Genomic DNA, 51,765 nt, shown 5'->3' on the forward strand with positions numbered 1-51,765 from the left:
GCCCCTTGTTATTAAGTTGATTTTAAGTGGTTAAATGGAGCCACAAAGGCACCTATACCTAATATAAAATCTCTTGTTAATTTTCTCCCAGAAAACATACTTTTGTGGCATAAGGATACCTTATAGCCCTGACAGAACTTGTCTTAGTTGTCTTATTCTTGCTTTTAATAGTAGTTTTTAGAACGGGAAAAAAAAGCATCCATATAGACACAAAATCCAATGTTAAAAGGGGTGTCTTTAAAAAACTGTTCCAAAAAAACGGAAAATATTCTCATAATAAAAAATTTTGACAATTTTTTAAATAAAAAGTTAACTTTGCAATATATATTAAAATTAAATTTAACCCTTTATTACCTAAAATACTCCATGCAAGAATAAAATTAAATATAATCTCCACACAAAAATAGTTTGTTTATCTTCTTCAAAACAACCAAGGTGACCATTTGCGGGTTGTGCCTACCTTCTTTTTATTATTCCCAAAAATTTTGTTGTGAAGGGAAAGAAAAAAAAAAGAAAAGGGGAAAGGAAGAGAGGTGAAGAAAAAGGGAGAGTCCAAAAACTTATAACAAAATACTAGAGGTACAAAAGAAGTTTTGATGTATAAAGATGTTTTTTCTCTCTATCAGAGTTTTATAGACATACTTTTCAATCCTTCACACAAGCCTTTATAGCCCCCTTTATTAATTTGTTATTGAATTCTAAAGGACAAATCCTATTCAAATTTTATTAAAATTCCCTCTACTTTTAAAAAAATATGCTTTCACAAGGAAATGTAGCCTTTGTAATTGTGTATTGTCACAACGAGTGCCATGGTCAAATCAGCATACCTGATAATTTTAATGATTTTCTCTCATCCATGGTTTACCCCCTTCATAATAAATCATAAAAACAATATTAAATAGCAAAATTGCTTATTGATAAAAAATTAATATTGATTAAAACAATTATTACCTGCGGGTTGTGTTCTTCAATTTGAGGATATAACCTTTACTTAGACACAATTAAGTACAGTACTTTCTTAAAAATACTTATCATGTATAATATACTCTATTTGGTTCATCTAAAAAAGCCTTAGGCATTGTAGTATTGTAATCAATACTCTCTTCTTTTGCCACCACGATCCAGGTCCAAAGCTCCACCTACTTTGTGCTTGACTAAGGAGACCCTCTAAAGAAAAGATAATTCAAAATGTACATTGTAATGTTTACATGTATAATTCCATTACCTGATCCTTTTACATTATAATAAATTCTTTATGAACCCCATTCCCAAATTTTTCTCTCTCTCAAATTTCTGTTCCAAGTCATTTTACCAGGTACCATTGAGCACTAAAGTTAAGTTTCTTGGAATAAGCTTTCACTAAATTCATTATAAGTCATATCTCCCTACATAAGGTTTAAAAATAAGGGTGGCTAATGTAAACAATTCCAGTATTGCTACTTTTCTTTGTATTTAATCCATGAAGTCCTTAACATTATCTCCCCTAAATTACATTACATTACATTCATTTTTAATATGTATTTACATACATCTTTCTGGCAGCTACTTCAGTAATGTACTCTCCAAAGATCAAAGCATTAGTCGAAGATCACACCCAGAAGATTTGAACTGAACTGTACTTCTCAATAATTGTATTGGTATATAATAAATTCAAAAAGATTATATAACCGATTTAAATTTTTGAGATTTATGAACAATAATACGATTAGTTTTGTCCTTCTGCGTAATCCATATATACAAAAAAGGGGAAGTGCATCATTTCAAGCAGGACCAGATCTAACTATTTCCCATAACATTGGCCATGTCTTGCCCTTGTTTGGGGGGTAGGTGTTAGGCTCACGGAGATCCCAAAATAAACATAACTTGTTATTGAAATCACCTTAATAATCAAATTCGAAGTATGGTTACCAATAATTTTATAAAAATCATTTTACATTAACTTTACAATAGTAAACATCTGGATGTGTAATAATTATCAAACTAGTTAGTATCTGTTCTTTTGAAGTACACTTATCTAGTCAAATATCCCCAATGAATCAATACTGCCATGACCAGCAACATTGTGAATGAGTGAATGGGAGATACTATTTGAAAAAATGTAATGCGACTCCACCACGGTGTAGTTATTCCACTATTTAAAAGAGACCAGCATACCCGGGAATAAATATTTTATCTTTACGTTTGTTTAGCTGTGGATTTGGGAAATCCTGGTCTCTGGATGCATATTCTGATATTTGTGAGCCTACAAAATGTCACATATCCATACAAAAAATCACTCTTAAGTCAGACTGTATACTAGTCACAGTTTTAACAACAACATATATTAGTACTGTATTTATAACCGTACAGTATAATACAGTACAGTAAGAGTACAGTATTATAGTACTCTTACAATAACTTTAATACAGATATTTTTATATTGCTTCACAAACAGCACTTAACTTTAAATGAATATTTGCTTTTGTGAAGAGAAGCATGGGACTTTGTCAAATTTTTTTTCCGCTATCAAGTTTTGTCCAAGAATCTTTGTTTATCTTGAAGCATCCATGATTTAGATGTCTGTGATCACTTGAGAGGATACTTTACGTTATTACGACTTACAGACATTGGAACATTTTCAAAATCAACACACTATATGTAACAAAAGATAATTAATGTACCTATTGTCATGTTACTGTACATGTTGTACATATGAATATATTGTAATTATAATTGACATTAAAATGTATGTATCTAAAAAGTAAAGCAATATTATAACTATCATTTACTACATCATGATACATGACTACATGTACATGTTTCATATGTACAGATGTCATTACAATAATACAGTGAAAAAAAAACATGTACATTGTAACATTCATACTATAGACAATTGAATACATACCAACAGAGGGGTTTGGTTGCAGAATCATCTTTTTAGCATGGCTCTGTATCTTCATTCTCCTCAATTATCTCCTCATGCAATATTTGCTGGTTGAGAGACGGACGCCGAAAATTTTTGAATTATAGTCGGTGTAGCTATTTAAAGAATATATTTATTCATGTGACCACTATATAATGATCACATGACTTATATGTGCTAGAAACGAGGTCTTAAGAGAACTGAGAGTCCAATCGGTAGGTCTACGTATTGTGCTTTTTGATGTTTCCTATGATATATGGCACTATTAGGACCTTTTAAATGCTAAGAAAAGAAAGATACTTGTTAATAGAATACATGAACTGTTAGCTCAAACATCAATCTATTCATCTGTCTATCTTCTGTTGTCAAACTGTCTGTCCATTTATCAATATGTCTGTAGTCCATTTCTTTATTTATTCATCCATCCATCCATCTATCTAATCACTTGGTTAATAGGTGTATTATTTTCTATTTCATCTTCGATTCATGAAAAATTATCATCCAATACAAAAGATACAGTTGTAGCATCTGCTTTCTCTCTTTCTCCTTCTTAGGATAAATGTCACACTATACTTTAAATCATACAAGCAACCAGAGCAGCCTCTTCTAAACCACATACAGGAAACTAGAGAATACAATAAAAATTATCCATATTTGTACATATATACATGTTTATATTACAACATGTACAGTATATATGACATAAGTACATGTAAATGTATAGCTAATAATTGACACAGTCAATATTTTATGTAATATTCAAATTACTACAAGTAACTTGTCTTTACATCATTCTATACTGTGTATTGTTTAATAAGTGACATTTATGATACAATATGTATGACCAAAAAGAAAAGAGATAATATAACAATTATTAATCTAATGAGGTCATACCTGGGGACACCATCAATCTGTTCCTCCTCTTCTAACGACATTCGTTCCAAGTACAAACCTTGTCAAAGAATAAGACAATTCCCAGATATAAAATATAATCTAAAGACAGAATATAAACTGACTATAAAAATGGACAATAACAAAATGATTATCTTATATTATACAATATTGTACATGTACCAGCACATGTATATGTATATTTATTAAAGTCAACAATCTAACACATCCATTAATACATTTAGATATCATTTTATAACATCACAAATGAAATACATCACCTGCTCACAAATTCCCCACATCTCATCTCTCTCTCTTTTCTTATCTCTCCTGCACATATCCATCACTATTAGTAATATATTATATGTCATATTAATGGAATTACCTTTACAATAATAGAAAATACAGTAATTGAGACAACAACAACAATGACACTAATTTTAACCCAATCATAATCCAATTGTCTCTCAATAGAACTGAAGTCTAACTTGTCCAGGACAGAAGTGATTACAATGAATTGAATAACAGTATCTCTGAATTCCAGTTTATCCACAACATCTTGACATCTGTACAACCATGGAAATAGCATCTTGGATAGTCCAAAGCCTAAGTAGAAGACATGATCAGTAAAATAAAACTGTCATTGAAGTCTGGCTAATCTATTCAATACTATTTACTAGAGACAGTAAATAGAGATATATTTTTTTCTCACATCATAGACTATGATTGTATCCATATTCTTTTTTGTTGTTTTTTTACAATATAATACATTTAGTTGTATTGTACATGTATAAATTCTTAAAGCAACATCACTTTTTATTCCTAAAGCATTGCAGCAGACATCTATAACTGAGATATGACAGGATTAACTCCCTTGACATTCTGCAGTTTTTTTTTCTTTTAATACATGTAATTGTATTCAATGAATGAAATATATATAATGTACATCTTAGAAACTTACATCAACAGGATCACATGACTTTGTGTTAACCACTCGTCCACTTGATGTACTTCCAGAAAAGTAATAAGAAGACCACACCCCACTTTATGGTATGACTATATTAAGAGTAATTAATTAATTAACTATTATTATTTCTATTTATCATTCCCACACTCTATCCACTGACTCACTCATCATTACTTTAATTAAATTCAGAAAACAAAACTGTTTAGATATTACATTAAAACCACAATTTTGGAACTATGAAAATAACCCTATCAGGAAGTACTTAAACATGTAATATTATCCTTTCATACTAACCAGTTTATTACAAAGGTATTTCAAAAGTATGTCTTGTATTTGGAAACAACAAAATAACAGTCACCATGATGATGACATATTCCCCAAATATTCAACATGTCAACAATTTTAAACTAAAGAGTTATATCCTATTGTTAAGCTAATGTAAATGCACCCTGAAATGCTTTGTCAAAGTTCTGAGGATCAAAGAAAGAAGGTCTTTGAAGGGCTTTTGGAGGTTAGATGACTTTAACACATACATCTGTGGTTGTGTAAAACACTCGATATTTATTAAAAGTAATACACCCTATAAGTTTCATCATCTCATTGATCTAAAAGTTGAATGTACTCATCAATAATTGATCAGTTTCAAAGAACTATACAGACTACTTTTCTACATATACATGTAGTGTCTAACAGTAGATTGGATCATATACCTAAAGACCAATCTAAAACTTGAGGTCACCCCTACTGATCACATGGGTATTCATAGACCTGGTAAATAAAACAAGTGATTCTGACCAAGGTTTGTTAAAGAACTCATTAGTTCATTTCTGAAGTATCAAAGATACTATTCTCAATATGTGATAATGTGTCCTGTTGATGAATGAGTCTATAAAAAACTTTGTAATGAGCTTTTAAACCTATAATTTGGGAGATGAATCTCTCTCTCCTCGCCTCTCTCTCTCTCTCTCTCTCTCTCTCTCTCTCTCTCTCTCTCCCTCTCTCTCTCTATCTCTCTCTCTCCTCTCTCTCTCTCTCTCTCTCCTCTCTCTCATGCCACGCAAACACACTAACTTAATAAATATTTCTTTTTAGACCTAAAAGTGATACTTTGTAAACCTGTGACGCATTAAAAGTTAGATTGAGCAGTGACAGATACTTTTTGTTAGTACAATAGTCATTTACAACTCCTGTACTTTTAACCAACACTGTGTTTATAACGTCAACTCTGGATCTACAATTTAGGAGGTACATATGTGGTAGACCAATGTTGGATACATTCATGTTTGACATGAATGAATAACATCAAGAGGTCAGTTCCTGTATTCTCGAGTACATTCTGGTAGACAATCCACCTGCTCCACATCTCATAATGCCCACAACGATTCTTGTTAGAGGCAAAATTGCAGGATTAATCTTGTCTCTCTGTGTCCACCATTGTCAGAAATGACAGGTACTCTCTTAAACTTCTATTGACCAAAAGTATATTTTTTGTTGGACAATCAACCTCCCCAAAATGATCAAGATTTTGGCACTATTTAAAAAGTTAGACATGTAAGACTCAGCATATTTTTTGTTACCACTGGATTAGAGTATTCTTAATACAAATGCAAACAACAAAATCCATTCACTCTAACAAAAATAATGAGAGATGACTTCATTCATGACACAATCTTCACCAAGCTATCATCATTGTTTAATGTCAACAGAAGAAAAAGTTTGACTGGCTAAGATGTCATGGATTAGAGTAAAGGGAAGAGGATCCTGTATCCTTTCAGTATCATTACACTCTGAGATTCTTTGGAAAAAATGGAAGAAAGTTGATTTAAGATGGGTGAAAAGGTCTACACGTGTAGGATTGAGCCATTACCACTCTATGCCAGCCCTCAAAAGATTAAAAGTGTGAGCCAAAGATATGTTCTTAGCCTCTTAGAGTTTATACTTCTAAGTTACAATCCTTTTTATCATGGACTTGTAAGTGGAAAGGAGAGTGAAGACTGTGAATGTGATAAGGTCATGATGATGATAAAGATACTCTTTTTTAAAACTACACAGCCAAGAACAAATTTGTGTCAGGGGTCTGCATGTCATGTGACGATTCAAATCGTATCAGTTACAGATGCGTCGGCAACTTGGGGCAGGTGTCCCTGATCAGTCTTGAACAATCAGAATTGATACGGTATGATTACATTCTTGAATCAAACGTGGGCAATACGTCACGCACTTTTAATGAATATTCATAAACTTTTAATAGTATTCATTTCTTTCCAAAATATATTATGCAATACAATAAATGTTTAAAGCAAAACAATTATTTGAATAGGCATGTACAAAGCATTTTGTCTACCATCTGACACAAACTACTACACATATTGAACTACTGACACAGAAGACACCCCCCCCAATAGAGGAAGAGGATAAAACAAACAAACTAGTTGGAGTTCAAGAAAGTGGACATCAAACTCTGTTAGTAGAGGTAATCCAGTTATTGTAAGGTTTGCATTTTCAACTCCCTCCAATACAAACCCCAGGATGTTTCCAATCAGTGAAACTAGCTAACAAAATTCCATAAGACACCTAAAGAATAATAACTAGTATAAAGAGAATTGCTACAAAGGTATGTCATTTACATTTGCACTGTTACCTTCGACAAAGTCCCTCTGTGTGACTATGGCTTTTTGCTGTGATATAACAGCTTGATAAGCTGAGGACAGTAGAGTCAAAGTCAGGGAGCTATGAAGATATTGGCTACTTGAAATCACGGTAGATATGCTTTTAAGAGACCTGAAGATGGAAGCATTGAACAGTGTTGAGGTAGGAACATCGAGCAATTTCCAATGGAAAACAGTTGTCATGGTTTCAGCGTGAACCTTAGGATGAAGGTAAATAAATAACCATTGCCTTTTTTGTACCTTTCTTAAAGATCCATTGGAATAAATGGTATAAGATGTCTCAAGGAAACGGATTTTAAATGTTTTATTGGGACTTTTTAAAGTCTTCAAGTCCTTTCCACCCTCCTTGTTTTTATTAATAACTCATTTTAGTTTTAACTTATTCACCCACTTGTCCTCTTAATTCCACCCACAAAAAATCTAAGTGCCCCAACCCAAAATTAATGCAATTCTTTCCGGAGGTTTTTCCATATTGTTTTCCTTTTAGGAGTTAAAGCTCATACTCATACTTTTACAGATACTTACTTCAATTAAAAAAATTACCTTTCTTTTTTTGTAACCTCCGGACCAAAATAGTCAAATTAACACAAATAAAGGAAGAGTGTCTTAACCTTGAGAATTCTGGCATATAATAGCTACTCGAATAACTCATTACATAGGGCTTAATGTCGTTACCTCAAGAAAAGTTACAATGAAGATCGGAAACAAAAATAAACAACAATTAATTTTTTTGCTTTATAACTCACCAAAAAGTAAGTTCTTCATAATAAGGTGTGGCAAACGTAAGACTAATCCAGTATTAGCTATATATTTCTGTAGTACTTATCAGTGAATGTCCAGTAACATATATCTCACCTATAGAGATACATGTAATTATAATGTATTATTAAGTAGTTAACTAGATAATTGCGTTTTATTTATCTTCCAGTGGGAAGGCAAGTCTAAAATTTTGTGTCTTCACATCTAAAAAAATGTGACAATATGTGATATAAAACATCATGTAATATAAATAGTCTTTACCAAAACATTTGTATTAATTGTGATATACCACATACAGTACATTAATGTTGTAACACTTAAAGTCAAATACATAACTGTCTTTGTAATGTGATTGTCACCTGATGGTCCCATGATGCCAACAAGTTCTCCTGGGGCTTAAAAATAGAGTGATCATTCCACGTAGGAAATATCATTCCGTAATCGACAAACACCCCAACAACGAGAGTAGGTTCAGTCTATCGAGGAAAACATATATACATACACAGACTATGTAATATTCAGGTACATGGTACTGTAATGTATGGGTAAGTTTACTGAGCTTGATTCACTTATCAGTATTATCATAACTAAAATAACTTAGACGTTTGACAGTAAAATTGAAGTCCCATGATGTCTTCCATCTAATCCCAAATACACATATATAGAATGACTATATATTGTAATGTTTGTATGTTACCTATCTGTTTCTTGTGAAGGCACTGATGTATCAACTAATGGTATAAAAGCAATTACATGTAATATTGTACATGTGTGATCTTCTGTAACCTTATCGGTTTATTGTAATTTTCAGTAGTGATGGTTGTACACTGTCTTAATAAGTACTAAGATTGTAAATTGGTGTAGGTGGATTTCTGATGTATTGAGATACAAATGTCAAAATATTATTAAATAACAATATAAAAAGTAGTCAGGACCCTCTATAGTATGTTCTTAAACCACATCATATAATAGTACTGTATTATAAACAGTAAGTATAAACAGTTACAGAGGTATATATGTTATAGTACTCTACAAGAAATTTAATACAGATATTTTTATATGTTCATAATCATCATCTTTACTGAATATTGTTTTGGAAGAGAAGGCATGCAGACTTTCCAAAGTTTTTTCCATCAATTTTGTCCTAGAACCTTGGTTACTGGAAGCTCATGATTTGAGTACTATGTTCACCTGTGAGAGGATATTTACGTTCATTACGACTTCAGGACATTGGAACATTTTCAAATTCAAACACTATATTAATAAAAAAGTAGTTCTATTAATGTAAATGTTGTACTGAATGTACATGTTGTACATAGAATCTATTGTAATTATAATGATATTAAAATGTAAGTATCATAAAAAGTAAAGCAAATATTATAAACTATATTGTTATACCTCAGGAACATGACTACATGACATGTTCAAGTGTACATATGTAAGTCATATACAGGGTACATGTTAATTGTGAACATTCATACTATAGCCATATGAATACATACCAAAAGCGGTTGTGGTTGCAGAATCATTCTCTACTTTTTTTGCATGACTCTGTATTTCATTCTCACTTATATCCTCGGAAATATTGTGGCGAGATGGACGCTGAAATTTTGACCTATTTGTGTAGCTAGTTAAAAAATTATATACTTCTCATGTGAGACTAATAATGCTCACATGACTGCATGTGCTAGAACGAGGTCTTAAGAAGAACTAGTAGTCCAATCTGTAGATCTAAGTATTGTGCTTTTATTTCCTTACGATTATGGCACTATGAGACTTTTAAAGGCTAGGAAGAAAAGATAATTGTTATAGAATCCATGAAATGTTAGTCAAAACATCAATCTATTATCTGTGTATCTTCTGTGTCAAACTGTTGTCATATCACTATGTCTGTAGTCCTTTCTTTAATGTATCCATAATCCATCCATCCATCTATCTAATCACTGGTGTTAATAGTTATTATTTTCTATTTCATCTTCAGATTCATTGAAGATTATCTCCAAATACAAAGATACAGTTTGTAGATCTGTTTTTCATCTGTTCCTCTTAGGATAAATTAACACTATAATTTAATCAATACACGCAACAGAGACACCTCTTCTAAACCACATATGTAAACTGAGAATACAATATAATGATCATATTGTACAGGATAATGTTATATTACAAAAGGTACAGTATATATGACATGTACAGTAAATGTACTAGCTAATAATGAAAAGTCAATATTTTATGTTGTAATTATCAAATTACTACAAGTAATTGTCTTACCATTACTATTATGTGTATTGTTTAAAATGTTAACATTTATGATACAAATGTATGACCAAAAAAAAGAGGAATATTTAATATAACACGTATTAATTAGTGAGAGGGTCATACTGGGGGACACCCATAATCTTTTCAGCCTCTTCTAAAGAATTCGTTCCAAGTACAACCTTCGTCGACCGAATCACCGACATTTACCAGTATAACATATGATCTCAGACATGAATATAACCACTGATATTCCAAGACAATACAAAATGATATCATATATACAAAAATAATGTACATGTACCGACAATGTACATGTAATATTACCCATAAGTACAACAATCAAACACGTACATTAATATGTGTAGAGTTCATTGTAGACAACAAAATGAAATCAATCACCTTATACAAATTCCACATTTTATGTCTTCTTGTGATGCTTCATCACAATCATATCACTATAGTTTATTATATGTCAATATTAAATGAATTTCCTTTACAATTAATAGAAAAGACCTGTACTTGAGACAACAACAACAATGGACACTAATTTACCAATCTAGTCCCATTGTAGCTCAATAGAATGAGTCTAACTTGCGGAAGAAGTGATTTACAAGAATTGAATAACATGATCTATGACTTCAAAGTTTTATCCACAATCTTGACTTGTACCACATGGAATAGCATCTTGGATAGTTAAGCCTAAGTAGAAGAATGAAGTAAAAAAACGTCATTGAAGTCTTGTAATCTATCAATACTATTTACTAGAGACAGTAACATAGAGATATAGTTTTTCTACATCATCGACTATGATTGTATCCTATCTTTAAAAATAATACATTTAGTTGTTATGTGTACATGTATAAATTCTAAAACAACATCAACTTTATTCCTAAAGCATGTAGCAGACGCAGACATAATAAACTGAGATTGACAGGATTAAACAATGCACTTCGGCAATTTTTTTTAATACATGTAATGTATGCAATGATATGAATATAAGAATGGACATATTAGAAACTTACATCAGCAGGATCACATGACTGTGTGGTTAACCACTCGTCCACTGAGTTGACTTCCAGGAAAAGTAATAAGAAGACCACACCCACTTTGTGGTATGACTATATTAAGAATAATTAATTAATTAACTATTATGATTTCTATTATCATTCCCAATCTATCCATTGTTTAACTCACTCAATCATTTACTTTAATTAAATCAGAAAACAACTTGTTTAGATAGTACATTAAACCACAATTTGGGGAACTATGAAAATCCCCTACTTAAGTAATTAAACGTAATATTACCTTTCATGATAGCAGTTTATTACAAGGTATTTAAAGTATGTAATGTTTGAAAAAAAACTAAAAGAATGTCCCAATGTGAGAATATTCCCAAATGTTCAACAGGTCAACAATTTTAATAAAACAGGTATATCCTATGTAAGCTAATGTAAACTAAAATGAATTTTATAATATTCCTCTGTTATTAGTACTAAGTGCACTAACAAAAAGGCATTATTAAAAAACAAGGTTGATAGTAGTAAAATAAACAACCTCTGATTACAGGTTAATATGAATTATAATAAAAAGTGTGAATGAGTAAGAAATGTTTGCTTAGGACTAATCCACTTACCGTTCATATTTATCAAAACAACAACCTTATGCAGTCAAATGACAGTGACTTTTCATTCTACATGTCTAAAATAAGGAGAGTAGTTGTCATGCAATATTTAATAAATGATGTGAAAGTAAATAAGTGACTTTAAATGTGAACGCATTTTAATAATTGCGAAAAATGATATGAAATGATGACAAACAAGATAAAACTATATTGTGTTTATAATAAGAAACATTAATGTCAACAATAATATTGATGGTTCAATATGACTTGTGATAAACATGAGCTAGGCATATCATTCTAATATCAGTCAGTAGCATGACAAGAGAAATGTGAGGATAACAAATAAACAGTTGTAATCGTAGTAAGGAAATTGTAACCATTTAGTATCATAACAAGTTTACTAAGCAAAAGCCGTAGGTACTAAGGGAAACAGTATGCTATTTGCTCTTCTTCAATTCGCTATTATGACAGGTGATGGATATGATAACAAGCAGATTCTAGGTTAGATACAAATCATCAAATTCAATTATATCAAGTAATACTGTATATACAAAAAGTATCATGTACAGAAAATTGACATTTAGTGCATATATCAGCATATGTCCATAACATGCACGTTTAAGTATTACTACAAAATCAATGAGGCAAAAATTATTTAAGAAATTTTTTCTTTTTTTATATTTTTATTTTATTTTATATTAATAATGTATGTTTTTTTATTAATGTATTTTTTCAATTTTATTTTTATTATATTTTTTTTTATTTTTTTTTGTATTTTATGTTTTATAATTTTAAAAATAATTTTATTTTTATTGATTTTTTTTATTTTTTTTTATTAATTATATTTTAATTTTTTATTTTTTTATTATTTTTTTTTTTTTTTTTCTTTTTTTATTTTTTTTAGTTTATTTTATTTATTTTTTTTTTTTTTTTTTTTTATATATTTTTTTTTAAAAATTTTTTTAAAAAAAATTTTTTTTTATTATTTTATTTATTTATGTTTTTTTATAATTATTTTTATTCATTTTTACATTATTTTTTTTTTATTTATTTGTTTATTTTATTTTATTATTTTTTTTTAATTTATAATTATTATTTTATTAAATTTTTTTGATTTTTTTTATTTATTTTTATTTAATTAAAAAAAAAATTAATTATTTATATTTATTTTTTTTAATTTTTTTTTTTATAATTTTTTTTTTTTTTTTTTTTTATTTTTATTTTATTATATTTTTATTTTTTTTATATACAATTTTTACAAAATTTTTTTTTTTAAATATTTTTTATTTTTTATTTTTTATTTTTATTATTTTTTTTATTATTTTTTTTTTATTATTTTTTTTTTTTTATAAAAATATTTTTTTTTTTATACATTTTTAAAATTATTTAATTATTTTTTTTTTTTTATTTTATTTAATTTTTTTTTTTTCTTTTTTTATTTTTTTTTAAAAATTTTATTTTTTTTTTTTATTTTTTTTAATATTTTTTTTTATTATTTGTTTATTTGTATCTTATTTTTATTTAATTATTTATTTTAATTGTAAAATATTTTTTTTTAAAAAAAAATTAATTTTTTTATATTAGTTTAATTTTTTATATTTATTTATATCAAACTTTCTATTTTTTTAGTTAAATTAAAAAATTATTATTATATTTTTTAAACTTATTTTTTTTTTATATTTTATTGATATTTTTTTTATTATTTATTTTATTTTTTTTTTATATATTATTTATTTTTTTAAATTTTTTATTTTTATTTTATTTATTATTTATTTTTAAATTTTTTTTTAAATTCTTGTTATTATTTTTTTTATTTTTTTATTTTTTATATTAATTTTAATTTTTGTATTTTATTTTAAATTTTTTTTATTTTTTTTTTTTTTTTTTTTTATTTTTGTTTCTATTCCAATTATTTTTTTTTTTTTTTATATGTTTTTTTTTTTTATTATTTTTTTATTATTTTTATATTTTTTATATAGATGGTGGGGGGAAAGAATCATATTGAAGCATTACATTGGTAATCATTTATAAACAAACTACTAACTGAGCCCCTTCAAATTGCCAATATCTTGTGTTATTTTCTTCATTTTGATATAACTGACAAAATCCACCAAGAATAAAATAAAACTTGATGGAGCGAAATAAATGTATGTCTGCAAACACTCTGTACTATAAAACTTAACAGAGCTGGACAGGCTTGATCTTGCAACTGCTAAATTAACACTCCATATTCAGATATTCAGCTTCTATGAATACAAAACCAATCATAAACAGGTCTGTACACTTATCTCCTTGGTACGTCCCTGGAAATAATATATTAGCAATGCTATCTGCTAAGAGGTATACATCCTATAAGACTAAAGAGTCTATAAAACAGGTATTTCACCTTGGGGAAGTAATCTGGACTAGTTATATATACAGTAAGATACTGAGGACAACATGGAGAGCCTCGATTTGTATCGGACATGAGGCTAGGTTGAGATGGATTGTAAGTAAGTCATTTGTCGATTTCATGTCGGTAGGCTTGTTCATTGTATCATCTTCGTTCATTAACTGTGCCATTAAATCTACGATAGAGGTATTGTTGACGAAAGTTAAAAACCATGATCGGAATCATGATTTAGTATGATATTGCGTCATTTCATCGAACTTTTCATAAAACCCATTTCGCATTGTTGACAACACCTAGACTCGTCCTGCACTAGAACCAGCCAGAATCAGATATGTGGGCCTAGACAATCCATTACCCATTAGTTCATTTAATAATACTTTGACAATATGACTGATCCTCTAAATGTGAATGTTTGCAAATCTGGACTTTCAGGTTGCTTATATTTCCTAAGAAGTCCAACTTGAGGATCACCTGATTCGTGATATTAGAAATTCTCTAGTATCATTTCCAAGCCACATATCACTGCTGCAGTAGGGATTAATGACACGATAAAATTATAAAATGAAGGGTTATTCTCCTTATTTGAGTCCATAATCATCTCTGCCTTCTATGTTCTTTGTACTCTATTATCTTTAATGAATGTGCTCATAGAAGTCATGTACGGGTTAAGTCTGACACTCCAAGTTTTGCCTTCTCTTTCCATGTAGTCCAAGCTAGTGAAGTTGAATTGAGGATAAAAAGTGTCTAGCCCTGTGGGTCTTGGCTGGTGCAAAACTCTTTTCTACCTTCAGAATTAAGAATTTCCGTTACAAGTTTCTGATGAGTAAACATAATCCACCACTTTTCCAGAAACACCAGCCATTTGCTGGAGAACTTATTTTCTCTATGAAATACCCTGATTTGAAAACATCGTTGCAAAGTGCTGCTTTATCTCGGACAGTGGTCCACGTTAAGGCTTGCCTCAGTTATAAAGAGAGGCAGAAATAAATAGAAAATTAAGACGTTGTATGACATTTCGTGTTTGATAGCAAACGGAGAGCAACAATTAAAAGCTCCTATTATTTTTAGCAGCTGTTAGCAACTGGTTTTATACTACAAAACCTACGCTAACACTAACACCCACCCACATTTAAAATTCTATAATCATCATTCCTTTTAACAATTACAATGAATATTTCAGTATAGGTAAACTCCCCCCTTGTGACAAACGTATATTTTGACATCACAAAGCATTAAGTAGTAATAGTTATATTCTATCTGTGCTAACTTGATTGATAATAATATATTATGTTGAGGTAATATGGTCTTGTGAGCATACAAGGTACTGTCAGAGAAATACTCGTCTTTTCTGGTTGCTAGTTGTGTATTCCCACTAACACTTCTTTAACCTTTTTAACTTAATTTAAATTATATTGTATTCTGTAAAATTTATCATTCAAAATTAAAAAATATATGACCATAAAACTTAGCGACAACTAAGTCCTTTCATGATGAATTGATTGAATAATAGTGAAGACGCCGTTTTTTAATCCTTCTCCCTACGTCATTAGCTATCACGTGATCAAAACACCTGCATTGCTACTTAAAATAATAAGTATTACCCGGATTTCCGGTAATACTTTGAATGCAATCAATGCATTCCCTTCCTCTCTAAGCACCAGGCTGGCGTCGGTAGTATAATAATAATACACCAAATAGTGGTTACAATTACATCACACAATACAACTATTGACAAGGCTAGTCTCCACTTGTTTATAATCATAACAATGATTTTGCTGATAGGATCTTACAAATAAACTTATGATAATCACAAGTTATACAAAAGATAATAATAAATTTATTGGTTTATAAGCTGTAATGATTTAAGATCAATAACTATATAATCTATATACATGTATTTATAGCCTCAGTTAACACGGCCTTTAACGCCTTGACTTCTAAGTGGATGGGAAAAACTGTTAATAGACACAGAACATTACTATAGATAACATACGTAATAGTCATCTCTCTCATGTTGGGTCATAAGCTTGTTGTCTTTGTGTCATTATTGAGAGGACCACCAGATCGTCCATAACCCTGGGCTCTTGACGTCCATATCATCATGATATAGATCACCATGGTAACCCCTGGGATCATTATAATCCCTTGTGGATAGTTGCTTTGAGATGATCTACTAAATTCTTGTTGATATGGAAGTCTTTGATCATGACGAGGTTGATAGGATGATTGATGATAGCTGTGTTGTTGAGGTTGATAGCTAGGAAAACCTGGAGGGCCTTGATAAGGTGACGAGTAGGTGTGGCTTGGAGGAGGAGGAAGTGGTTGTCCAAGAGGCATATGATGGAGCTACAAAATACATAATATTTTTTACTCTTTTTCTAAAGGGGGACTATTTTACTTTGTCTTTGAGGTGGTGGTCGATAGTCAGACTGATATTGTTGATATGGAGATTGCTCAGTATAATGACGTGATTGTGTGAGTCATGAGGATCAGAAAGAGCATTCCTAAAATAAAAGTGAAAGACAAATTAAAAGAACGGACTGAAAAATATTGTATAAATATTATACAAGTACAATGAGGTGTTTTTTGAAGTACATTAAATCCCCCATGATTATACATGCACTTAGTAGGATTGTAACCAAGAATACTGTATAATAACTGCTATCACATTAGCCAATACAAGATTACATATAAAACTTAATGTACAAGTACATTTATTTGTATAGTCACACATACATATATTATCTTAACATAAACATGTGACTTAGTCAGAAAAAACAGCACATGTTGTGCTAAAAACATTTGAAACAAACAGTTTCCACACAGTAATTGCTATGCAGCCATTTTATAATGGATGTTTAACAAATTTGGTATCCAAGTACATTAATGATTGCTCAGACCCGGATACCAAGTTTTGTATACATCCTACACAAAATTGCTGCTTAGCAACACATATATACACAAACTACATTTGTAATTCTTTAGAGCAACATTAGGTTTTCCAAATTAATCAATAATATTAAGGTCACATGGAAAGTCATTGTAAGCATTCCATTACAGTATGTCCCATTTTAATACATACCTTATAAATTTCGAGCTGACTGAGGTGTAACGATATGGAGTTTTTGTGAACCACGAGGAGTGACCAGTCTACAAGAGACATCACATACTATAATATGGAATGTCAGTCAATGTTTACCTGAGGTCTAGTTCTAAACTACCAGGTGGAAGCAAATCTCATGTCGTCAGGTCTTAAAGTGGGCGGAGGCATAATGACGTTAGGAAGGAGCTTAGCTTCATAAAATATAGCCAGAGTCAAAAGTGGGATCTGAAAGTTACAATAAGAAGAAAAGTCAATAAATATGTTTAATAATATAATAAATACATATCTTAGTTAAATACACTAATGTCCTGATATTAGATATTACATAGTAATAGATCATTACCATATAACTTGTGAATTCTCATATCTGGTAAATGTGGCAATAATGACTCTACCAACCTACATCCATGTAGTAATAATAGTGTAGTAAGTCTTTGTTATATTGAACATGTACATTACCCTCCTTTCTTGAGTACAGTTTTCATGCTCATATTAGGCCACACCCTCCCCGATACACCTTGAGATGACTTGGGGTTTACTTGTACAGGCTATAAAATGTTCATATTACAACAAATACTTTATATTAGTATATTATATACATGTTATACAGCTTATTATATTGCATGAAACCTTACTCATTGTCCAATCCATCTGGAGAGTCTTTATTATAAGCCTCATAGAGTGTTTTTAAAAAGGCATACAGCCGATTATATTTATGTACAAGAGACAATCACAACCCCAACTATTACGAGCCTCTGTTACAATGTAAAAAATCAATTTAAGTGATTTGATGTAACACATACTTTCATCAGGAGTCAATGATTCTAGATGTCACTTTTAGAGCATCAGTATCGATACTCATCAACAAATGGAAGTAAAGCCACACCCTATAAACAGGTGAAAGTATGCATAAAAATACAAATATACCTACACCATAAATGTCATACTTACATGTATATGTGGTATTAATAGTATTGATGTACATGTACATATTGTACTTACTTGCCAAGCAAATTTCTTTCCATTTTAAGTCAACTTTGAAATTTGACGGGAAAAAGTCAATGAATATCAGAGTCCATACTTATATTAGGTGTTAATAACTGATAGTGTAGTATTAAACTTACTTTCGTCCTAACATGAGGTTTTGCCATACAGGGAGGAAGGAATTTGCAACTTGCTGGGGAAAACCCACACCCATAAGTTGTTCTAATGGTCGGAACTAAGAAGTTTACAAATATATAGTTCCATAAAAATTAAATTTTTCTTGATGATGATAAAACTCGTTTCTCTTCCCTATCCCTCTCGCCTCTCCCTCGTCTCCCTCTCTCTCGTCTCTCCTCTCAGCTCTGCTCTCTCTCTCTCTCTCTCCTCCTCTCCTTCTCTCTCTCTTCTCTCTCCCTTTCCCGCTCCCGCCCTCTTCTACCTACCCCACTCGTCTCTCTCTCTCTCTCCCCCTTACCGCGGTGAACCTCTTTCAAATCTATCTCTTATCTACAATGTACCTAAAGTCAGAGGCAAAAGGTGCATAATGAAAAGGATAGTACCATTTCCACGATGGACAGCCCGTATAAAAAACATAAATAAAAAGTACACAATAAAGTAATTAGATGATTATTAAGAATTCTTATAATAGGTAATAAACCGAAAACACTAGCAGTTTATAGTACAATGGTGTATTTATGTAAATTATAAAGTTATAGCATCCTACTTATGTTACAACAATTGTAAGGTTAGGGGTCATTTAGTTATTGATAATAACTAAAGGAATGTCCTTATTATCAAAATATTAATATGATAACAACAATAAAAATAACAATGTAGATTATCAACATAATAATTGAGATAACACACATTGTAATTGTAATTACCACAAGTAATATTAAGGATGCCCACTCAAATTACCTGATAATAAGAGCTCATTACCCAACACAGTCCCTGAGACATAACTCTCCAACTTTTTCGTAAAATTCCACATCATCACATGAAAACACAAAACTTGTTCTGATAGTAACGCTCCTTCCCAGCTCCCTCCTCCCAAATCTAAAATGAAATTATACACTTTATATTTGTATTAAAATACTGATTCAGAATTTTAAACCATATAACAGATGAATGTCATATTTTAAAATATATTTAAAGCCTCCAAAAAATTAAAAAATAAATTCCAAAATTAGTTCAGGATTCAAAGATGCAATAATTAATGTACTACTTTTGTGTATACTATTCCACAATCACAATATCACATTTACTAACTTTGACCTAACACTAAACCATGATACTAAATGATCTGATATAACACTAAACCATATGATTCTAAGCCTGATATACACTAAACGCAGACATGATACTAATGATCTGATATAACACTAAACCCGGATACTAAATGATTGATAGCACACAACCTAAAACATGAAGGTTTATACAGGGCCAATTAAGCAGAAAGGGACAATATCATATTTCAACGACTGTACATGTAATAAAGTAACTGATAAAATGGTGACATAACTTATCTTTTTGGATGTCTACATAGTATTACTACCCTAAATAACTTCACCTCATTTTTTCGAACACTTTCAGTCCATTCCCAATGTTGATCATCAACTGCTTGACGTTCCTCTTCATTCGTTCTTCACTCTTATCATTGATCAAACTTGCCATCTTTCTTTCCCTTTGTCTCTTAGTCCTCAGGTTCAAATTCAATCTCGTTCCCTTGTTGATAATCATTAAGCTCGCCGTTTCCTCGTCTTCATTCTTCCCTCTTCCTTATCGTTACTCCAACTCTCCATTCTTTCTCCCTTTTGCCAAATCATTGGACTGAAAGTAGATGGTTCTTGAAAAGACTAGAAAAGTTACATATATCAATTTTATGTGAATAATATTATATAACAACACTAAATTTTAACCTCACTACTAATTGTATTGGTATATATATATTTTATATTAAGTAATAAGTTGATGAGGGTATTCTATTGTATATTCATAATTTAAACTCAGCCATCAAGATGCATTTATATTACAAGAATATGAAAAGCACAGGCAGGTGCATGTCACACCCACACAAATAATTATTTAGTTTATATTCTTTTCCACTTGCAAAAAGCCACACCCACACATGTGGCTAGCATAATATGTCTAAATTGAAAATTTCTTTCAAGAAAAGACAAGAGTTAGTTCCTCAGACACAGAAATGTCAAAATGTCTTAAGACCACATTTCTCAGCTATGATAAGAAATCTTTTAGTAGTAGTAGACGTAGACATGGTATTACAATTGTGGGTGTGCTTTCACAAGTGTTTAAAAATAGGAACATTTCTTAAAAAAGAAAAATCAATTTTTTGCATATGTGCTATATGATCTTTTGTCTATTAGTCTCAGGTTCACATTCAATATAACATTTTAAAGATATTTCAAAAAAAGAAAAATTTTTTTTAGCATGAGTACTCTATGATCCTACATTGATTTATTGTGTACAGACATTAACTACATGTATATTTATAATACTATCACAGTGAATATAAACATTAGTGTACACATACAATATTAAATTCACATGTAACAATTACCTTTGATCTTTTCAGTAGTGCTTTCATACTTTGAGGCAGCTTCTGATTACTAGCTAATGTACTGGATGTCTCATTTGATAAGCATCATAACGAGCATTATGAGCTGGAGAAGGCCGAGACCCAAGTGGCTGGAGTGGGAATGAGATGCAGGGTCAGAAAAAAATTATATATACAGTTATTGTGTAATACATGTACATGAGAACGTCCTTTAATAATAGAGTTAATAAAGTTTCCCTATATATTATATATATATATATCTATCATATGTTAACTTACCACTGGAGTAAGTTGTTCAGGTATAAATGTTGGAGCACGATATCTTCCTGTAGTTATTAGTGATTAATTAATAGGGTTAAATGGTTAATTATCAATAAATGCTCACTATTTTTTGACGTTTTTGACTGCTGTTTTCGTCGCTCTTTGTCCTTTATGTCACGATCACGCCTGTTCCGAAATATCTCATCTTCAACTTTACCAAGCTCTATAACAATTTTATACAAAAAAACTAAACACTACATCTAATACAAGTATAAATCTCTTATTACTAAAATATAAAGTGTTGTATTAGAAATCACCCACAACAAAAGACATCTTAAACATCATGTAAATATATACAAGTACACATTTCATATATGAGGATATTGAGATGCTCATATATTTATTGTTGTATATAAGATACCCTCATTCAGTTTTTTTCACTTTAGTCTAAGTGGTCATGATGTCATCATTTACCTGCTAATATAACTTGAACATTTTTAACATCAACAAATCCATTATGAGTCAAATAACCCTATATTAAAGGGACAGGAAATACTCATTATAACAAATTAAAGTACTACTTTTGACGATGGTAAGAAATCTTTATACAAAGTAATGAGTCTATCAATAGCTCCTTCTCTGGAAAGAAAATTGTATAATAATGCATTTATATGTGTGTGTGTGTGTGTGTGTGTGTGTGTGTGTGTGTGTGTGTGTGTATGTATGTATGCATTTGTTGTATATATATATATTATAGATATATATATATATATAATATATATATATATATATATTTCATATATAATATTATGATTTTTTTAAATTCTTTACCTAATTTGTAGTGAAGGAAGATGTGGTAAGAGTCATTGCCAACAAAGAAACACATGAAAACCCAATCATCAATAACTCTTTCAAAATCATATTTAAACTTAAACCATCTATTTTAGATCTCTTTGAAGATACTAGGAGAGAGAGACAGACAGACAGACAGACAGAGAGAGAAAGAGAGAGAGAGAGAGAGAGAGAGAGAGAGAGAGAGAGAGAGAGTTCCTCATCAATTACTACATGATACTAACTTCTCTCAAGACATTGATTCTAATAAAAATAAACTGCTTCTCTTGAGCAATACTAGAAGTAGCTAACTCATCAAACTAAAATATAAAAAAACAGTTCATTCTCACAACTCATACAATAGACATATAATGTATACATACATATATACATATAGGAAAAGAGGAAATTTACTATATATACATGTACTAACCTCTCCTTGCTTCACTCTAACTTCAACCAGTACATTCCTTCATAGTATGACCTGTAACCATGGTAACAATATTTATCACATGACAATCACATGATGCATGCTCACCATATTGGTTGCAGACTTCACATGGCGTGGCTGATTGGTTTGAACTCTTCTCTTAAGATAGTGAAATAAGGTTCATGTGTAGCTAATCCCAACATTATCAAATCAGCTACATGTACAGAAAAAAAACAATATAATAGTAAACTATGTGTAATCTGGTGTTGATGTCCTTCATGTAAGAGGGGGAGGGTCTGAGGACAAGCAAATGTAGGACTAGTACAGCCAACAAAAACCTTGTAGGTCACAGAGATGCTTCATGCACTTACAAGCTCTTCCTTTTCATTTAAACCTATTCCATGTGAGCCAACAATGACTAGTAAAGTTGTTGAAGCTTCTCAAAACCCTGCTCTAAAGCAGTACATAAAAGTGAGGTAGTATTAGTTAGTAAAAGACAGTCTGTGACTTCTACTAAATGATCATCACCACATCAAACACAATCACAAGATTCACAACAGTAATTTTCCATTTTTCATTCTCTTAACACACACTTAGGTCTAATTAATGCCTACCCACATCAGGATTTTTGCTATAAGAGTCCTAAATGTACTTGTCCCTAGACACTTCCTCTCTAAGCAAAGGGTTGACGACACAAGACTAGATTACAAATACATGTACAATAATCAATATTTGAATAATAACATACCATCTGCTCCATATAAACAATGATGTGTGTTTGGGTCATGTCCAGGGGAAGCACGTTGTTTACGAATGTAGTCCATTATCTTGTGTTCCCCTTCACCGGGAACATTAGCATCAGATAGTATGACCTATATCATATAGATGATTATTATATCAATAGATGAATGATAGGATGATATGGACGCATAAAGTACATGAACAAGTGAATGGATAAACAGCAGGGTGAAATGGATGCATAAATATATAGAGAAGTAAATAAACAGGTAGAGTTATTTATATATTTTATATAATTATCATATTTTTAGCACATATTTTTATAGCACATTTTTTTCATATTATTAATGAATGCTTGCTCACTTAAACATTCTCTAGCTTCTGCAGAAAAGTTCAGAAATTGTCAAAAATACTTTTTAGTAGTAAAAATTATGAAAGCCATAAAGAATCATAAAATGCTTCAATATGAGTCACAAAAAAAAAATCTTTCTAACTATGATGCCATGTTATGAGTTAGGTTGATGATGTAAGTCAATATAATAGAATACCACTATAATCGGATAATATAAGTCATTCTCAATGTGAAATAGAATATACTAGAATATAATATATTATATAAATATATATATAATAATATATATATATATAATATATAGTCTATTATAATAACCGAATATAATAGACTATATTATGATATATCGCGAAAAAAATAACATATGGCAAATGTAAGAACATAAAAAAAGTTGAAATTCTATTATTATTAAATTATTGTTTTAGTACATATCAATGGTACATGGACTTACCTTTATCCCCTTCCATGCTGGGTTACTGTTCGAAATTCGAAAAATTCATGTATATATTCCACTTTTATTGTAGACATATTGCAAGATGTATAGCCATGAATGGTGTACCCTGTAATAGAACAATATAGTACATGTGTCTAAAAGCATGGGTATACACATGTATGTCTATCATGTCTGTCTTTGACCTCCTCTCTCTCTCTCTCTCTCTCTCTCTCTCCTCTCTCATCTCTCTCTCTCTCTCTCTCTTTCTCTTTCTTCACTTACTGGAGTAATACAATTGCTGTCAAAGTGAGCATTATCAGGTTTTAATGGTGGCAGTTCACAACCATCCTCTCTAAGTTTACTACGAATACGCTTTAATCTCTTCCAGTTTATCTCTATATTAAAAGATACATTATAAAGTATATAAAAACTTCTATTAAAAGAAATTTATGACACTTTTAGTTCCACATCATAAATGTACATGCAATTGTGTATAAGAAGTTTTAAACAATCTACAAAAGAGATCTATAATAGCATTTTGTTGTATAAGTTGATTATAATGTACCATTAACTGTAAGATACAAAAATGTATATAAACAGTAGAGGTACATATATAGTATACAATGTATTAACATACTTAGCTTCTATAGCAGATCTAAATCGTCGTGATCTCTGTTGGTTCATTTTAGCTCGAGGAGCCTAAAAGAGTAAAGCAGTGTAAAGGTCTCTCTCCCTCTCCCTCTCCCTCTCCCCCCCCCCCCCCCCCCCTCTCTCTATCTCTCTCTCTTTCAAATAATCTTACCACTCCATCAATAGCCATGTAAAGGACTTTACGAGGACGAACAATATTAAAGATCCTATCAATATATTCAAAGATTGCTTCCATCATCTCGTCTTCGTTTTCTGGAGCAGGTCTGAAATTGAGGAAGACTATAAATGTCATAAATCTATTATCTTTATAGCAATACTTCAAGTATAAACAGTTGATACTATTGAAGAATAAAGAGGTAAAGATGTACTACACTAGGACTTTTCACAAGTTTATAATCTAGACTTGAACAGTCCAAATTACGACACTTACAATATATAATAATATACCAAGAGACTATTAAAACAAGTTAATAGGTTTGTAGTTAGTTAGAACAGGGTCCAAAACATATTAGGATCTGCTTAAAATGTTTTGGGTATGAGACAAAAAAAACATCACTAAGAATCATTACACTATGATATATAACTATATAAACATTTAAACAATCGTACACATCATCTGTACATGAATATTATACATATTTACAGGTCAAACCTGTTTATCTTACTTGTCTTCAGGATGACAACATGGATGAATAATACCATTCATATCAAGATAGAGATTATCAAACTCCACTTCATTGGGATTAGGTAGTGTAGCATCAACAACAGGTATTTTTAACCCTTGAACAACCTTCATCTATAAAATACACATACAAGTATTAATGGCAGCTTCAGGTAACATCAGTTCTATATGTAAGTAAACTTAGTGTATACAATATATACATAAGTCATGTGACTTCACAGATAAGTTAAAGTCTACGCCATTGATCAATAGTATATGAACCACCATTAAATCAGACATCAAAGAGTCAAATACTGCCTTATTGTTTAGGTACACGTACACTTTTTGTAAGTATTAATACATTTCATACCTTTTCTTCCACACAATGTACTACAATAGAAGGATATTTTCGAGAGAGCCATCGGAAAAAGGCTGGAACTCCCATCACAAACTCAACAAACCCACGTGTTCATATAATGCCACGCCCAGTCATTAAGCCCAACCTTTTAATCATTAAAAGTTGCAGTCATAAAAGTGAACTAGATACGTAAGATATATGAGATGATGAGAGTCATTGACTCGCTATTTACTGAAATATCCTTCGTTAATTTATTTAACTAAATTTTTTTTATTAGTTAATGTACTGGATTGTCTCATTTGATAAGCATCATAACGAACATTGTGAGCTGGAAAAGGCTGAGATCCAAGTGGCTGGAATGGGAATGTGATGTAAGGTCAGAAAATTAACAATAGATGTAAGAGAATGTCCCATTAATTATATAATATGGATTTAAAGGAGGTATCATATATTATACATATATATCATGTTAACTTACCACTGTAGTAAGCTGTTCAGGTATACATCATGTACATATACAAGTATATGTCATATATGAGGATATTGCAGTGTTCACATATTCTGTTATTGTATATAAGGTACCCTCATTCAGTTTGCACTTAGTCTAAGTGGTCTCGATGTCATCATTTACCTGCTAATATAACTAAAAACATTTTTAACTTCAACAATCCATTATGAGTCAAATAACCCTATATTAAAGGGGCAGAGGATGTACTCATTATAACAAATAAAAGGACTACTTTTGACAATGGTAAGAAATCTTTATACAAAGTAATGAGTCTGTCAATAGCTCCTTTTCTGGAAAGAAAATTATATAATAATGTATATCTCCTTTATGTATATATATACATTTTACATATAAAATTATTATGAATTATTTTTTACCTATTTTGTAGTGAAGGAAGATGTGGTAAGAAGTCATTATCAACACATGAAAACCCAATCATCCTTAACTCTTTCAAAGTCGTATTTAAAACTTAAACCGTCTATTTTTTAGATTTGTTTATAGATATTAGGAGAGAGAGAGAAATACCATTACCTAAAAAATATTAATTCTAATAAAAATAAAACTGCTTCTCTTGAGCAATACTATATAAGTAGCTAGCTCATCAAACTAAAGTATAAATAACATTTCATTCTCACAACTCATACAACACACATATAATACATACATACATATATACATATAGGAAAAGACAAAAATATTATATACATGTACTAACCTCTCCTTGTTTCACTCTAGTACATTCCTTCATAGTATGACCTGTAACCATGGTAACAATATTTATCACATGACAATCATATGATGCATACTCACCATATTGGTTGCAGACTTCACATGGGCGTGGCTGATTTGGTTTGAACTCTTCTCTTAAGATAGTGAAATAAGGTTCATGTGTAGCTAATCCCAACATTATTACATGTACAGAAAAACAATATAATAATGACTATGTGTAATCTGGTGTTGATATCCCTTCATTAAGAGGGAAGGGTCTGAGGACAAGTGGACGTAGGACTCGTACAGCCAGCAAAAAATCTTGTAGGTCACAGAGATGCTTCATGCACTTACGAACTCTTCTTTTTCACTTATACCTATTCCATGCAAACTGACAATTACTAGTAAAGTTGTTGAAGCTACTCAAAACCCTGCTCTAAAGCTGTACATAAAGTGAGGTAGTATAATAGTTAGTAAAAGACAGTCTGTGACTTCTACTGAAAGATCACATCCAATCTAATCACAACAGCAATTTTTCATTAATTTTTTCTTAACACTTGCTCAGCTCTAATTAATTTCTACCCACATCCAAATTCCTGATGTATGTGCTTGTGTTCCAAGACTCTTCCTCTCTGAGCAGACTGTTGATGACACAAGACTAGATTACATGTATTTGTGCTATAATCTATGTTTGAACAACAACATACCATCAGCTCTATATAGACAATGATGAGAGTTTGGGTCATGTCCTGGGGAAGGACGCTGTTTACGAATGTAGTCCATTATCTTGTGTTCTCCTTCACTGGAACATTAGGATCAGATAGTATGACCTATATATATAGAAATTTGTAACATTTTTGAGAGATAAATGGTAGGATGATATTGGTTGTTATTTAGTTCTGTGTATATTGAATTTTACATACTTAAACACAATTATTTATATATTTTTTGTACAATTAGGAATGACCATTAACTCTGTCATAATGTGAGCTAAGAATGAGCTAGAAAAAAATGGTTTGCAACATTTAAAAGGTCTTGAAAGTCTACAAATTTTAGCAAAAAAAAGAGTTCAATTTGTCTAGGAAAGTTACAAAACAGAAATCCCTTATAATGTGAATGGCCTTATGATGTGGTGTGAGAATCAATCTATATATGTGGGAATGAGACTTTATTACAAAAGTCTCATTCTCATGCTAATTATTACTGATAGATACAGTAGTTGTTGTAAAGAGTAGAGCAACAAAAAGAGCTATGAGTTTTTCCTTTATCTTGCATAATTATGATATCTTCACATAATACATTAACTAATATACATGTATATGTGTACCTATTAAGGGTAGCTTACATACCATTATTACCCTATTACATGTACATGTACATGTGTACCCAGCTCCATACCATTACCATATTACATGTACATGTACATGTGTACCTATTGAGGGTAGTTTCCATACCCCATATTACATGTACATGTACATGTATACTATTGAGGGTAGTTTCCATACATGTATTACGCTTATTATTTGTACATGTAACTTGAGGGTAGTTTCCATATTATTACCATGGACTTATGATTTGTGCTCCATTATTTGTGGTACCCTAACTGGACTTGAATCAGCCAGTGCCAGCTTTCATATAAATCTTGATTTGAAATGTATCATTTCATGCACTCCCAATTCAGTTCTAATTTGTCATTAATAAAATTATACATCAGCCATTTACACATATTGCTGTATTATATGTAAATCTACTGCAACTGATAAATAAAATTTAATTTTAACAATTAAATACCAAAATAAAAATAAAAATAACTTGATTGACTAAGTTTCTAACATACTACCTCCAATCATTGTTGTGTTCATCCATTGATCAATCATGGCTACATAACATCCATACATATGAAGAGTTCTTTTGACACTTCCTCTCAATATTCTTATTCTTGGCTCATTCTATGATAAAGTAGGTGAGTGCAGTGGAACACTAAAACGGAAAAAAAAAACTGTCTCAATAGGTAAAGATTTCGAGAGTCAGTCAAAGGAGGGAGAGAGTCCAGTCGAAGGTCTACAGATAATGGCTAGGCCTGAATATCACGAGCACACACATAGCAAGGAATAAACAAATGCGTGACCACCACTATTTTGGCGGGAAAATATTACATTGCACGCGTAAAGAGAACAGCAAGACATTAATAGATTTTTAATTAATTATTAAAAAAATATTATTAATTAAATGGTATAGCTTTTAGTTAAAAACATTAATGATAATATGATACACAACTAACTATTAATTTAAAAAAAGAATTCACAATAATAAAAATTAAAAAAGAATTCACACAATAATAAAAAATGATCCATATTGGTATAACAATGTATAATACATTAGTTATTAAAAGATTAATAAGAATTCAGTGTCATTGTACTTGTAAAAAAATTAATTCTTAACTAACTCAATTTTTATTAAACAAGTTCAAAGTTAAAAAAATATAAAATGTTTTGATTTGAAGATTAATAAATAATTTTAACTGAAGTTAAGATAATTGATTGACTTTTGACAAAGTTTAGATATAAAATGTTTTTGAGAACTTCAATATAATTAATAAATTAAAAACAACATACAAATAAACTATAAAGAAAAAAAAAAAAACATTACAGAAAAAAGAAAATTAAAAATTAAAATAAGACAATTGAAAGTCCTTCCTCCCTCAAAGAGTCCTCCAGTCAGTCCTCAAAGAGTCCTCCAGTCAGTAGTCCTCAAAAGTCCTCCAGTCAGTCCACAAGTAGAGAACATAGAGAAAGAAAAAGAAAGTTATCTGGAACAACTGGATTACTAAAGAATGGATAGATGGAGAGGTAGCTCACCTTTTCAACAATGCTGCTCCTGCAGGGAAAGAAAAAGAGAAGTCATTACTGAACTGGTGACAATGAATGGATAGAGAGTGAAGAGAGACAGAGGAAGTGTGAAAAAGGACTACCAACCTACACACACACACAGCACACACACACACGCACCCTAGAAGATCAGAGGTTCCCCCGCCACCTGGCGGCCTTGGATATTAAAAAAAATTTTTTTTGGCCGCCAGGCGGCAGGGGGAATATGATTTTTAGAGATTGTATGAGTGTGTGTATGGTGTAGATAGGCTAGATAGCCCAAAATAAAATTAAAAAAAAATAAAAGAAGAGGAAAGAAGGCTTGAAGGAAGATAGGAAAGAGTCCAATGAGCAGGAGAGTGACTCATCTTTTACATCCAGAGAACAGTCAAGAACATCAGAACAGTCAAAAAGAACATCAAAACAGTCAAGAACATCAGAACAGTCAAGAGAACATCTGAGAAGAACAGTCAAGAACATCAGGCCAATCACAGTAAGAACGTTCAAGTTGAGTCCTGTAGAAATGAAGAGTGAAAATAAAAAATCTTTACATAAACAAAAAATTTTAAAAAAAGAAAAAAAAAAAAGAAAAAGAAAAGAAAGAGATAAGGATGACATAACTAAACAAAAAGATGATCCAGTGACGAGACGAGTCGATCCAACGAAGCGACGAGATGATCCAACGATGAGGCGAGTCGATCCAACGAAGTGAAGAGACGATCCAGCGACGAGGCGAGTCGTAGAGAGAACATAGAGGTATAAAAATGGAGTACCTTTATATTATCAAGAGATCGTTCACACACTTCAATTTGATAATCAGTCAAGAAAACGCGTGAAACATTTGTCACCTCAACCACCACCCACGTGACCAACGTTAATTGATTTTTAATTGATCTAATTAACAATTAATTAAAAGTCTTCAACAGTATTCTACAACTTGTTACTAGAAAGAAATATATTCGTAATACAATGTCTATATGTGATATAGGGTACAATATTTCTGTCAGAAAAATCCAAACTAGCCAGTTTAAAGGTCTCAAAGTCATTTTCTGATACAATACACGTATATCAATATATATTATGAATTAGTCAAGCTAGCATATGTAGGAGACAGCTATCATAGTGTAACCGACTAGTTGTGTGAACTCAGATCTGCCAGTGCTATATACTAACAGAGATTTATAAAAACAGACTCTATAGAACTAAAGTGCATTTATCATCATCAGTGCTATAAGCCTATTGATTTAATTATGTATCAATGTAATGATCTTGGCATTGCTTAAAAAATATTAGCAACACTAAATATAAGCAACTATATTAATATAATGGTCTGTGTTACTATTAATAGCATGTTACTATTTATGCCATAAGCATGGTCTATGGTACACCTTATGTGGAGGTCAGATGTGTATGTGTTATTGTCGTATATAAAGATGGACATTTGACAATGGAATATATAGACTGGATCCTTTGGACAGAGGGACAGAGGGAAAGAGAAAGAGAGAGAGAGGGGGGGAGAGACAGATAGAGAGATAACATAAGTTAATTTGCTAGTCCTCATCTTACTATTCAAATATATTCTTTCCATCTTTAAATGTTCCATCATTGTTCTTTCCTTGTCCATCTTGCCCTGAAAAAATAAGGTATATTTGAACTATAAAATGGAATAGATGATGAATTAACAACAATGGATGCATGTTATAATATCAATAGATGCATAAATGTTGCAATGGATATATTGTATGTGAATGAAACATAGTAATGGACCTATAAATTTATCAATGGATCTATAAGTGTGGTAATGGATCTATGACATAGCAATAATCTATGACATAGATTTAAATTATTATGTTTGGTTTACATTGCAAATTCATTTTTAACCCTAAAATTGCTAATAGTTAATTTTGATAGCAATGGATTCCTTTTTTAGTTCTTATTATACTATTCAAAAAGTAATTGGTATTTTCCATAAATGGAAGACAGACTTACTTGGTACTTCCAACTCAACTCCGCACATTTCGTCGCCTTTCCATTACACACCCACACATAGACAATGATGAGAGTTTGGGCCATGTCCTGGGAAAGGACGTTGTTTATCAGGATCAGATAGTATGACCTATATTATATAGAAATTTGTAACATTTTTGATAGATAAATGATAGGATGATATGGATATATAAAGCAGTGAATGGATAAATAGCATTGTAAAATTGGACACATAGATATATAGAAGAAAGATGATTATTATTTAGTTCTATTTATATTAAATTTTAAATATATTTATATAATTATTTTTTTGACAATTAAGAATGACTATTAACTCTGTCATAATGCGAGCTAAGAATGAGCTAGAAAAGAAATGGTTTATAATCTTTAAGACGTCTTGAAAGTCTACAGATTTTAGCAAAAAGGAGTACAAGTTGACTAGGAAAGTTACAAAACAGAAATCCCTTATAATGTGAATGGCCTTCTTCTCATTCCATGGTGATCTGACATTATGCAATATTTTGTGTGCTATTAATGATGCTTGCTCAAAAATTCTCTAGCTTCTATAGAAAAAATTCAGAAAATATCAAATACCTTTAATAACAAAAATGAAATAGAAAAAGACAGCTGGCAAAACAATAATAAAAAGCTTCAATAACTCACAAAATAAATTGCAAATTAGGTTGATGATGTTGTCATTATTAGAATTCCACTAAACCAGTCATTGCCAACAAGACCAATATACAAGTTTAATGAAATATGAAATTATACAAGTATCTATAAAAAACACACGAAAGTTAAAATGCTATTAAAGTTGTTGTTATGTACAAGTCAATAAATGTACATGGACTTACCTTAATACCTTCCATGCTGGGTTACTGTTCATTCTATCATGTATATAATATTGTAGAGATATTACAAGATTAGCCATGAATGGTGTACCCTGTAATAGAACAATATTGTACATGTATCAAAGCATGGGTATATACATGTATGTCTAACATGTCTGTCTTTGAACCTCTCTCTCTCTCTCTCTTTCTCCACTTACTGGAGTATACAATTGCTGTCAAAGTGGGTATTATCAGCTTTTAATGTTGGCAGTTCACAACCATTCTCTCTAAGTTTACTACAAATACATTAAATCTCTTCCAGTTTATCTCTATATTGAGAGATACATTATAAAGTATATAATAAATGTCTATTAAAATAACTTAAAATTAAAAAAATTAAAATTAAACTTGTAGTGCCACAACACAAATGTACATGTCAATGTCAACGTACATGCGATTGTGTATAAGAAGTTTTAAACAATAGACAAAAAAGAATATTAATAATAATATGCTGTATAAGTTGTTTATAATGTACCATTAACTGTAAAGATACTAAAATGTATATAAACAGTAGAGGTACATATATATAGTATATAATGTATTAACATACTTAGCTTCAATAGCAGATCTAAATCGTTATGCTCTCTGTTGATTCATTTTAGCTCGAGGAGCCTATAAAGAGTAAGGCAGTGTGAAGACACTCTCTTTCTCTCTCTCTCTCTCTCTCTCTTTCTTCTCTCCCTCTCTCTCTGTATCTATCTATCTTTTTTCTCTCTCTATCTATCTTTCTCTCTCTCTCTCTATCAAATAGTCCTACCACTCCATCAATAGCCATGTAAAGGACTTTACGAGGACGAACGATATTAAAGATCCTGTCAATATATTCAAAGATGGCTTCTATTACCTCATCTTCATTTTCTGGAAAAGGTCTGAGATTGAACAAGAATACAAATGTCATAAATCTATTGTCTTTATAGCAATACTTCAAGTATAAACAGGTGATACTATTGAAGAATGAAGAGCTAAAGATGTTATAGTAATGCTTGAGTTTTTCGCAAGTTTATAATCTCAGACTTAATCAATAATGCCCAAATGACAACATTTACAATATACAATAAGATACAAGATCATTAAAACAAGTTAATAGGTTTGTAGTTACTTAGGATATGGTCCAAAACATATTAGGATCTGCTTAGCATGTTTTGAGTATGAGACAAAATTAAACACCACTAAGAATTATTACACAATGATATGAAACTATATAAACATTTAAACAATCGTACACATTATGACTGTACATGAATATTATATATATTTACAGGTCTAACCTGTTTATCTTACTTGTCTTCAGGATGACAACATGGATGAATAATACCATTCATATCAAGATAGAGATTATCAAACTCCACTTCATTGGGATTAGGTAGTGTAGCATCAACAGGTATTTTTAACCCTTGAACAACCTTCATCTATAAAATACATATACAAGTATTAATGGCAGCTTCAGGTAACATCAGTTCTATATGTAAGTAAACTTAGTGTATACAATATATACATAAGTCACGTGACTTCACAGATAGTTAAACACAGTTTACGCCTTTGATCAACACTCACCATAAATCAGTTATCAAAAAGCCTTATCATTTAGGTACACGTACACTTTTTAAAAGTATTAAGACGTTTTATACTTCTCTTCCACACAATGTACCACAATAGAAGGATATTTTCGAGAGAGTCATCGGAAAAAAGCTAGACTCCCATCACAAACTCGACAAACCCACGTGTTACAATAATGCCACACCCAGTTATTAAGCCCAACCTTTTAACTATTATTATAGTTTAAAGGTTAATAACCAATCGTTTTGCAGTCATACATCCTACCTGATATGTAAGAAAATACTGAGTCACTGACTCAGTATTTTCTTACATATCAGGTAGGATGTAAGCTACAAATTAGTAGTTAAAATGACATATTAATTTTTAATATGACTAAAGGAAACAGTATGACTGACTATCTTGTCGTCACTGTATAGATCTTAAAATTTTATTCTTGCAAACTTTTATGTTAAGGGCTTCATTATATATAATTATACATATTATATTACTGATTGAACATTCATTCTAGGACCTCAGTCAATGTCATATTTGAGAACATATTAACGAGGGGTACCAGTCACTGGACAGACAGTACATCCTTGTTGTCACCATGGTGATACGAGACAACATGTCTGGATTCCCTATATGTCAAATTTATTTTAAAAGTGTTGTGTCAAGATTTTGACTAATAAGCCATCTGTTAATGAGCATGTATGTTTATTCCAAACACATAATAACTCATTTAATAATTTAGACTTTATACATTCTATCAACATTATAAATTACAGATCTACCTATTTAATAATATTATGCATTATAATTATTCATTCTATAAAATAGGAAGCCCCAGGAGAAAGATATACTATATAGTTTATATTTTGAGGGTGAGAATCAATTTAATACACAATAAAGCATGAACATCTTATGAGATCTAGTCCTAAAGTTATTGTCATAATTGTTCTGAATAAATCATAACTAGATATTATGAACTGGCAGTGTGAATTAATATCAAATTTTATAATTATAAATTTTTGTTCTGTTAATCTATAAATAATATGATACAACATGTATGTTATAGCCAAAATCAATTTATTGCCATGGTAATGATGCAAAAAAGTTTTAGATAACATTGAATTGCTATTATTAAGACAACATGAAAGAATCGAATTTATGAAAGAAATGAAAACAGATAAAAAGTGAGAGAAAATATTTGTCTTTTTGTGCTATATCTGATGGAAGAATCTAAAGCACTATCAAGTGTATACTATCAAGTGTTAGCTATATACTGCTACTTTTAGTTCTCTATTTCTGCTTAAGTGCAATGGATAAACAATTTGTCATTTAACTTTAAAGGTACTAGTACATGATCAGTTTTTTATGTCATAACTTATAATATGTCATTCTATACATAAGGTGTGACTACCATTTGGCTGAACATCAATAGAGTTATAATTGACTTATTATAGTGTAAGATTATATATCACTAAGATATGCTTTGATGTAATTGTGTTTATATTGAGAAACCTCTATTTTACAGGTTGCCATGGTTCACTGCCATTATGTCTGGTCCATACCACACACTAGAAAAAAGGCAATAACAAGTTATATCTATATATAATACAAGTTAACTATAACGCAATTATAAATTCAAGGAATAGCAATACTTGTCTACTTTATAATGATGTCATTTGACGTGTGAAGACGACGCAGTAGGTGATGATCAAGAAAAAACGCTCCTGCGCAAAATACGATTATTAGATTTATCAGAAGCTCTGATTGTTAAGTATTTACTGTCATCTACTATAATTTGTGAGTTTAGGTACGTATACTAATGTTAATAACTAGAACTATATAGTGAAAGTATATGTTAATAAATTATGTATTTAATAATATATCAATTTATTATAGTTCTTTTAGAAATGGCTTGGCATAACAAGACGAAGGATAAAGATGATCGATTTTGTTGCTCCTCTGTCTAAAACAATGGATTCTTTAATTCAGGGGATGTCTTTGATTAGATTTACAGGATGACAGACAGTACCACTCAATTGAATAGACCAAAGGAAGATATTGAGCTTACTCAATGTGACTTTAACTCATGATCTAATCATTGATGATATGATGACTTGTCACATGGAGAAGCTATTGTAATGGATCTTCATCATTAATGGCAGTAAGTATTAACAACTTATAATCTCATAGTCTATTATTATTGTTAATTATAGGGTAGCACATATCAATTCATAATTGCAACAAATGAAACATTTGCTATTATCTTGCTTGGTGTACTAAATAATGCATTTCCAAATGAAAATGCACATATTCAATTTTTAGATTCTAGTGCTGATGAGACTGTGCTTGAAGAAATTTTTTCAACCTTATGTAAATGATACTACACAAGCTCCTAATCTCATACTTAATAGTAATGTTTCTGGAACATATATTGTCAAATTAAGTGCGGATGGTAACAAAATAGCAAATAAAATTTCTTATTTTTTTGTTACTTGCTTATATATTGTAGTATATTACAATACAATCAATAATTCTATTAATTCTGTTGATTAGTGTCAAAACATACATACATATCATTAGTTTACTATAGAAACCTAAATTTACTCACTGATTAATTACATTCTTTGCATAGTAATATAACAATATCAACCAATATAATTATATATATATATATATGTATTATGTAAGTGATTTACATGATTCTGGTCTCCATATGTAACTTTTCCAGTGAAAAAATTGTAGGCACTGCCAGAGATTTGATGATTCATAGTTTATTTGTAAGACTTCTTATATATTTACATTGTATTAATTGAATGACAAACATTATTTTTACATTGTTTTATTTTGTTTTTTTTTGTATTATATAGTACCTTGTTCAATATTGCTATTGTGCCCAGTTAAAGGTAAATAAAATGTAAAAATCTAGCAAGAATAGTCTGTCAGAAAATGATCAAAGACATCATTAATCTGATACCAAATCCTGCGACTAACACTCTTGAATATATAACAAACAATGCACCATCATTCTTTTATATTATTATACAAAACATTGCTGCTGTTTGATAGTACTTTGGTTGTGTCATATCTTAACAATGATACATGACAATCATGTTTTACTTAAAGAAAGCCTAAGTTGTAAAATGCAGTTATATCATAACTTATAGCATGTCATTCTATACATAAGGTGTGATTGTTATTTTGCTGAGCATCAATAGAGTTATAATTGACTTATTATAGTGTAAGATTATGTATCACTATACTAAGATATGCTTGATGTAATTGGTGTTTATATTGAGAAACCTCTATTTTACAGGTTGCCATGGGTTCACTGCCATTATGTCTGGTCTATTCCCACACAATAGAAAAAAGGCAATAATAAGTTATATCTATTTATAATACAAGTTAACTATAACTCAAGTATAGATTATACACACCTATAATGTTATTTGACGCGGAGTGAATAGAGGAGGCGGGGCTAGATGCTATATAAAATAACGCTGTAGGTGCGCAAAATACACTTTTTTGGATTTATCAGAGACTCTGATTATTAAGTGTTTGCTGTCATCAATTATGATTTGTGAGTTTAGGTACGTATACTAATGTTAATAACTAGAACTATATAGTGAACTACATGTACTGAGTGTGTTTATTGTGCATGTATCAGACAGTAGTACAATATTTTACATCACATTGATATTAGAGTAGAAGGTAATATGTATATAATACAGTGTTGAATATTATAATTGATAGTTATTTAAAGTCAGGACATTATAGACAATGGATACTTTCTTTCCTTACTACAGGAGTTGTTGTATTAGCTTTCATCTTGTATTGATAATGCACAGTGTGTTATCAGTGTCTGTTAACGATTTTTTTTATTCGTTTGGTGTAGAAAATGGAGACACTAGATTTGTACAAACTACTGTTGCTAAAACCTTAATCTTATCAGATTTTTCAATTACAAATTTACTAAAAAATGAAAATGAAAACGCTACTTTTGCAACTGTATGTTAATAAATATCCTATTTTTGTAATATTATTACATCAATTTGTTATAGATTATTTTCAGAAATGGTGTACGTTTAGAAAATGAAATAATAAGTAGATTATTGACTCTTGTTTATCCTCTATCAAAAAAAAATTGGATTTGTGAATTCAGGGGATGTCTTTTACAGGATAACAGACAATTCTACACTACTTGATAGAGCAAAGGAAGATATTAAGCAATCCAATCTTACTCAATGTGACTTTAAACCAAGTCATCTCATTATTGTCACATGGGTAAACTACTTTTATGCAGATTCAACAATGCCTGTATGTATTAAACAACTTATAATCTCATAACCTATTATTATGTTATTTATAGGGTAACACATATCAAAGTCATAATTACAACAGATGAAACTTCAACATTTGCTATTATCTTGTTTGGTGTAATAAACAATCCATTTCCAAATGAAGCAGCACATATTCAATTTTATAACTAACATTGGACCTGAAGAAATTTTCTACCTTATGTTAATGATATTACACAAGCTCCTAATATCATGTTTAATAGTAATGTTCCTGGAACATATATTGTTAAATTAAGGGCAGATGGTAAGAAATAGTAATTACAATTTTCTTATTTTGTTTTTGTTTTACATATTCTCAATAGTTGGTAGTAGTATTACTTTACAATTAATAATACAATTATTCTATTGTTTAGCTATACAAGCAAATTATACTACTGCATGTAACAGTTAATAAGTTATTGTTACTAAATTGTAGCTTACATGATTAGATTATTAAGGAAGTCAAAATTTGTTAATGTTACTCACTGAATAATCAAATACTATGTATAATATCATAACAATATCAACTAATATGATATATAATAATATATATATATATAATATATATATACAAAAGTAAGTAATTTACATGAGTTCTGGGTATTCATGAATTCTTCATGTCAAGTACAATTTGGTTGCTAAAGGAACTTTATATTAATTATAAAAATCTAATCTAATAAATTGTAAGCACTACTAGAGATTTGATGCCTCATAGTTCATTTATAAGACTTATTAAATTTATATAAAGTTAATTAAAACACAAAAGATTATTTTACATTATTTTATTTTGTTTTCTTTATTATATTTATAGTACCTTGTTCTCAACCACCATCATGTCCAGTTAAAGGGACACAAGAATGTAAAAAAAATCTAGCAAGACTAGTCTGTCAGAAAATGATCAATGACAACATTAATCCAATACCAAATGCCTGTGACTCACTCTGAGAATACATTAAATAGTATATTACTCTATTCATGACTTTTCTATTATTACAGTTCCTTTAATATACTTACATATAAATTATTAGAGGTGTGTTATTTCTGTATTTCTGTAGTTGGAGTACATATAATATTGTGTCTATATGGGAATGATTGTTTTTGATATAAAATTTGTAGAAGAATATATATTTGTCTTATACAATTATTAAGAAGTCGAACAAGTCCTTTGATGTTTGGACTGAGTAAAGAGATAAATGACTTTATTACATTCCATACTTCACATTTTCTCTCCATAACAACACATTAATCTTTACAGTGAAATAAGTCATTTCTAAATATAAACATGTACTCTATGTAACTAGTGTACATTGAAAGATAACTAGAGTTATAATTGACTTGTAGTGTAATGAGACACCTTCAAAGTATGCTTAGTAGTATAATTGTTTCTAACATTGACAACATGTACGTATGCATACCTCTATCCAAACCATTTGACTTCTTGATTGGTTTTAAATATTCTGACATGCTAATATAATAGGTTTGTGGTACCTTATGATCAGTGTTAGGTTGTACATTGAAACTATTGTTAACCCAAACCATGATATAGAAATGACACAACAATTTTTAAAGTGTCACTATACAGACAAGTTTTAAAAACCATACCAATTTTAGATAATTTTAATGATGGTAGCAATACTTACAGTAAAATTTAAAGTTTACATCAGCAAACTTACTATATCATCATGTAATGAATAGTGTAGGAAAGTAACAGTTTGGGAACGAACGTCATATAATGGAGTTGAGCTACATACAATAATCTTCATAATTCATTGCATTGTTGGTTTTCTCTATTTACAAGTACATAGTTTTATTGTATTTTTACACTTATGATGTGACTAATAAAAGTGACACAGAGGGATCTCCTTGTCTGAAAAATTTATAGCAAAGAATATAATAACATACTATATTATTTTACCATATAAGGTCATGATTTCAATTTCTAAACAATTTAACATCTATTTATGCTATGTACTTAAAATAAGGATAACAGACATAATCACTTAGATAGCACTTGTCTAGATGTGATCTTATGACCTCCTCACATGCCTTCTTACAGTGACCACTATATAAAGCTGTATACATTTACCATTGAACGGACAAGTATGATCAGTTATGTCATAACTTATAACATGTCATTCTATACCTAAGGTGTGACTACTATTTTATTGAACATCAATAGAATTATAATTGACTTATTATAGTGTAAGATTATATATCACTAAGATATGCTTTGATGTAATTGTGTTTTTTATTGAAAAACCTCCATTTTGCAGGTTGCCATGGTTCACTGCCATTATGTCTGGTCCATTCCCACACAATAATAACTTATATCTATATATAATACAAGTTTCAATTATAAATAGCAATACACGGCGACGCCTAGTTTATAATTTGATGAATAGAGGAGGCGAGGCTAGCTAGATTACTATATTTAATTGACGCTGTAGGTGATGATCAATAAAGACGCTCCTGCGCAAAATACAGTTATTGTATTTATCAGACGCTTTGATTGCTAACTGTTTGTTGTTATCTACTATGATTTGTGAGTTTAGGTACATATACCAATGTTAATAGCTAGAACTATATAGTGAAAGTGGTATGTTAATGAATTATGTATTTAATATTACATTATTTTTAGATTCTTTTCAGAATGGTTTTGGCATTACAATATGAATGGAAAGAGATCAATTTTGTTGCTCCTCTGTCAAAACAATGGATTCGTTAATTCAGGGAATGTCTTTAATTAGGCTTACAGGATACAGACCATACCACTCAACTGACTGTATAGACCAAAGGAAGATATTGAGCTTACTCAATGTGGCTTTAATCCAATTCATCTCATCATTAATGATAATAATAATGATTTGGATTAAAGTCACATGGAGAAGCTATTTTAATGGATCTTCATCAGTGATGAAAGTAAGTATTAAAATTTATAATCTAAGTCTATTATGTTACTTATATATATATAATAATATCAAGTAATATATATATATATATATATATATATATATATATATATATATATATAATATATATGCAAAACACAATTACTGGATTTATCAGACGCTCTGATTGCTAACTGTTTGTTATGATTTGTGAGTTTAGGTACGTATATTAATGTTAATAACTAGAACTATTATAGTGAACTACATGTACTGAGTGTGTTTTATTGTGCATGTATCAGGTAGTAGTACAATATTTTACATCACATTGATATTAGAGTAGAAGGTAATATCTATGTATATAATACAGTATTGATATCATAATCAATAGTTATTTAAAGTCAGGATATTATAGACACTAGATACTTTCTTTCCTTACTACAGGAGTTGCTGTATTAGCCTTTTATCTGGTATTGATAATACACAGTGTGTTATCAGTGTCTGTCAATGAGTTTTATTTGTTTGGTGTTAGAAAATGGAGGCACTAGATTTATACAAACTCGTATTAATATATACTTAATGTTTTCAAATTTTGCAATTACAATCTACTAAAACTTGATAATATTACTTCTACTAATGTAGTAGTATGTTAATCAATATATTTGTTATGTATTTATTATTACATCAATTTATTATAGATTCTTTTCAGAAATGGCATAGCTTTACAAAGCTTAAGTGAAACGTTTCCATCATTGATTAATGTTAATCCTCTCCAAAAATGATGGAAGCATACATTCAAGGGATGTCTTTTACAGGATAACAGACAATACTACTCTACTCAATAGAGCAAAGGAGAGATTAAAACAATCCATCTTACTCAATGTGACTTTAATCCAAGTCATCTCATTATTGTCACTTGGGTAAACTATTTTTATGCATCTTCATCAGTACAGACAGTAAGTATTTAAACAACTTATAGTATCAGTCTATTATTATGTTAATTATAGGGAAACACATACCAAGTCATAATTACAACAAATGAAACTTCAACATTTGTTATTATCCTGGTTGTGAAATAACAATACATTTTCAAATGAAAATGCACATATTCAATTTTTTAGATTCTAATGTAATGAGCCTGTGCTTGAAGAAATTTCTCTACCTTATGTTAATGATACTACACAAGCTCCTAATCTCATGTTTAATAGTAATGTTCCTGGACATAATTGTCAAGTTAAGTGCAGATGGTAAGTAATAATAAATAATTATAATCACTTATTTTGTTCACTTGTGTTTTTTATAGTCTATCTGTTAAGTAACTACAGGAAAAAAAAAAAAAAAAAAACCAAAAAATCCAAACAAGTATATTACAATACAACAGTAACAATTCTATTATTTATTGGTTAACCATTTTCAAAAAAAACACATGGCATTAGATTTTAATATGGAAACTAATATATGGAATAATTACATTCTTTGCATAGTAATATAACAATATCAACTTTATATATATATATCTTGTCTCCATATCTAAACTTTTACAATGCAAAAATTACCAGAGGTTTTGGATGCTATTGATATATTTATTATCTGACTTCTTAATTTATATAGTATTATTGAATAATAAAAGATTATTGTTTAGATTGTTTTTATTTTCTTTTCTTACTGCATTAAATGTTTCCTGTTATAGTAAACAAATATAGAAAATCTAGCAATAATAGACCAACAGAAAAAATTAACATCAATCTGATACTGTGATTCATGCTCTTGAATATAATACCAATGCACATTATTCCATTTATGACTTTCATATTATTACACAAAACATTACTGTTGTTTGATAGTACATTAGTTGTCATGTTTAACCAATGACACATTACAATCATGTATTACTTTAAGCAAACTTGCAAAATATAGTGCTTGTGATCTTAGGACCTCTTTCATAGTGCCTTCTTACAGTGACCCACTATATAAAGCTGTATACATTTACCATTTAGTTGTTATATTATACATGGTCTGGTCCATTCCCACACACTAGAAAAAGGCAATAATAAATTATCTCTACATAACACAAGTTAACTTTAAATTTAATATAGATTCAAGGGAATAGCAAATCACACACCTAGTTAAAGGATAGGGAGGTGGGGCTTGATGCTAATAAATAACGCTGTAAGTGATACCAATCGAGACGTTTTCTGCGCAAAATACAATTATTGGATTTATCAGACGCTCTGATTATTAAGTCTTTGCTGTCATCTACTAGGTTTTTGAGTTTAGGTACGTATACTATGTTAATAACTAGAACTATATAGTGAAACTACATGTACTGAGTGTGTTTATTTGTGCATGTATCAGGTAGTAGTACAATCTTTTACATCACATTGTGATATTAGAGTAAGTTAGAAGGTAATATATATGTATATAATACAACGTTGAATATCATAATAAATAGTTATTAAAGTATATATCCATTATAGACACTAGATATTTTCTTTCCTTACTACAGGAGTTTGCTTATTTGCTTTTATCTTGTATTGATAATACAAGGGTGTTATCAGTGTCTGTTAATGACTTTTTTTATGTTTTGGGGTTTCGTTTGGTGTAAAAATGGAGACACTAGATTTATGCAAATGGAAGTAGTACATTCTTCATCTTTTCAAATTTTTCAATTACAAATCTATAAAACATGAAATTCTACTGCCTACTCAAGCAAGCGTATGTTACTTTCAATATATCTGTTATGTATTATTATTAAATCAATTTATTATAGATTTATTTTCAGAATGGGATATTTTTACATAAAACGAAAATAGTAGATTTATTTCTATTATCCACTGTCAAAAAGAATTGGAGGCATTAAATTCAGGGATATCTTTTACAGGACACAGACAATACTACACTACTTGATAGAGCAAAGGAAGATATTAAGCAATCCAATCTTACTCAATGTGACTTTAATCCATCCTCATCTCATTATTGTCACATGGGTAAACTATGTTTATGGATTTTCATAGTCAGACAGTAAGTATTAAACAACTTATAATCTCATGAAACCTATAATTATGTTAATTATAGGGGAACACATACCAAGTCATAATTACAACAGATGAAACTTCAAACATTTGCTATTATCTTGTTGGGGAAATAAACAATCCCATTCCAAGTGAACCACCACATATTCAAATTTTTAGATCCTAACGATTTCGATACCCGTGTGCTTGAATCAATTAATCTACCTTATGTTAATAATATTACACAAGCTCCTAATCTCCATGTTTAATAGTAATGTTCCTGAAACATATATTGTCAAATTAGTGCAGATGTAAGAAATAGTAAATACAATTCTTATATAATCCTCAATAATTGTAGTAGTATTATAATACAATCACAATCCTAATTCTATTATTCTATTGCTTAGCTATTACTATCACTATAATAATTAATAAGTTATTATTACTAAATTGTACCTTACATGATGAGATTATTAAGAAATTCTTAATTTTGTTAATATTATTTACTGAATAATCAAATACTTTGTATAAATAATTCTATATAAAGTAAGTAATTACATGAATTCTGTTCTTCCATATCTAATCATGTAGAAAAGTACAAATTGGTTGGTTAAGTAAACTTGACAGCAAATAAATGTGGAAGGATCTACCAGTGACCTTTATTGCCTGATAATTCATTTGTAAAACTTCTTAAAGTTAAACTGAATAACAAAAGATTATTTTACATTGTTTTATTTTGTTCTTAGATATATATATTATCCTAGTACCTTTGTTCAACCACCATCATGTCCGAGTAAAGGGACACAAGAATGTAAAAAAAATCTAGCAAGACTAGCCTGTCCCAGAAAAGTATCAATGACAACATTAATCCAATATCCAAAAAAAACGGTGACTCACTTTGAGAATACATTAAATAATATATTACTCCTATTATGACTTTCTATTATGATAGTCCCCTTTAATATACTTCCATATAAATTAGTAGAAGTGTGTTATTTTTCTGTATTTCATATAGTTGGAGTACACAGTTATATATTTGTTATTATTGTTTCGTTATGGAATGATTGTTTTTTGTATAAAATTTGTAGAAGATACGTATTTTGTTTATACAATCATTAAGAAGTCAAACAAGTCCTTTGATGTGGCTACTGAGTAAAGAGATAGATGACTTTATTACATTCCATACTTCACATTTCTCTTCAAAATAAAACACATTTAATCTTTATAGTGAAATAAGCATTTCTAAATATAAACATGTACACTATGTAACTAGTGTCACTGAACATGGACTAGAGTTTATAATTGACTTGTGTAAGTAGACACTTGTAACGTAGAGGAAACTTCAAAGTATGCTTGTATTAGTTTGTCCTATCATTGAGAAGCCATGAATTATTCTAGACCACATGTACGTATGCATATGTCTATTCACCTATCTGGCTTATTGATTGGTTTTTAAATTTCAAATATGCTATTATGACAGTATCATATTGCACATTGTATTAACGAACTATGGTAACCAAAAATTATGATTGAAATGACTCTACAATACTTTATAAAGTGTCATTATACAAACAAGTTTTTAAAAAGTATACCAGTTTTCTTTAGAATATTAATAATACAAAATGGGTAGCAATACTTACTGCACACAATTCAAACTGACATCAATTAAACTTACTATATCATCATGTAGTGAAGGTAGAGGACAGCATATGGTTTGGAATAGATATCATATGATGAAGTGAGCTACATATAATTATCTTCTAATTTAATTACAGGATATATTTGTTTTCTAAATAAATTGTAAGGACTACCAGTGATTTTGATGCCTCATAGTTCATTTGTATAAGACTTCTTTCTTAAATTTTATATAGAGTTAACTGAATAACAAACCAATTATTTTACATTGTTTTATTTGTTTTTCTTTATATATATATAGTACTTGTGTTCTCATCCCATCATGTCCAGTTAAAGGAACACACGAATGTAAAAAAAATCTAGAAGACTAGTCTGTCAGAAAATGATCAATGACAACATTAATCCAATACCAAAAGCTGTGACTAATACATTAAATAATATATTTACTCTATTCATGACTTCCATATTATTATGTCCCTTTAATATACTTCCATATAAATTAGTAGAAGTGGTTATTTCTTGTATTTCCTATAGTTGGAGTACACATTATATATTTTGTTATTATTGTTTCTTTACGGAATGATTGTTTTGGTATAAAATTTGTAGAAGATACGTATTTTGTCTTATACAATCATTAAGAAGTCAAACAAGTCCTTTGATTGGGCTATACTGAGTAGAGATAGAAGATTTATTACATTCCATACTTTCACATTTCTCTCCATAACAACACATTAATCTTTATAGTGAAATAAGTCATTTCTAAAATATAAAATGTACACTTGTAACTAGTGTACACTGAAACATGATAGAGTTATAATTGAACTTGTATTGTAAGTAGACACCTTCAAAGTATGCTTAGTATAATTGTCCTATCATTGAGAAGCCATGATTATGCTAGACCACATGTACGTATGCATATGTCTATTCACCTAATCTGGCTTATTGATTGGTTTTAAATTTCAAATATGCTTTATTATGATCAGATCATGTTGCACATTGTATTAACGAAACTATGGTAACCAAAATTATGCTTGAAATGACTCTACAATACTGTTAAAAGTGTCATATATAAACAATTTTAAAAGTATACCAAGTTTTCTTAGAATATTAAATAATACAAAATGGTAGCAATACTTACTGCACAATTCAAACTTTACATCATTAAACTTACTATAATCATCATGTAGTGAAATGTATAGGACAGCATTAGTTTTTGGAATAGATATCATATGATGAAGTGAGCTACATACAATAATCTTCATAATTCAATTGCATTGTTGGTTTTCCTCTATTTACAAGTACTAGTTTATTGTACTTTTACACTTATGATGTGACTAATAAAAGTGACACAGAGGGATCTCTTTTGTCTGAAAAATTTATAGCAAAGAATATAATAACATGGTATATAGTTTTACCATATAAGGTCATGATTTCAATTTCTAAACAATTTAACATCTATTTATACTATGTTACTTAACATAATGATACAAGACATAAGCACTTAGATAGCACTTGTCTAGATGTGATCTTATGACCTCCTCACGTGCCTTCTTACATGACTACTATATACAGCTGTATACATTACCATTGATACTGGGACAAGTACATGATCAGTTATGCCATAACTTATAATATGTCATTCTATGCCTAAGGTGTGACTACTGTTTGATTGAAATCAATAGAGTTTATAATTGACTGATTATAGTGTAAGGTTATATATCACTAAGATATGCTTTGAGGTATTTGTGTTTTTATTGCGAAACCTCCATTTTGCAGGTTGCCATGGTTCACTGCCATCATGTCTGGTCCATTCCTACGCAATAATAACTATATATCTATTATAATACAAGTTCATTTTATAAATAGCAACACACGGCGACGCCTAGTTTATAAAATGTCATTTGATGAATAGAGAAGGCGGGCTAGCTAGATTTACTATATTTAATTTTCGCTGTGGGTGATGATCAATAAAGACGCTCCTGCCGCAAAATACAATTATTGTATTTATCAGGACGCTTTGAGTTTGCTAACTGTTTGTTGTGTATCTACTATGATTTGTGAGTTTAGTCCATAATACCAATGTTAATAGCTAGAACTATATAGTGAAAGTGTATGTTAATGAATATGTATTAATATTACATTATTTTTAGATTCTTTTCAGAAATGGTTTGGTATGTCAATATGAATGGAAAAGAGATCAATTTTGTTGCTCCCTCTGTCAAAAAACAATGGATTCGTTAATTCAGGGAATGTCTTTAATTAAGCTTACAGGATAAACAGACCATACCACTCAACTGACTGTATAGACCAAAGGAAGATATTGAGCTTACTCAATGTGGCTTTAATCCAATTCATCTCATCATTAATGATATGATGAACGTGGATTAAAGGTCACATGGAGAAGCTATTTTTAATGGATCTTCATCGTGAGAAAGTAAGTATTAAACAACTTATAATCTCATAGTCAATTATTATGGTAATTATAGGGTAACAAATATTAAGTCATAATTAAACAAATGAAACTTCAACATTTGTTATTATTCTGTTTGGTGAAATAAACAATACATTTCCAAATGAAAATGCACATATTCAATTTTTAGATTCTAATGTTGAATGAGACTGTGCTTGAAGAAATTTCTCTAACCTATGTTAATGATACTACACAAGCTCCTAATCTCATAATAATAAAATATAATCACTATAATCACTTTTTTGTTCCCTTGTTTATATAATCTCAATAATTGTAGTATATTACAATACAATCAATAATTCCATTATTCTATTGTTTAGTCTCAAAAAAAAACACATGACATTAGTTTAATATGGAAACCTAATATTGAATAAGTACATTATTTGCATGTAATATAACAATATCAACTTATATATATAATGTGTGGTATCTTGTCTCCATATCTAACTTTTACAATGAAAATATTACCAAAGTTTTGATGCTAGTAATATTATTTATTAATATGACTTCTTAAAATTTATATAGTATTATTTGATTAATAAAAGATTAGTGTTAGATTTTGTTTTATTTTGTTTTCTTTACTGCATTAAAGGTTCACTATTCCGAATTGTTTCCTGTTATAGTAAACAAAATATAGAAAATCTGCAAGAATAGACAACAGAAAAAAATTAACATCAATCTCTACTAAAGCCTGTGATTCACGCTCTTGAATATAATAACAATGCACATTATTCTATTTATGACTTTCATATTATTACACAAAAAATTACTGTTGTTTGATAGTACATTAGTTGTCATGTCTTAACAATGACACATTACAATCATGTATTACTTTAAGCAAATTGCAAAAATGAGTGCTTGTGATCTTATAATCCTCCTCACCATGCCTTCTTACAGTGAACCACATATAAAGCAATACATTAAAACTTTGAATGGACCAGTACATATCAGTTATGTCATAACTTATAACATGTCATTCTTATCATAAGGCGTGACTATTGTTGGCTGAACATCAATAGAGTTATAATTGACTTATTATAGTGTAATATTATATATCACTAGATATGCTTTCATGTAATTGTGTTTTATTGAGAAACCTCCATTTTGCAGGTTACCATGGTTCACTGTCATTATGTCTGTCTATTCCCACAACACTAGAAAAAGGCATAATAAAATTATCTCTACATAACACAAGTTAACTCTAAATTTAATATAGATTTCAAGGAATAGTAAAATCACACATGACACATCTAGGTTTAAATGGAATAGAGGAGGTGGGTCTAGATGCTATATAAATAACGCTGTAAGTGATACCAATCGAGACGCTCCTGCACAAAATACAATTATTGATTTATCAGACGCTCTGATTATGAAGTATTTGCTGTCATCTACTATGGTTTGTGAGTTTAGGTACGTATACTAATGTTAATAACTAGAAACTATATAGTCAACTAAATGTACTGAGTGTGTTTATTGTGCATGTATCGGGTAGTAGTACAATATTTTATATCACATTGATATTAGAGAGAGAAAGTAATCTCTATGTATATAATACAATGTTGAATATCATAGTATAGTTATTTTAAAGTCAGTATATTATAGACACTAGATACTACTTATTCCTTACTACAGGAATTGCTTTATTTGCTTTTGATTGTATTGATAATAACACAGTGTGACTGTTAATGACTTTTTAATCGTTTGGTGTACCAAATGGAGACTAGCTAGAGAACTGAAAGTTTTACAGCTTAATGTTTTCACATTTTTTAATTACAAATCTACTAAAAAATGAAAATGATACTTTTATTAAAGCAAGAGTATGTAATAAATATTCTGTTATGTATTAATTATTAAATCATATTGTTATAGATTTTATTCAAAGATGGTGTTAGTTTACAAAAACTGAAACGCACTATACATTGCTTTTACCTTCTTCTTCTGTCAAATCCTCCGGAAGCATAAATTCAGGGGATGTCTTTTATAGGGAAACAGACAATACTACACTACTTGATAGAGCAAAGGAAGATATTAAGCAAAGCAATCCAATCTTACTCAATGTGACTTTAATCACAGTCCTCTCATTATTGACACATGCATGGGTAAACTATTTTTATGGATTTCTTCATCAGTACAGACAGTAAGTATTAAAACAAATTATAATCTCATAGTCTATATAATGTTAATTATAGGGTAACACATACCAAGTCATAATTACAACAGATGAAACTTCAAACATTTGCTATTATTCTTGTTTGGGTAAATAAAGAATCAATTTCCAAGTGAAACCACCAAATATTCGATTTTTTAGAGCCTATAATTGCAATGTGCTTGAATCAATTAATCTACCTTATGTTAACGATACTACACAAGCTCCTAATCTCATGTTTTAATAGCTATGTTCCTGGAACATATATTGTCAATTAAGTGCAGATGGTAAGAAATAGTAATACAATTTCTTATTTGGTTTTGTTTATATATAATCTCAAATAATTAGTTTTAGTATTAACAGCACAATCAATAATTCTATTATTCTATTGTTAGCTATACAAGCACATACATCACTAAAATAATTAATAAATTATTATTACTAAAATAAGTGGCTTACATAATTAGATTATTGGGATTTTGTAAATTTGTTAATATTATTACTGAATAATCTCAAATACTTTGTATATAATTATATATAAAGTAAGTAATTTACTTGAATTCTGTTCGTTATATTTAATCAATGTAGGAAAAGTACACATTGGTTGGTAAAGGTAACTTTGACAGTAAATAAATTGTAAAGACTACCAGTGATTTTGATGCCTGATAGTTCATTTGTAGACTTCTTAAAGTTATTAGGAATAACAAAAGATTATTTACATTGTTTTTATTTGTTTTCTTTATTAATATATATAGTACCTGTCTCAACCACCATCATGTCCAGTTAAAGGGACACAAGAATGTAAAAAAAAATCTAGCAAGACTAGTCCTGTCAGAAAATGATCAACGACAACATTAATCCAATACCAAAACGCCTGTGACTCATCTGAGAATAAATATTACTCATTATATTATATAGTTCTTTAATATACTTACAT

At 29.8% G+C, this 51,765-nt stretch overlaps 1 protein-coding gene across 1 annotated transcript; it reads right to left on the minus strand.

Annotated features, from left to right (window-relative positions):
- Positions 1–16,598: 16,598 nt before the first annotated feature.
- Positions 16,599–25,927, minus strand: LOC121392502 (5'-3' exoribonuclease 2-like). Its single transcript, XM_041523691.1, is given in 21 exon segments — positions 16,599–16,809; positions 17,685–17,791; positions 18,691–18,785; positions 19,469–19,606; positions 21,511–21,609; positions 21,861–21,918; positions 21,968–22,025; positions 22,218–22,248; positions 22,251–22,327; positions 22,329–22,348; positions 22,463–22,537; positions 22,661–22,701; positions 22,756–22,790; positions 22,792–22,861; positions 23,396–23,519; positions 24,283–24,297; positions 24,453–24,563; positions 24,804–24,869; positions 24,973–25,084; positions 25,487–25,617; positions 25,853–25,927. Coding segments are annotated over 21 exon segments (1,749 nt in total).
- Between the last annotated feature and the right edge of the window lie 25,838 nt (positions 25,928–51,765).

Source organism: Gigantopelta aegis, unplaced genomic scaffold (assembly GCF_016097555.1).
Source record: "Gigantopelta aegis isolate Gae_Host unplaced genomic scaffold, Gae_host_genome ctg3978_pilon_pilon, whole genome shotgun sequence".
In the NCBI taxonomy this organism is placed as follows: domain Eukaryota; kingdom Metazoa; phylum Mollusca; class Gastropoda; order Neomphalida; family Peltospiridae; genus Gigantopelta; species Gigantopelta aegis.